The following is a 72,089-nucleotide window of genomic DNA, read 5'->3' as shown; positions in this document are numbered from 1 at the left end:
CAAGGATTGCAATTTAGATCATTTTAAATAAGAAAAATTGAGCTGTATGGAAATAAAAATATGCTCAAGCAGATGAAGTGCTTCTCAGCAAAGCAAAATTAGGATGCAAAACTCGGACCTGAGCAATATATTGACCTGAGATACGGATTAGGAAAAAACCCCTCAAAATTTGGGGTTTGGTTTCGTGCTGCCAGAGAGATGCCAGCCTGCAGCGGAGTTATAAGAACAGAGCGGACTAGTGAAATAATTATATTTTCTTTTCTGTTTAAAACTTTACATGCCTGTTGGAGAGAGTTTCAGCCATTCTGGCTAACACTGAGGCTTCGTAGGCTGTTACATTGCTGCTGCTTCATGTGAAAAGCTTTGGGTGAGAAGGGGAAAGGCAGAACATAGGTTCACATCTTCATAAGAGAAGTGGCTGCCTCTTCATCCTTGTTCATGGGGCAAACCTCTCAGCCTTCACCACTCCCTTCGAGTCCTTTGTATCTAGCACAGATACCGTTCCAGGCTTTGAGGTAGATGTTCATCATTCACCCCAGTTTGGGAACTGTGAAGTAGACTGAATTCAGGCTCTCCCTGGTGGATAAACGTCAGGGATAATCAGAGGACTAAATGAAGACACTATGTTCTCAAACACCCAAACTTGCCCTGAGCAGTGTCTGGAGCTGCGCTGAGCACCAGACAGCAAAGCAGACTTACGTGTCTTGAGAGTCTGTTATCAGGAAATACATTTTTGCAATGCTTTCTTTGCAGCATTTGGAGAAGTTTTTGATGAGGCATAGCTTGATGATTGTTTTTGCAAAGACTTGCCTTCTCAGAAGAGAACAACTGTAGATTAGAAACTATATAGTTTTTCTTCATGGTGTGTAGTTCATACTACATTTTAAACTTGGTTTCAATTTAGAGGGTTATTTTTGAGAACAACATACCAGAGATTATTTGAAGGGGGTTTCTTAGTCTGTTGATAATTTACTTTTGCAAGCATTGTTAATTGTTTACATGGCTAAAAGAGCATCCTTTAAATCTTCAGATGGAAATTGCTTTTGCTCACAGTTGAGAAGAGAAAACAAAGCAAGAATGGAAAAAATTATTAGGAAATAAATATCAATAAGCTTTAGATATTATTCCTGGCCTAAAAGAGATGTAACATAAAATGGAAGAAGGAAGTGAAGGAGACCAGGAAAGGTAATTTTAGTAGCCAGTATTGATATATATGATAGGCAATCCCAAAACACTCACCAAGAAAAGAACCAGACACAAGCCTAAATGATGAAATAGGAAAACATATTTGCTTAGGAGACATTTTAGCCAATAGCTTGAAGACTATGAAAAAAATGGAGGTAGCAACTGATTGGATACTTTATCCCTTTGAATTTTATCCATACAAAATGTCAGGGACTTAAGATTAGTAGGTCTAAGAGATCACCTGTAGCCTCACAGTACTGGCATGTTTGTTTAGCCATAAGTAAAGGTACTACTTTTTAGAGAAGTCGTCATCTTGTGAAGAGTAGAGGCATAGTATGTCTCTGTGTTTACAAATGCTGTCATGTGGGGATGGAAGCAGTTTGAGCTGCACTGGTTCTGTACTGGCTGCTCAAAAGTGGGGAAGCATCACTGTGAAATGCTCTTATCTCCAGTTTTATTGCGGTTTGATGTGCAATACAACATGTGACATTTTGCTATTTGTGATGTCTTCCTGCTGCCCATGCTCCTAAACCTGGATGTGAACTTCCAACATTCAAGAAACGCCTGATATTAAGAATGTGATGGAAGGGTTGTCAGCAGCTTTTATTTCAGATATAAATGTATGCTCCATCCCTCATTCTTTGGTTGCTTGTGGTGGGTTGACCCTGGCTGGATGCCAGGTGCCCACCAAAGCTGCTCTATCACTCCCCCCCTCAGCTGGACAGGGGAGAGAAAATACAACAAAAGGCTCATGGTTTGAGATAAGGACAGGGAGATCACTCACCAATGACCATCATGGGCAAAACAGACTTGAATTGGGGAAATGAGTTTAATTTATTGCCAATCACATCAGAGGAGGATAATGAGAAATAAAACCTAAATCTTAAAACACCTTCCCCCCATCTCTCCCTTCTTCCCAGGCTCAACTTTGCTCCTGATTTTTCTCATTTCTTCCTGTCAGTGGTGCAAGGGACAGGGAATGAGGGTTGTGGTCAGTTCATCACCCGTTGTCTCTGCTGCTCCTTCTGCTTCAGGGGCAGGGCTCTCACACTCCTGCCCCAGCGTGCGGTCTGTCCCACAGGAGACAGTCCTCCACTAACTTCTCCAACAGGGGTCCTTCCTATGGGCTGCAGTTCTTCACAAACTGCTCCATCTTGGGTCCCTCCCACAGGGCGCAGTCCTTCAGGAACAGGCTGCTCCAACATGGGTCTGCCATGGGGTCACATGTCCTGTCAGCAAACCTGCTCCAGTGTGGGCTTCTCTCTCTCCACAGGTCCTGCCAGGAGCCTGCTCCAGCGTGGGCTTCCCACAGGGTCCCAACCTCCTTTGGGCATCCACCTGCTCTGGTGTGGGCTCCTTCTTAGGCTGCAGGTGGAGATCCTCCACTGTTAAGCTCCATGGGTGCAGGGCACAGCTGCCTCACCATGGGCTGCACCATGGGCTGCAGGGGAACCTCTTCTCTGGCACCTGGACCACCTCCTCCTCCTCCTTCTTCACTGACCTTGGTGACTGCAGAGTTGTTTCTCTCCCATGTTCTCACTCCTCTCTTCAGCTGCAGTTGCTCTCCCACAGTTGTTTTCCCCTCTTTCTTAAATCTATTACGCCATAGGTGCTACCACCATCACTGATGGCCTTGGCCTTGGCCACTGGTGGGTCTGTCTTGGAGCCGGTTGGCATTGGCTCTGTTGGACATGGGGGAAGCTTCTACCAGCTTCTCACAGAAGCCACCCCTGTAGCACCCTTCTACCAAAACCTGCCACGCAAACCATATACACTGGTCTTGAGGCTCACCTATCAAAACCTGCTGTCGCATCAACATTAATTAATATGCCAATTTGGAGGTATGTGTTTAAATGGTATTTTTAATTGTGAAATGTTTTCTTCCCACCAAAAGTGTACATATTGACAAGTATCAGCCCTAAGTTTCCAGCAAGGCAGAGGTGAGTGAAGAACTAGATCTGTGACTGATGAGTTAAGAACTGGAACAAGGACCCTACCAGGCACCGAGTGTTTTGGGAGGAATAAAGGAGTTATCCTGATTCACGTGCCGAAATTAGCAAATGAAGTTTGATAGTTTATGATGTCTTGGCTGTGTAGCCTTCCTGGGAAACAAGGTACGATGCCCTCTCGAGCACATCACTAGTGAGTAACACCCTCAAATCCCCACCCCTGCTTATTGCAAGACACTAGGTGCAGTATCTTATCTAACTTTAGTTTCTGTTTTCTCTGTGCATTCAGGAAAACTCTTTTGTTCCATTTTCAGCCCACACGCTGACACAGCTCTCTCCCTCTCTTTCTTTCCTCTCACACTGTTGTTTAAGCATGCTGTAAACTTATTCATTCCCTAAAGGCAAGAGCAGCTATCTGAGCAACACTTTGTCAGCATAATACATTTACAGAATGCATATTTATGAACCTTTGAGCCTTTATTGTTCCAGAGGGCAAATAAAAAACATGAAAAGTAGCAATATAGTGTTTCAAAGGTCCCTCAAGGAAAACAAAAGTAGTTGGAAATAAATTTAGGAAAAAAAAGTTCTCCAGAAGAGAACCTTGAATTAGCACATACAAAATATGGGCTGGTTAAGACTATTCTTTTCTTCCACCTATCCCAGACTCTCCTAATACAAGTTTTAAGAAATTTTAAGCTTGAAAAATGGTTTTAAGCTTTACAAAATAGAATAAATGGCATAGATTAGATATATATTATAATAAACCAGATATTTTCAAAGCAGCATGTTTTGCTCATAGTAAAGTAAATACAGTTTTTAAATGGAAATTATCATCTTCCTTGGAAGGCACAAGATCAGTGTGGTATGTGCCACAAAATTGCTACAGATAAAAGGTAGCTGGAGGCTGCTGAAAAAATCAATAAAATGCCTTAATTGTTGTTATATTAATTGACTCTAGGTTTTTATTAACTTTATAGTGTATACCTTGACTTCTAAAATGAATGGGTTGCTACTCATTATCACGATAATAAAGTAAGGATAGCCAGTGTTTGTGTTCTTAGATGCGTTCATTAGCTCAATTACAATTAAAAGGTTATACCAATGTTCCTAGATTATGCAGCCTAAAAATTAAAACATGTAGTGTTGTCTCCCTGCATGAAGAGTCTCATTTTAAACTGAGAGATGTGAGTGTGGCTGCCTGTAGCTTTCATCCAAAGCAAAAACTGGAGTGTGTGCCCAACAGCAGAGCTCATGGAAATTCAGCTTAACCAAAATTTGAAGTACTACGAAAAGGGAAATAGCTCCAGCAAGCAGGAGGAAATAGATTAAAGTTCCAAATTGTCAAGAAATAAAATAAATGCAGATTTTTAGCTCTTCTATGGTAGTGGAGCTCTAGGGATTTGTACATTTTCTTTCTGGGTAAGAGTTTGTGATTGTGCTTTCTGCTGTAAAGACTTGAAAGATATGCGCAATGGGAAACTCAACTTGATCTCTATGACTTCTTTTGGCCCAAATTAGGGAAGGGGAGACCCTTAGAGCTCCCTGTGGAATGATGCACATCCCTACTGACAGCAAAAACTAGCCCAGGGGTCAGCTGGAAACTGAGGCGCCTCTGCCATAAGGTACTGGATGATTTGTGTGGAGGGATGGGGGTGAGGGGCAAGGTTTGTTAGCTGAATCTGACACAATTTCACAAGTGGATACTTTCTTCCAAAGAGATGGTGGATGTGTGGCCATATTGGCTGTCCCTGGTGCTCACAGGCAGACTGAAGTCTTGGGTGGCTCAAATAAATGAGAGGGGTCCTACTGTGTGTGTATGATGTGCTTTTTCTGTGAGTGTGAACTCTGATCTAGGGGGTTTCTGTTGAGAGGGTTTTTTTCAGAGGTATCGGATCTGTTATAATGGCACATCAGAAAAAGGATGAGATAGTTCCTGTGTGAAAATTCAGCATTGTACAGAGGAGGCAACTTTAACTTTTATGTATGTGTTTAGTTATTTTTATTAGTCAAAATGCAACTGAATTCAAAAATCATTCCAGTGCATCCAAAGCGGTATTTTCAGTTATTATTGACAAATGACAGATTTTTCTTCCCTTCTTTCCTCAGGAATCACTCAGTTCTGCTTTGTGTAAGTCCTGGACATTGAGACACCCAGAGCAGGATTGCCTCCAAATATCATTTTCCAGTGAATTGTGGTAATTGTTTGTTAAACACAATAGCAGCTTGAAATGTTACGATCACTCAGGATTGACTGCACGGTTAAACCCTCACCTACCACAGTGCACTGACTTAAAAAGAAAAGAAAGGAAAAAAAAAAAAAAAGTGTAGTTATGTTTCATTGACTTCTCACATCTTAGGTGTTGCTGAAAATGTTACTTTACAGCAAGACATCTGAAATATCAAATGGTTATTTAAAAACCACAGAAGAAACCAAAATTAACCTCTTGCCAGTTCTACAAACACATTTGCCTCTGGTGTATTGCTTATGACATGGGGAGGATTCCAACACTGGGTGGGTTTCTCCTAGCCCTGTACCACCGTTTAAAGGATGATGTCTTTTAAGGATATGTAACCTCATTTATAAATATGCTCTAAGCAAATTCTTGGTATCTGAAGGGCCACTTTTCTTTTTGTGTTTTAACAAGCTCAGAAAAGCAGGGGGTGATGTTGGTGCCTTAGCCCATGCCTGTCCCCTCAGCAAAGTGGGCTCCCCCATCCAACCCTGCAAAACAGTCCTTGCGCTGAGTTGGCAGAGCTAGTGCCCAGGGCTTTTGGGGACCTGCCTTCTAAATATTTTAGTGGAAATAATTATGTGTATGCAATTTGTTGTAGGGTACAAATTAAATCTTAGGAAAGCAGGATGTATTGTGAGCCAAGGGAGGCAGAAGGAGTGCAATGGGAGGAGGGGTATCAGGGATACTGTGTTAGCTCTCATGTTATCTGTACAGAGCAGCACGATGTAGAGAGAGTATGCTTAAGTCCTTCTCCTGCCCTGTGGTACTTGTCAGGCACACCTCCCATGAGGTGGGGGCCTGGATACCATGTCTGAAATGGGCTAAGCTGTCCTCAGACTCCATGTGGGGAAGCTCCATCGGAGAAGGCAGTAATGGGGAACAGGGGGAAAACCCTCAGTACGCATCTACTGAAACAAGATGTTGTGTTACAAACAGGGTTTAGCCTCAGCAGGGTTATGTGACACAGACAGGACACTCAAGTGAGGTGAATGCCCAGTTCTTATTGTCACCCAGATTCCTATAGATCCCTTAAGAAAACCAAACAAAACCCCCCAAGCCCATAGCCATTGTGTTTCAATTAACTATGGGACTCTGCTTTTTACCCCACACCTTGCTGCTGCTCATCTGAAATAGGACTATGTATGCTTTTAGCTAAAGAGGAGGTTCTTATAGAAGATATGCTGTGAACATACAAAATTTCTTGCTATCATGAAAACCATCTAAAGTCATAAAGATTATTAAATAAAAAAAGAGAAAACTCAGTTTTCTGTTTCCTAGCTTTCTAAACAGCTTTTCAAAGCTTGTTTCACCAATATGAAATCAAGCATAGATTATTTACATTCTTGACTCATTGTGAGACTGATATATGAAAAGATCTGCAAGTTAAAAAACCATACATGACTACACTGTCATCTTTAAATTCCCTATACATAACAAAAGTGGCAGGATGCAAATGTGAGGCATTCTAGATCAAAGCAGTAAAAATATGAAGATATTATTTTCCACAAAATATACAGTGAGTGATATTAATGATAAATATTTTAAATCCAGTGAAAGGAAAACTCTATAGGAATCTTTATTTTAGTAGGAGTTGTACAGTGTGGTTTCAGAGTTCCAGATTGCACAAAGATTTGCTTTAATTAGAGGTCTCTAGCACTGAAGTAATGAAAATGAAACATTTTACATTTTTTCTAGGTACTAAAAGAATGACGAGATTGTCATCTTTCTCTGTATCATTTCCTTTTCTCAGAAAATTAGCAGAAGTATGGAAAAAGGGCCATATTGTCACTGCAAATCAGAGATTGTACTGGCTTCATTACAATGAAATTTGCTGTCCTAGAAATAAGAATTTGCTGTTCTATGTATTGTTCAAAAAAATTTGGATTTTTTGGGGTGTTATATTTCTTTCCTGGTCAGATTTTTCTTAAATAATCAGAGATCTTGAATATTGTACTGGAAAACAAGTCCTATCTGAGGGTCAGGTCCAAGCAATTAGGACCAAAAAGCAGAAACTGAGTTGGGACAAGTCAAGGCCTTTTAATTTACCTAATGTTTGTTTTGAGGTCTGCTACATTATGACTGTATTTAAAAACTTGTAACATTAATATTGTATCCTAGTTCATAATTTGATTAATATTTTAGAGAAAAGCTTTTTAAACCTTTCTGACATAACTGCTTGTAAAATTGTGGTGACACCGTGAACGTGTTCCCAAGTTTGTCCCTGGGTCTCGAAGGCCGCCCGCCAGGGCAGTATTTTGCCTTCAGTCTGCCATTAGCTGTGGTTTGTGACGCTCTTCTGTTTTCCAGTTCTGACTGTATGAGTAAGCTGAAAACCTTTTCAAATGGGTGTTTCCTATGTCCAGCCCCTGTCAAAAAGGATTATTCCCTTTTAAAAAGATAAAGTTTCACTCTGTTCATACTTTGGCTGTGCATCAGTGGCTCTGCTGTAAAAACAATTAATTGAGAGGTTGACGTGAGAGGCCAAGTCCAAGCACTGCCTGCCCGTGCGTGAGTAATAAGTCGAAATATTCTTCATGGATTATATGTTTCTATCTGAGAGAGTTGTGTTTCTGCGACATGGTGTCTCCAGCTGGTGCTCTTCAGGCGGGGTCCTGCTTTTCTACCTCCTTATTTAGTGTCATTTGGAAGAACTAAGATCTGCCTTAATATTAGCAAGGATTTGCTGGAGACTGCATGCCAAATTAAGGAGGAAAAAATAAAAAGAAAATAGTGTAGATAGAACATGTTTATTTGAAAGAGACCGTGCAGTTTTTGGTTTTGCTGAGGACACGGTAATATGAGATAATAAGAGCCTAAGGTTTTAATAATATTATGCACCTAAGATATTAAAGAGTCTGTAAAAGTGTGTCCAGCCCTATAAAATAATTTCTCTAGTGAAGCTCATACCAAGATAAATGACAGCCTCAAGTGCTTGTCAGCTCTGTGGGCTCAGTCCTCTGGAGTGCAGCTGGAACTGCCGCACCAGGAGGTTGATTATTGCCAATAGTCTCTGCTGTGCATCTGCTTTTTTGTTGTTGTTGTTGCCTTTTTTTTTTTCTTTTCCCCTCCTGGTTAGGTCAGTGACTGCTTTTTTGTCTCCTTCCTTCTCTGTTTCTCATTCATGCGCCATAGGGATACATATTGAATGAACTGAGGAAAAATAAGGAAGAAAATCAGTAATCCTGACTAATATCCCTAGAGTATCACCAACAGGTTAGGCAACTTCTGTGTTAGGAGATTTTAGGGAGTTATTGTTAACTGGTTGCTCTTACATGTCCTTTTTTTTAAAGTTGGATTGAAAGTAAATATGAAGATTAACATTCACTGGTTTTGTTTTGGGGTGGGTTCACCAATTCAGCTTCTTAAGAGCAGAAAATGAGTTTGGTTAGAGGGTAGAAAGCCTTTGTTGCAAGCTTTCAGTGAGGGGGTCAGTAATACTACCCATAGGCTACCAAAAGCGTTGTGTTACTTGCTTAATAATTAAATGAGCTACTAATTTCAGTTGCAGTATCTAACATAAACTCAATCCAGCAAGCCCACCAGCTGTGTACTTGCTTGCAGAAAGTTACTGCTATGATGTTGTACTGAATTTCTCCCAGTCATCCCAGTCTTATTAATGCCTCAGTGTGGCATAAAGCTTCATTCATTATTCATAATAATCCAGTCAGAGGGCACTCTGAGACCTGATAAATTCTCACCTAAATGACAACAGCTGACAGGGCCTAGGGTTTTATAGCCTTTCTCTTGCCATAGCAAGGTGCTGTGGGCAAAGGTCCAGAATGATCCTCTACTAATGACCAGTGTGATATATGAGCAGCTGCTGATTTTCTGACATGAAGTCTACTCTGCTGAGCATCCAACTCGCCAGCCGTGAGTAGTGGATGAATATCTGACAGGCGATATACTTCAAGAACAGGTCACAAAAAAAATCTGTCTCAGGTGGGAGGGAATAAAAGGGTTAATCCTGTGCTGGAGCACTGCAACATCAACAACAACAAAAATATCCTGGGGGCAAAAAAAAAAAAAAAAAAAATCAGGAGTCTGTAAATTCTGGCTGTGCTGATGTGGAAATGAGAATACGACTCCTACTTCTGAAAACTCTTCCTTTCTGGCACCCAGAGGGTTGAATAATCATGACTTTAGAAGCCTGTAAATTGCTTTATAAAAATCAATAATCATCTGCTGAAGGATATTAATTGCACTTTTTCACAAAGGGAAAAAGCTTCATAATATTTTATTGGTTTTTAATGGGCTCTTTGATACCACAGGAGGTAAGTAAAAAGCCTCTTTCTTTTGTTCAGGCACAGACCTAGCCTTTCAAAGGGACATATATACCTATTCGAGTTTTAACTTCTCCCTTGTGCTGTGGGTTCAAATTAAAAGCAGGTGGAGTCCTTTTACTTAGCCTTTCTGTTTTACTTTCAACAATGATTGATTCTCTATTATATCATCCTACCTTTCCTAAGTTATATTGAAAAATGTGTGTCTCTTCCTGTGTTTCATTGCCATGCAAATTTATGGGTTAATTCTGGAAGTTTGACTTTATTGAGATATAGCAGAAAAATGAAGCTCCAAGTGCTTCGAAAAGATTCAGGACTGACAGGGCCAAGTCTGATATCTTTTTCTTGTTAAAATAAGTATAGTGAGTACTCATTTTTTAGTGTGCCTCATCTTTGCTTTGGGAGAATGAGCCTTTGAGGCTCTTCAAGGGTGCCATGATTGCATTTTCCACATCCACGGTGTGTTTGGTTTGCAGAACAAGCGATTGTTCTGCATATGGGCTTTGCTCAGTATGAATTTCTGTCCACTCCATTTAGCACCATTCAAGTGGCAACACCAGGCTGCTCTGGCCTGGAATCATATAGAGCTAGAGGTGAAAAGGGGGTCCTTGTGTGACTGAAGTTGGAAGGCCAGAAATTATGTTTGTTTGACCCTGTGTTTTGACCTTAATCTTTCCAGGTTTTGTGCGATAGGAACAGAGAGATTCACAAGATCAATGAGAATTCCCTTTTCCCTCCCACTGGTGCCTTGTTAGTTAATGGAGGAATGGACTCTACCTGGTTCCTAAATTGAACCAGTAGATAGGATACCACCAGGCAAAAGTCAGGTTAGTGGAAATGGGTCAAGTCCTTCACTGATTCTTATCCTCATGTTACGTACAATACTTTGTGGCTGTTGGAATAATTCAGGACTCAACCATTGACAGCTACTTCCATGGTTCTAGTGCTGCAGCACTAGGACTTGCTTTTGGGATCAGACTTTGAGGGCCAAAGGCCGTAGAAATTCACCATCTACTGGAATTATGTGAAGGCTGGATTCTCCTGACTGAAGTCATTCTGACAGCCTTATTTGGACTTGTTTTGAGAACAAGTATTTCTATTAAAGGTGACACAGGCTATTTACAAATGAGGTGTGCCTGAACTGTATGAAACATAAACATATTCCAGACAAGTTTAGGCTTTTTTTATGTGCAAGAGCTGGGTGAAAGCATTCCTGGAATCTCCCATGGTTGCCAGAGCGACCTGTGACTGTAACCAAAACATTCGTCACTCTTGCTGGATTCCTGTGTCAGCTTCCTCAGACACTCCTTCCTTCTTTTCATTATTTTCCTGTAGAAATAAACAAAATATGACATATGCATAGGGTGACCCACACCAGCCAGAATATTTTCTTGTTGAACACAGCCTGATGTGCAATTTGTCAGGCCAAGCTGTCCTCTTGTAGTCCGTACTTGTCCTTTGTTGTCTTCACTGACGTCTTGGTTCCTTCTTGTTGCTGCTTCCCTGGATGAATGCTGTTGATGGTTCTTTGCTTTGAACATTAGGAAGATGATGGGAAAATGTTCTAATGGGTGTGGTAGACCAAGGCAGATTTTTTTATTATTTTTTCTTGTTGAGGTAGAACAGAAAGATATGTCGTTAATACTCATGGATGCAGTGAATTGCCTGTATGATTTTTGACTGTGCAGGTCAGATTGCCTCTAATGTGGCAATCCCTCACTCAAATGTCCAACATTTGATATCTCCGATGTTTCTGACAACCCCCCTTTTTGTCTGGGGATTTACTATTACAATTTTTCAAATGTTTTTCTACCGAAGTGTGAAAATGGTGGTTTTCTTTGTGGTTTTGTTTGTGGGTTTTTTGGTTTAGTTTGGCTTTCTTTTTTTGGTAGAACATGCATGTTCCATTCTATCTCCTTGAAGGACCTGGAAGTCACTTTTGTTTGGTTAACTCAAAATTTACCTCTCCCATAAAAGGAAGGGCAGACAAAATAGTGAATTGTTCTACGAAGTACTCTGAAAAGAAACCAAAAAGTGTTGCAAAAATAACTTTAATAGGAGATAAACTGGGTTTGTAAATCCCATTTATTGTAGCCTATGCTTTTGAAAATCAAGCTATGTATTTTAATGTGAACATTCAGTTTCCTATTGTTAAAAACTTTGTCCAAAATTCTTAAGTTTTTGTATGAAGTAATTTAACAAAAACTAATGGAGAGCAAAAGAGAGGAACCTACACCCATCAAAGGTGTACCCAGAGAGAGAAGACAATTCCATCTTTAATGCTTCCTTCAGGGTGAAGATTTTTGTCCTGTCCTCTAGGCATCAAGTATACCATGGTGCAAGAAATAACTGACTTCAATTCTCATGTTCTTTAATTCCTGTCTTATGGTAGGAGTCCTGCAGAGATTTAGTGGTAAATATTTAACAAGGGGAACTCCCCTTTCCTTCTGTGATCTCATCTTTTATAAACTGATTAATTTAATATGGAGAACAAGGTTTCCCTTTAGTTAAAGCCCTCAGTTACTCAAAACTGGGAATAATGTTCCTCAGCCATTTCCGTTGCAGGGCTTCTCCCAGTAGGCAGTTTGGGTTGCCTGCAAGTGGAAAACAAGCCATTTATTTGACAGGAAGGAAGTCTCACAACTAGTCCTCTCACAATTAAAGGGAAAAAAGGAGTTATTTTAACAAACTGTAGACAATATTTTTAATTTTGGTCAGTTGTAGAGCTCCTACAAGACTACTCAGCCATCTAATGTGGTTCTGTAATGTGCCTGTGGAATAACTCAATTACACAGTGGTTCCCACCTTGACATGTTGGCAGTAAACCCGAGCAAATACCATGCAGGACCTCACAGCATTGCATCACTACTCATCTTCGTTTAAACTGAAACATTTGAGTGAGGTTGCCATACCATCAAAGAAATCAGGCGTTTCTGGGATGTCCTGGGGTATCCCTTTCCCTATATGGACTTGCCATGTGGATTTTTGTGTGTGTGGTTTTTTTAGGAGCCTCTCATGTTGCTATCCCAGGCACAGACTGCTGGGAAAGTCATTGTTTTCATTGCTCCATCTTTCTCATCTTGGTAGTTAAGAGCTGTAGCTAGTTAAGAGATCAGAGAAATCTTTGGCACTCACAGCATGCTTAGTGCCATTTAAATGAGCACCTGTGTGTGTGCATTTTTTTGTTGTTTTCTGGGAAGCCATTGCACAACATTCATGCACAAGCTCTGCTGAAGCTGAGCACCTTAAGTATGTGACAAACATGGTGTCGCTTCCAGCTCGTAGCGGTGTGCAAGCACTAGCCTGTACCCTGGACTGGTGTGGATCTGTGGGTCCCAGTGGATAGAGAACTTACACCAGACTGAGTTGAAGCTGCAACACAGGTGAACAAACTGATCAGACACAGATTAAAGCACTGCTCAAGTATGGGTCAAAATATACTTAGTGAATACCATAGTTTACTGTATGGAAGAAAATATGGAATAAAAATTGAATTCAGTAGAATTGCCCTGGATTGACACCTGGTCAATCTGAATGGGTGCTTCTCTGGTTCTTGGTCATTTCCAGAGATAAGATGGTTTAAAGTTAGGCTCTACAGTATCACAGAGTGTGACAAAATATATCTGGGTAATTGGATACACCAGTGACTCACTTTGGTGCTTTTTGGGGGGAGTTGCTCATCTTGTTTTCTGTAGCACGGTACTGCACAGTACTGTGACTGCCAAGTTGTAGTTTTTGTGCTGTGGGTGAACGGGGACTTTTCATTCTGAATTCAAGATTCTGGCAGATGAAAAGGAGAGTGGTTTTTGACAGTTCTGTGGTTTGTCTCTAGGCACATTGGGTGCTGGTTTTCATTCCAGTACATCAAGGCAACTGTCTGAACTACAATCCAAACAGAAATTCCTCCAACAACAAACCACTAATATCACATGTAGTTCCAGTTGTTCACACTTTCTTGTGCTCCGTCTTTCCATGAATTCTCACTTCCCCAACCCACTGCCTTGGGCTAACAGTTTGTAACAAAGCTCAATCTCTAAAATGTCCTATATAAATGGAGAAGGGAAGATCATAAAAGAGAAAGATGAAAACATTTACCACTCCAGCTCCCACACTCCAAGTCTCTCTTGAGTTTCCTGATTCATCAGCCAGTTAGGAGGGCACGCAGTCACCCATGCTGCCTGGCTGCTGTTGCTCTCTCCGGTGCTACTGGGTACCATTCATCACAGACTGTTAGCTGAAGGATACAGTGTCAATGCTGGCAATTGATCCAAGAAAACCTGCACATGTTATTGTACATCACTAAGGGCCCTCTTCCTTTTCTGCTTTTCCTTGTAACTAAAAATTAACCCATGAGGTTTCTTGGTTGAAATTGGAACAGTGAAAATAATATCTGTAGGGGGAGGAAACATTCTGTGTTCAATCCCATCCCTATGTCCTCATCTTTATTTGAGGCTATAAATTAGGGCAAAAAAAGAGTATTTGCTCTCTTCTTGCGTATCTGATTTAGAAGAAAGGTGATCTGTGGGGATTATCAGCTTGTAAGAGTATGTATTCATATGATGAAACTGAATTACCCAGAAGACAAAAGAAACACTTGGGATACGTATTCATCTTTTGACCATTGTGTGCATTTATGTGTTACACCTTGGGGCAAATCCCAGGCAAATGCTCTTTTTTTTTTTTTTGGGGGGGGAGGGGGGGAAGGGAGGAATCTTGCTTCTTTTAGATCAGCAATCCTAGATGTAATTACTGTTCACAATAACATACTATGCAGTAAGCCCACTCATTCAGACCCATAAGGATATTAATGAAGTAAGGTACTATTAAATAGGGGCTCGCTCTTTGACTCTGACTAGTGCTGCACTTGGAAATCTGCAAGTGAGAAAGGAAGACTCCGTTCGTAATTTGGACTCCCTTGAAGGGAGATGGGAAATATGGAAGCAGACAGTCTATAGGGCAGCAGTTTAAGCCCATCCCAAGTCAGCTGTATCAGTACATGCTTTGGTGTCCATTGGCTTAGGTATATGCTTACTTCCAAGTAATTTGCTCAATCAGGACTGTAGGCAGTGTCCAGCCACTGGTTCCATAAGGTACAATACAAAAACAAGAAGTTAGGCAATTTTGAGGGGTTTTCTTTATGGGAAGCTTTACATTTTTATAGGGCTTTTCATTTAAAAATCTCAGCAAGCTAAGCTACAGTGATTAATTAAATTTTACAGCTACCCTGTGCACTAAGTAAGCACTGCATTATTATTTTTTGTTTTAATAAAGAGCAAATGCGGGATGCAGAAAGGAAAGGATTTTGAAGTGTGTCCAATCATCTGGGGCGGCTCCTTCCCTCATTTGTAATCCCCCCTCTGACGCCCAGTAGGATCAGTACTGCTTTTTTTGATAACTAGAGTCAGATGGACAGTTTCATCTTCAGCATGCTGTAAATCAGAAGTAAATTCCTGGAAGACAACCAGAACAGATATAAATCCAACCCAAAGAAGGGCAAAGTCCCTTTATAAATTTACAGAAATATTTTGGCTTTTTTAGTCCTTTTCTCCTTAAAATGAGCAGATTTTGGAGCACGTTGTAATCAGCACAACTGTTTGGCCCCAAGGATACAGGCCTGAGTAGCAGATGTTGGGGAAGCCTTTGTGCCTTCTGGTTATAGACTGTACCTAAATATAATCTATCCTTGCTAGCTGTTAAAAATAACAGGGATGTCCTTGCTTACCTGCCTGTGTTTGGGACATGAAAGGTGCGTGAGAGAGAGCCCACGCATAATGTGTATCAGAGGGAAGGGAGACACAGGACTTCTATTGTCTCAGCAGTTTCTGTGCGTAGCAGTCCTTGAATTAAGGTATACTTATCTCATCTTGGAGAAAATACAGGAAAATTAAAAAAAAATAGAAAAAGAGTATATTGAATCTTTCATAAATAGAACTAATGTTTTCTCCATAGCCTTTTGTAATAAGCGTACAAGGTGAGAAAACTATTCTAGCTGTGGGAACAGTTCTTGTACTTTGTGCTGTTTTGTATGATTCATTAGCAAACCAGTAGATATTCTAAATGAGCATCATGATTCTGGAATGGGTGGGTATCTAGGGGTGGGTTTCAAAAGTTTGCATGGCCTCAGAAAGATGCTGGGCACAATGACAGTCATCTACCTGGACATGTGCAAAGCGTTTGACACTGTCTGCATGACATCATTGCCTCTGAATTGGAGAGACATGGATTTGACAGATGGACCACTCAGTGGATAAGGAATTGGCTGGATGGTCACACTCAAAGAGTTGCAGTCAACAGCTCGATGTCCAAGTGGAGAGCAGTGACGAGTGGCGTTCCTCAGGTGTTGGTGCTAGGACCGGTGCTGTTTAACATCTTTGTTGGGGTCATGGACAGTGGGATTGAGTGCATCCTCAGCAAGATCACTGACAACACCAAGCTGTGTGGTGCGGTCGACACGCTGGAGGGAAGGGATGTGCCATCCAGAGGGACCTGGACAGGCTGGAGAGGTGGGCCTATGCAAACCTCATGAAGTTCAACAAGGCCAAGTGCAAGGTCCTGCACATGGGTTGGGGCAATCCCAAGCACAAATACAGGCTGGGTGAGGAGTGAATTGAGAGCAGCCCTGTGGAGAAGGACTTGGGAGTAGTAGTGGATGGAAAACGTGACTGACCCAGCAATGTGCGCTCGCAGCCCAGAAAGCCAATCGTGTCCTGGGCTGCATCAAGAGAGGTGTGGCCAACAGGTCGAGGGAGGGGATTCTCCCCCTCTCCGCCACTCTTGTGAGACCCCACCTGCAATCCTGTGTCCAGCTTTGGGGGCACCAACATCAGAAGGACATGAACATGCTTGAGCGGGTCCAGAGGAGGCCACAAGGATGATTAGGGGGCTGGGGCACATCCCCTGTGAGGACAGGCTGAGAGAGTTGGGGTTGTTCAGCCTGGAGAAGAGATGGTTCCAGGGAGACTGTAGATTGGCCTTCCAGTACTTAAAGGGGACTACAGGAAAGATGGGGAGGGACTCTTGATCAGGGAGTGTAGGGGTAGGATGAGGGGTAACAGTTTTAAATTGAAAGAGGGTAGACTTAGATTAGATCTAAGGAAGAAATTCTTTACTGTGAGGGTGGTGAGGCACTGGAACAGGTTGCCCAGAGAAGCTGTGGCTTCCCCCTCCCTGGCAGTGTTCAAGGCCAGGTTGGATGGGGCTTTGAGCAACCTGGTCTAGTGGAAGGTGTCCCTGCCCATGGCAGGGGGGTTGGAACTAGATGAGCTTTAAGGTCCTTTCCAACCCAAACCGTTCTATGATCCTATGGAAGAAAGCTTCCCTAAAGGCTCTTAAATGAAAAGGCACAAAGGCCACTTACAGAAAAAGAGAGGTTAACCTCTCATCTGACCAGGTCAGATTCTTTATGTACATAGGTAATATCCTGTGCCTTGCAATGGACTCTGTAAAGCCCTTGCCTCCATGGGGAAAGAGTTGTATTTTTAGTTTAATCTTTGCAAGGAACAACTTGAACTGAACTTTCACGATAGAGAGTGGCCATTCTAGAGGAGTTTCTTTACTTTTTATTTACTAGCTGCCATCCCCTCCTGCAGGCTCTGATTCAGATGATGAAAATAGGAGAAAAACAAGGTTCTGCCTTAGCTCAGCTGTAGTGACCTTTTGATTGACTTTAGTTTTCAAGAAAGCAGACACCTAGGTGGGCGCAATAAACTCTCATCCAGTAACTTTCTTCCAAAGTCTGTGCAGCAAATTGTCACCACTAGCACTGTTCATGGGACATTTGTGCTCTGCAAATAGCATTTTCCTCTGTCAGCCAAAGGGAAACCTCTCCTGGCTGAGCCAGCAGTGCCGCGTGAAGCGTGTCGCAGCTGGAAGCTGTTCTTGGCGTTATTTAAGTTTAGCTCATTGCAACAGCATGCCTGTCATCAGGGGTGGTTTCTGTGAAACTCTCTATCATGTCTGTTCATAACCAGGCCAGCTTGGTCTCTCCAGAACTGCTCCTTTCTTCCACTGCACCTACAGGGTTTTTTTTTCCTGTTTGTTGGACTTTGATGTACTTCCAGAGAGCCCTATGTGCCAATGCCAGAGAAGCCCATGGAAAGATGCAAAGAGATTTCATAGAGCATAAGAAAGGTAAGTCCTTTATCACAGTTGAATACAGCTTTGTCAGTGTGTGAAAAGTTGTTTTTATTCTGAGTCTTGGTCTTATGGTCACATGTTAATTGAGGTAATGGAAATGTATAGGGTATGGCACTGGTTCAAATAAAGAACCCAGAGGTGCAGCCATCTTTTGGGCAGGCTGGGGACAGAGGGAAGGAAGGAGGATGGCTGCAGCTGGCTGTGAGTGAGAGGCTTGCAGACGTGACTGAGGGGAAGAGATGCAACAAGGAGTAAAGATCTGGAGTCAGATCCCAGTTTCCATGGGGAGCAGATGTGTATTGGGGCCCAGTTCTGCTTGCTTTTATCCACAGTAGAAGCAAGGGGTTGATGGGACCATGGACACAGGAATGAGTATCCCCCAGATGGCGAAGGACCAGGTGATACTGAAAGTGGGAGCAGTTGGTAGCATTGTGTTGGAATTCCAAGCCTCATTTGTCAGAGCCCCATAGGTGAACTGCTGAAATTCATAATCACCATGGAAAAGCAGACTCTAAAATGTGGCAAAGAGAGGTTGGGAAAATGCAAAGCCCAGCCATGGGGTTTCACTAGCAAGACTGCTTTTTGGGAGAGGAGTGAATTTTTCTAATAGGAAATTGCCACTGAGGTTATTCTGGCCACACTTTAATATCTTGAATTTACCTAACTGAAATTTTATTTTCCATTTTAGTTATGCTCTTATTTATTCACTGTCTTAATACAGAGTTTGAGGCTGACTTTTACTAAGATGTGGCCCCAAGCTGACTGACACTTAGGACCAAATAAACTGAGTGAGTCCTTTGCATTTTCAGTAGGAAATTGGAGAGCCTTAATTATTTAAACCTGAAGAAAAGACACAGAAATGCATATTTAAAGTTGTTAATGAAGTGAAATATGGTTCTGAAAGTGCTGGTAGTGTCTCTATCCTGTTTGTCTTGTGTGCAAGTGCTGCTGCTTTGGACATGTGACTGCCCATAAGAGTCTCGCTTCTTGTGAGCACTGCAAGGCTGAACCTGGAGAGATGTGTTTGCTATCTAAGGCCGTGGGACCTCTGTGATTTTTGGATCCAGGTTTCCTGGGCAGCTTTGGGAATGCCATGCCAAACCTTTTTTACTTGTTTTGAATTGGCTTTGGCTGCTCAGAGCCTGGTACGTGGTACCATCTGCCTGGCTTATTGAGTGTGTAAGGGTGTATAACTGCTCTGGGAAAAAGGGACATATGGAAAATGATAGTTGGTGAATCCCAAGAAAGAAAAGTCACGGGAAACCACCTAATTACTAAGGCTTAATAGCTAGTGAATTGACAGTAAGGAGCTTGGTCCTGAGGTCCTGTGGCATAAATGCGTGATTACGTTAACGCCCCACTGCTACTGGGATACTTTTGTGTTTACAGGGCTTTCTCCCTTATTGCTAGAGGCCTTCAAATCCCAGATAGTCAAAATCTCTATTCAGTGCTGCCTGCTGGGCGTTTAACAAGGGTCCTTGTAACGGGACCCAGTACAAGTACAAACATGAATGAAGAGTGCAGGGGCCACCACAGCACCACAGGCTGCAAGGTAGCCAAATGGAGGCAGCCGCAGAAAAGCAGGATAAAGTAGACAATGACCCTCGGCGCCTCAAGGCATTGCTTCAAAAGGTGTCAACACCAATTAAATTGTAAAGGCTCTGTCAGCTTCTGAAAAGTTATCTAGGCAGGGACAGAAAGTACAGAATCAAAGGGGCTGCAGTGCGGTTTTGTGTGTCTCACAGCAGAGCGGGTGTACACATGCTCCTGACAGTGTGGGATCCGGCTGGGAGCCTCCCAAAGGCAGAGCCATGCCTGGAGTGGGAAAGAGGCAAGACAGCTAGTGTGGGGTCTCCTGCACTGCTGCTTTTTATCAACAGCGGAGGGAGTGTTTAATAACACAAAACCAGGGTTGGTTAAAGAAAAAACTGAATGTTTCTCCCCCATCTCAGTCAGGGATTAATACATTTGAGAACCGGTTGCAATGTCTTCCCCGATAAATTTGCTTTCTGTATGCTCTGAGCATTTTTAATTTCCTTGTAATAAATAGCAACTCTCAAATTTACTTTATTCATTGCTGTATAAAATTGCTCATTAGAAAAGGAAGTGGTGTTTTAGCATCTGATTTCTTTTGTGGTTAGATATGTATGACTATTAAATTCTTGTGCTGTCTTTCTCCTTTACTCGTGGGACTCTCTGTCAGAGACTCATCCTGTTCTTTAAAATGATTGGAGGTTCAGGGCAAAGGTACAAATAGACATTACTCTGTGCCTTATTGATGAGGCTGTTGTGATGCACACAAATGTGTATCGTGGTCTTTTCGGTGTGGCAGTTGAGCTGTGGAGTCTAACAGAATGAAAGGGGCTGAATACTGAGTTTGGTGCTCGTATATGGTGTGTGGGGGGAAGGAGCATGTGTCTTCTCTGTGTAGTGCCTAAATGTCCATGCAAGAAGGTGAAATTCTTCATGTATAAAACAGATTAAATGGTTCATGCTAGAAGAAAGCTTCTATCTACAACATTTATTCTCCTCTGTTGCTCATAAAAAAAGTGCAAAAAGGAGTTTTTGCTCTTTTTAAAAACCAACTTAAAATGCTAATTAGGACAAGGAATTCAAATTGTTGCTTTTAGTCTTAGAGTTTGCTCACAAAGCATTGTTAGGGCAATTCAAATGGCCAAGTGGTGGTGATATTAGCTCATCTTTGTAGGTATACACAGCAAATCAAAGAGATGGTTCATAATTTTTGTACAATGAGAGCTAAATACAGTATTTTGCCAAATCCCCCTTGGTAAACAAAACAAATTATTTAATGAAAAATCATTTTGGAGGAGGAATCTGAGTTGGAAGGTTTGGGAAAGCTGTTTACATGAAAAGATATAAAACTAATGGTGTATTGCTGCATTTTTTGTAAAGCCTTTTCCAGAAAAGTAGGCAGTTTGGTTGACAATAATATAAAAGCAACAATCAAAATTGCTGGAATACATTATCTACAGAGAATTTTTTCTCTGACTAAAAGTTTGGACAGTGTTTATTTTCTGTTATCTGTTTATTATCATGTCTTTGAAATTCATCATTCTTCAATGTCCTGATACCATGAGAAACCAAAAGAACAGTTTCTGACAAAGTTGAAGGACATGTCAGAAATATTCTGAGTCTCTCTGAGTAGCAGCTCAATAGAAAATAGAATCTCAAACACTAGAGCAGAAGTACTTTAGTGGCAAGGGGGTTGGGGTGGGGGAAAGTCAGGCTGCACATGGCGACGTTAGGCAAATGGCAGAGCAAAGATGCTGAGGATCCCTGTCTCTGGCCTTGCCAAGAGCACATGCTTCCTGCCACCTGAGAGGATAGTGGGTGTATTTTGTACCACCCGTGAGGATGGTTTCAGGAGTGTTTTGGGGCAGCCAGCCCTGCCCCACGGCTGTCCTAGCTGTGCCAGCGGTGAGCAGCAGCAGGCTGGCCTGGCAGAGCAGCCGCGTGGGCTTTGGCAGAAGTACCCAGCTGATCTCCAAAACACATCACTGAGCACCCTGAGTGAGGGGAAGAGCCTGTGTCTTTTCCTGTTCGTAGGGAAGAGCTGGCAGGGGGAGCTGGCCTTGGCGGCAGGCTTCTCTCTGCGCGTGAGGATTTCCAGGCTTTGCATAGGAGTCAGGGCAAGCTTTTGGGACTGGCACCACAGTGCACCTGAGGTAATACCTGGTCCTGGAGGCAGATGATAGTGTCTATAATCCAGCTTAGTTGAAATGCACAGCGAGCAAGAGTGTGAGTACCCATATATGCATGCAGCAAGGAGGTTGGGAGGAAAATAGGAGCACGCTTGGACAGATGCTGATTAGTATTTCTCCATAGATGTTGATGAAAGACCTGACTGTGGCTGTGCTTCGTGTTGGGAATGGGAGAGAGCGAATGTGCCAGAGCTGCCACAGCTGCACTCATCAGAGGTGCTGCTGGCGAGATGCTCCCCACAGGTGTAACTCAATCAGAAGTGATAGGGAAGGGGGATAATCGCGTGAGCTGTAGCTCAGCACCAATTTCATCCTGTGCATTTGTCAACTGTTGCTAGGTAGCTGCCTGGTGGGAGTGGAGAAGTGGGTTTTTTTTTTCCACCCTTAAAACAGCTTATTGCAAATTGCTGTCCTTCTGTGCAAATGGGGAGAATACCTTCCAGTGCCGCTCTGCCACTGGCCGAGAGAAAGCATGACTGCGAGCAGGGCTGTGCTCCTGTCGGCCTCTGCATCTGGGAGATGACACAAACGCTGCAGCTCATGCTTGAACTGTCCCTAAACAACTTGTAGCAGCCTTCTCCAATTGACAGCAGAAAGGGATTAGTGAGCAGAAGGCCACCTGATTATGGCAGGAGAGTAAAAATTACTAAGGTTTTTCCTGTGGTTTGGGGCAGAGTTCCTCAGTCTAATGCTGGTTTGCTTTTTACTGATTCATTTTTCACGTGGAACAAAAGAGCTCAAAAAGAAGATTTCATTTCCATGTTGTGTTTTGCTCTATAAAGCAAAAACATTGGAGAATGGTGAGAGTATCATTTCTGTTGGTAAATAGTAATACAACCAGCAGGGCAATTTTTGCCCTTCTGTGTTCATCAAAACAAATTGTACAAATAGATTATGATTTTACTGCAAAGAAAAAATAATTTTGTTTCTTTAAAGAAATGTCACAGTGCAGGCATTCCTCAAGACTGAGCAAAATTCATATGGCGCTCTGGCCAGCGCGAGGAGAAGTGTGGCTGAGCGTTGTCCTGCAGCCTCCCTGCAGGTGGGGAGGCTCCTTGGTGTCTGAGGGGTGCTTTGGCTCTGCCCTGTCTTTGTGCGGGCGTACAGCACAGAGGAGATTTTACATGGCTGAATGCATTGTAAACTCTTGTCACTTCAGGGTATCACCCACTTAAACAACATCCTCATCATTTTTCTTAGGAAATGATCTGAGACAAAATATTGAATTATTTAGAGTACCACTGGGAGAGGGAATTGATTCCTTGCTGTATCAGAGAGAAATAGCTGCTCTTTTGAGGCTTGATCCAAAGCCTGGAGAAGTCAATGAGAATCTTTCCATTGATTTCAATAGGCTTTAGATCATGCTCTTATTCACTCATCAACTATTTCTCTTTAGTTAGAACAAAACAATGCAGCCTTTCATTGCAAGATACTCAGTTTGCTGTACCTAAGAGGAATACATTCTGTCCCATTCTGCTGAATATAAAATCACTTATGGCCTGCTGAAATAAGTAGCAAGCAACTTTTTAACATCGCTGAAAGTTAGATTTAGCCCATATGCATTTGAAATTCTTGTAGCATGTGCACAGCTACCTGCATATGTACATTTTAAACTCAATATGTGAGCATGTGATACTGTTTCCTTTCTTTGCAAGTAATTCTTGTTTAGAATAAAAAGATGCATCCTACTTTTTCTAGGCTTTCAGATGTGTTTCAGCCTCTTTGCTGCCAAAGGAAAAATTATAGTACACTTTTATTAGTTACCAATTCCTATCCTCTTCCTGGGAAGAGGAGAACAAATAACAGTGAGTGGCACACTCAACTTTTGACCTCTTAAGTTGTGTTTGAGACAGGAGCAAGGTAGATTCATTGTTCACCACCTGCAGTATACCTGCTTCTGAGCTCAGGCTGCAGAATACACCTGATGGCTCTTCTGGAGTTGATGGAAATACAGTTTAGCGTAATTTAGATTAAGAGAAGATGACACTCCTGATATGTGGCTCAGCACAGAGCCTGTAGGGATTGCCTATAGGTACCAGTTCCTAACACTTTGGACTTTAACAGACTGTGGAGCCACCTCTGCTGGTGATCTCCCGGCGTGCCGTGGCCAGCAGCAGCAGGCCGGTGTGCCAGCCCTGCGTGCTGCGCTTGCAGTGTGCCGGGGTTGCAGGGGGCTCGCAGTGGGGTCCAGCTTGCACACCGCCCAGGCAACCCTCAACCCTGGAGAGGGGCCAGAATGCTGTCCCATGGGAGCTTTGTACAAGAGACACGTGTTACAGAATTATATTCATTGTATAATTCAGTGGTAAATTACAAACTTGCCATGTAACTTCCTATCAGGTTTTCTTGTCATGCCCTGTTTTTCAGTAAAGCAATTTTTTCACTTTAATAATTTAATATTTTCAGTACATTTTGCTTCTTATCTTGAAGGAAGTATTTTCAGCTATATAATTATTCAGTCATCCGGAGGGACTCCTAAACAGCAGATTTATAGTACTCTCAATAATGTTATTCAGAAAATGGGTTGTATCAAATGGTAAACATTTCAAAATGCTAAGAAATGATGAAAGCAAGATGATATTATCACAGCAGGGACTGGGACAGCGTGTTAAAACACCACCTGTGAAGACTCCTGCTTTTGGGAGCTATCTCTGTAGTGAAAGACTGGTGAAGAGTTATGGACCCCTTAAAGAAAAAAATGGAAATATTGTTTATATTACCCTATAATGCCTACCTACAAGTAGACTAATGGGAAGACCAGACTGGATTGAGGTTATTTTTGTTTTTAAGATGACTGAGACAAGAGTTGAAAGAAGAGAAGCAGAACGTGGTTTCAGAAAAATGCCACTCAATTTTCATAGCCAGACGGTTTCTGTCAGGGAAAAGGAGAAATAATAACATATAAAATTCTGAAAATTTAAAAATATTTACTGACACTGAAATATCCACCAGAATCAAACACAGAATTGGTAACAGGAGCACATTTAAGTCTTGGTACAAGTTTTACTGAAGGCAATCTGATTGCTTGCATAGATTTTGGGAAGGATGAGAGTGATCAAGATTTTGTCGAAGGTTTTGCAAAAGAAGAGATTCCAACTAGGAACCCTTCCAGCTTCACAGTCACCGGGCAAAGCATGGAGGCTATCATATTGGGAGACCTTGCTGATAAATTCTGATAGCCATTTTGGGGAGAATTTATCAGCTTCCTTTGTCAGTGAACTTCATCCCTCAGCTGAGTTAATAGACAGCTTGTTTCATATTTTAAATGGGATTTGGTGCTGCAAAAACTGGATTATACTTCATTAGTACATATAAACATGTTGATATCTTACCAACATGAAGGTAAAGTGTTCTTGAGGCAGATGAATCATCTTTGGCTAGGATCATTAATCTTCGAAAACCTAAACTTGCCAGGATGCAATTATTTAGGTGAGTGAAGCAAGCAGGGTATAAACTGTTAAACAGCACAGTAATATTATAGAAGGTTTAATTTTCTATGTTTTTAATTAAAATAACTCTGAACTAAACACTTTTTTTTCCCCTTAAAATTCTTCAATGCTTGAGAAGGTTATTTCTAATCAAAACTCTGCATACTTCCTGATAACTCTAAATTTGGAAGTTACTGAGAGGAATCTGTGATCTTTGTAGTTGCTTAAATCTACTTTGTTTCGGTAGGTCATAGTTTAGGAGATTCATAAGAGGGAGAGTTTCTTTACAAGAGCAAGGACAAGCGTAGTTGTTCAACAGTGATGGGTTTATTTTCTTACCCCATTCCTGTGTAAGCTATCTCTTTCCCCTTGCTTGGTCCCCTTGCATTGCAGTAGAGATTAAGGAAAGCAGAACAACTTTAAAAACAAACTGAAGAACCTGGTGTCAAAAGCAGGCTGCCTTTATTCTGAGAGTTATTTTCCACCAATTAATTGTCTTTTATTAAGAACTTTCTGTCGATCCTGGTGACTAAAATTTATGGCATTTGAATGAACCATTCTACATGGATACATAAGCAGACTGAATTTGGAACAAAATAGCTTTATTATTAATCTTGGTGTATCATTTCCTTGAAATATAAAGGTAAGAAGACCTAAAAATTTGGAGGTGTGTGTGTGGATAACTACTAAGGAGTCAAACTGAATTTACTGGGAATAATCAGGGCTGGCTGAGACTGAGTCAGCTCGGTGCTACCAGCTCTGCTGAGATTTCCTCTTTGGATAAGACTTTGCAGGGCTGGGTAGTTCTTAAGTCTCTTGATGGCACAAAGCCAGTTCCCTGCTTCATCTGCCTGTAAAATTTCTTCTTCCAAACTAAAAAGTTCAGAGCATTTGGTGGAGTTAAATATCGGTCAGTGATTGATATTTTTGTGAACATGGAAAAAAACCAAAGATAATATTAGACTCAGAGACATGCTTAGTCTTATTTTTTTTTTCTTTATTGGCTGTATTATAAACTTCAGTAAAACTGTGATTAGCCCTGGCTATTAGCCTATCTTGACAGCTATAGATAGATACTTTGTTATTGATTTGTAAGCTTAAAGTATTTAATAAATGAGCTGAAAATTCGGTATTTATATTACTAGTGCCTACTATGCATTTATAATTGGTAAGATGGAAAGCTATCTGGGTTTGGTTTTTTTACTTGTATTTTTAGGAAAGTATTCCTCCCCACTTTTGTAGAAATTAACTTTGGTTACCATTCTGATTTTAAAAGGAAATAGTACTAGGCAATCCGACCGAAATTTTTATAGGGATGCAATTAGCTTTAGTTCCTTCCTTCCCATATAGAGTTAAATTTTACTAGCATGAGCAATGTCTTAAAGATGTAAATACCTTTATAGCAGAGAGAACTGTATTGATTTAACAATGTTATTTTTTTGCATATAGAAAAGAAATTATGTGGGGAAGGTTTAAAAAAACCTCGTTGAATAGATATTTGATACTTCACAATTAACAGCTGTGATTTTACCTGTGAACAATAGTGTTCTGAATTGTGAACATTGTTATTAGAATCATTTTTGCTCAATCATTTGCTCCCTTTTATTGTCTTATATGCAATCATTGTCATTAGAATCTACAATTAATGAGTTCGCTGAGTTGAGATGACTTATTCTTGGAAAACATTTTTTAATTACAAATATGCATATATCCTTCCCCTCATCTTTGGCAACTTAAAAATTTGCATCATTATTGTTGCAATATGAATAATATTCAGATGAGGTGAGTCAACACTGCTGATTTGGACCCACTACAGTTTTCAGAAATATGACTATGAATTTTTTGCTGCTGGAGCCCGTTTCTGGAAAGAGAACTAGATCATTAGTTGGCAGGAAATGGCATAGTTACGCTGAAAACAATTTTCACTAATTGATTATCTGGCTGATTCAATTTCCAGTCTTGGCTCTCACTTGGACTAGATGCAATATTATCTCTCAACATAACTCATGGTTAAATTTTATTCAAATGATATCCCTGTGAAATTTCTATTTGTACAACAGACTTAGTATTTATCTATCTATTTTATTAAAATCTAAAATAAATTGGGGCAATCCCATCCCACATTCAGGAAAGTGTCCTATTTTTGGTCTCCATGCCAACTCTCTGGAGAAGTGTCTACTATTTTGTACCATCATTTCTTGTACATCCTCTTGTTACAGATAATAAACCTGCTCTCCTTTCTATCGCCCTAGTCTATTCATTTAAAAATTGTTTCATTTTTACAACACTAATGTTCTTCTCTCCAGCTTGGCAACCCTGGGATAATAGCATAAATCAGTGAAGAATTATTTTTGTTTAAGGCATTTCTAATTTTTAATTAAAAAGAAAAGTCAGACTCTTGCTGATCACCTACAGGATTGTGACTCTCCATGGTTACCTGTCACTCAAAGAGATCTAGCTCTGAGGAATGCTAATTAGCACTGTTAAAGCACTGGTAATTGAACTGTGGAGACAGCCTGCAGAAGGAGGCTGTTTGCATTCAGCACTGCTTTGCCATTTAAATGGACTAGTACAGTCATGAAGGTACGGTGGATAAAAGCAAAAAAAGCACTCAGGCTGTAATTTTTCATTTTGACTTCAAAGTTGTTTACAAAAGTGTTGCCTAGAAACGAGTGCCCATACCAAAAAAGTGTCACGCGTAGCAACTTCACCAACAACCTACACCTAAAAAGTGCACAATGCCCTTCATCTCTTACTTTTCTTGTTGCCTGGAACAGCAGCTTGTAGTAGTGGAGCTCAAGATGCTGTCCTGGATGACCCATGGTGCTCCCTGTTCAGTGCTGGGGTTTCAAGCAAGAGATTAAAAATTAAGAAAGCACCAAATTTAAAACAAGCTGAAGGAAAACTCCAAGGGAAAGTAGTGTTCATGCTGTGGTTGATGACTCTTCTCCAGACATTTATCTGACTCCTGGGGCTGTGATGTCCACGTGCCCTGGAATAATGCACCTTCCATCATAGTATTTTACAGGTTTGTTGAGGTGAGGCAGCAAGTTTCTTGGCACAGTAGAAATGAAACCCAAGCCTTCTATCGCAAGGGCAGGCTTCTTGCCTGACACCTTCAGATGGGCTTGATTTTTCTCTGAAGGGAAATATTCAACATCTCCTGAAGATCTAGTACTTTGAAGAAAAGTACCCCAAAAGTGAGTTAGCCATTGCATGCTGATCTAATACATCTTTGTCATCTCTTTGGTTGCTTGTGTGATTTCTTTTTCCATTGTACAGTTTAATGTCTCACATTATTCTCCATGCCTTCAAAGAGTTGCATATTTGTTTAGTTAGCAAATATGAGCAATCACATTCACAGGTATGAAGTCGAACAGTTACCTTGGTCCTTAGATTGTGATGTGACACACACGTGAGTCATACATTTAGATACTCTGAGAATAATGAATGCTGATTTTAAAATGTGTCCATCAGCTAATAGATGAAAAGTGGATTTTTTCGGTTTATCAGATAAGTGTGTGCACATTTTAGTACCTGCAAGATCATGAGTTGATCATTTGATTATGTAAAGTGAATATTTGCAGCATATAACAGCTATACTTTATTAAGCTGTGAATATTTGAGAGAGATGCTAACTTAAGCATTTCAGGATATTGATGACTTTTGTGATAAAATGCAAAGATATGATAATGCAGGAAGCATCCAAGTGTTATCTTCACAGATGAGTTAAACTTGAAATCCCTTTTCTCCTATGTGTAACGCTCCCACCTATTCTTGATGGATAACACTCTGACTCCAAATCTCAATGAGTCCAGGACTTCATGCAGACATTTTAGTGTGTGAGACGGGTAGCATGCAAGAGCTATCTTATGTATCGCCACCTTACTGTTTATTTAACCAAAACTGTTCCTGTGTGACATGTTCCCAGTTTTTTCATTCTTACTGGTTTGTGGAGAACAGTGTGAAATTTTCCGTGTTATGAGGAAAAAAAACCCAAGAGTTTCATGTTCCTGAAAGCTTATGATGGCAGTTGAAATCTAACACTTTCCAGATCATATTATATCTGGAGAAAGGTAAAGCTGACCTGAAGAACTCTGTGCCAGCATGTTTCCGCCTTGCTCCATTCTTTCTAATGGGACATGTTGGCACATTCACCACCTTTCACTTCTCACAGGCATTTTGCAGGAACCTCCTGACCTGTGCCAGCTGGGTGGAGAAGGACACACATACCTTTTCACATGATTTACACTTTGTTATTCAAAAATACCAGGGGAAAAATTTATATCCCAAGGTGTGCTCAGGAGTATAATGGTACACCACCGGCTTTTAATCTGAATCATTTCAGACTGCTGCCTTGGGAGCACTGGCTTTTTTCACTTATTTGCAGGTTGGGTTTGAAGGGGTACCAACTTTCTCTCATTGATGTCAAGCTGTTATCTGTTTAGCCTTCATGTTGCTTGTGACTTTTTGTCTCTGAAATGCTTCATGCATGCCAGGACCAGTGTGAAACATGGGCAGGGTGCAGTATGTAGTCAATATAAAGCATCATGCAGGGTCCAGATCCAAAGTGGAGGGTACAGGGCAGCCATGCTCTTGGTGGGGCCTTTGCAGCGTGATGTGGTGCCCCCAGCATAGTGGAGATGTGGTTTTGATGTCAGGCAGACCTGTCCCCACTGTGGAGCTCCCTGCCTGGCATGTCTCATGGGTGCTGTGAAGAGGCAGATGTGCTGGCTTTGCTGCTTCTTGCTGGGGCTGAGTTGCTGGAGTCTCTGACAGCTGTGCCCATATCCCTGTGTGCTGGCAGGCACCTGAAAATAAGAAGGAAGATTGCCCCTAGCTCCCACCTGTCAGTTGAGCAAGAAAAGAAAATCAAACTCAGAAAAGGAGGCTTTGACTTAGCTACCCCAAAGGAAGCCTGGAGTCATTTTGACAGTCCAGGCATCATCTAGCCATCGAATATATGACATTACTGATCGCCTAAATTTGAAAGCCCACTAGTTAGGGCATAGATTGGTGCCTACAGAGACCACATAAAGCCTTTACGGGGAATGGGGAGCTGGTGCAGAGGCTGACAAAGGAGTGGGAGATACTGTATCGGGGTCTCCAGAGGCACACGGGCTCCTGTGACCCAGTGCCTGGCTGTGAGGTACTGCTGTTTCTGCAGCAGCCCATAATGCTCTGGAGCCATGGCACAGCACAGCTCTTTGATTGTGGTGAGTCTTTTAAATACACAGTGTGGTTTTTGAGACTAGACCAACAGTGACCTATCAGCAAATAGACTTTAAGGTCACTTAAATCTGTTAGTGGACCTACTGCGTATCCCGTTCATCTAGCAGGGCAAGATAGTTTTGTAAGACCTATTTTTGGACATCTGGGATAGCAGTCACTGTGTGCATCTCTGCAGCACTGCAGGTAAAATGCCATGCTGAAACAAAGAACTACTTCTGTGGCTTCAGAGGAAGTGTATTCAAATGTGTCTTTGCTCTTCCTCACCTGTCTCTGGAGAATTACACCAGTTAGATTCACACAGAGGAGCTCAGTTTTGAACTTAAATAGTTTCTAAATGTGCAAACCTTTTGCAACTGTCAGGACCAGATATGTTGAGCAGAGGAGCCATATTTGTGTGGTGAATGTGGTAATGTGGAACACTGGAGCAATAGATGTTTTGGTTTATTTAGTCAGTGTTAAGAAGAAAAAGTATCTGAATTGGGAAAATTAGACAGTGACTGTATCAAATTGGCATTTCTCCTCTATTAACTTGCCAGAAAAAATATCAGTGTTACCAACAAACCCTAAAGGCAAAAAGAACAGGAGACTTACCTGGTGTCACTCCACATGTGAAAACCAGAGATGAGACACTAGTTGTCTTGAACCTGTGCCCTGTTTGTTAGCCCAAGCTGCCTGCCATGCAGGCTGTTAACAGAGACACAGATAATCAGAGACAGGAAAAAATCTGACGATACATTATTTGTATCTGCCTAGTCTTTTCCAGGGCAGAAGAGCCTTTCACTTCTAAGAAGTTGTCTGCAAAGCAGTATTTCCTCTTATGATTATGCCAGTATAATAATTATATTGCATTCAAAGCAATTTAATCTGAACTGCATATAAGTACTTTAGTACTAGGGAGTTGCATCAGCATGACTACAGAGGTTTAGTGCTCAGTTACAGCAGTATAATTGCCTCAGTAAATCTCCCCTATGTTGACAAACCCTCAGACATGCAGAGTAGCAACGGTTTCCTGTAAGTAGACATGTTTCAGAGCACTGACTTGCCCTCAGTGCCAATGACACTCAGATTTGGATTTTTGGAGCGGTAGTACAGGCAGACACACTCAAAGCAGCACATGGATGAATTTCGTACCTTCTGTGTGGTGTACGGTTGGGTGCATTGTTCTATGATTCGGGCCAAGAAAATGCATATAATAAGCTCTACAAGAAAAGCTGGTACAAAGGCATAGCTGGTTTTGAACAAGCAGCAATTTTTCAGTACTTTTTATACTAGACTACCCTCTTTCAGACTAAAGGTTGCAGTGTGTCCATTTTAATTTGAAAACACAGAGGACCCTGGAGGCTGGATCCTTTGCTCATGTAAATTAGCGTTGCTCCATTCTCTTTGGTGCCGTTGAGTTATGCCGTCACCTGATAACATTTGTTTTACTTCTATGGCAAAAGAGCTATAGAAGCCTTCCACTTTTGCAAGTGAACAATAAGTAACCATACCAATCAAAAATAGCTTAATAAAAACATTAAGAAACCATTCTCTGCTAATTGTAAATAAATCTAGGTTTGTTTACATATATTGTGAGTATGCTTATATTCTCTTATCAGTGGAGCTGTTGGAAACAGTTTGAGATGAACTGGATTTGAATGTCTATGGGCCACGCTCAGCTGCTGTGTGCAGCCACACTGCACAGGTACAGCTGGAGTGTCTGTGTCACATCCTGCTGACACCAGCCGGGCTCCAGAGAGGCACGCGCCTCTGTGTTTGGAGGGTTATTGCCTTACGTGCCAGCCTGATGTAATTCGTTATCCTGTTCTAATTGAGTCTGCTCCAGCAGTGAGAAGGAAAGTGCAATATTTAGAACTGTTGTGTCCCTTAAACTACTGCTTTTTGGGGTCTTCGTGTGATGGTGTTGGGTAGATGTGGATGATCTCGCTGGAGGCTGTCAGGCAGCCAACGTTTATCGTGACGTGCTGGGAGTTATGTGTTGCAGCAAGGGTGCTGCTCGCCATCGACCACTGCAGTGTGTGATGCTGCACGCGCTGCCTGCGCTGTGCCGGGAGAGGGATGCCAGCCCCCGGCCCCTGGTCTTCTGTCCTCCAGGAGCCCCCCTACAGCCTTATCCCCTACCGACATCACCAGATGGAAACGTGTGACTTCAGCAGGTGCTGGACCATGCACAGCTTCTCTGCGCTAGGTTATTTGCATTTTGTTCTTCATTCTGTGCTATTAGAGCAGATCTCTCCCCATCACCTTTAATACTGAAAAATTTAGCCATTTGATTTGAATATCACATTTCCCTTTCTGATTGTAAAACCATTCCTAAAATAGACTTGAAAACCACTTTGCAGTTTTGTCCCTGGAGCTCTCACAGTGGTAGTGGGACGAGGGGCTTTGTGTCAAAGAAAGATGTCTACCTTCAGCACCAGACTCGAATAAAAAATGATAATAAAACACTTTTAAGAATGCATTTCACAGTTTATCCTTAGTGTGAATTGCTTCTTGCACTGTGAACTTTTTGGACTGTAGGGCTGAGAATTTTCCTTCGAGTCTGTCCTGGGTCACAACCAATAAAGGTCTTAGAGCAGAGATGGCAAAGCTTCTGCTCTGAACTCCAGAGAACGTGAAAATGGAGCTCTAATGAGGACGTCTGTCCTGTGACAGCTTTCCCAGCAAAACAACAACCTGGCCATACTCTGGTTGAACACTAGAAACCCTTAGGGGATTCTAATGTGGCATGTACTCACTTCCTGATTAACTATACCTGCTGAAAAAGCTTTTTTGTTCTCGGGATCTTATGAATTGCTCCAGTCTGAAGGATTACATTACAGAGCAGTTCATGAGTATGGCATTTCCTGGAACATATTTAAAGAAATATGGTGCAAGTGCATATATTGGCATACAGTCTTCAACCTTCCTGTAAATGAAATATTACCAAACCCAGAAAACAACCCCCACCAAGAAAAAAAGCCCCAAACCATTAAGGGTCTGTGAGGCGTCTGAAACTAGGTGTGGACTATGTCATAAAGTGCATTTTGTTAGTATAATACTTTCAGCTTGCTCTGAAACCCGAGTTCAAATTGCTGTTATACAGCTACACATTTTCTAAGTTAATGCTGACATTAGCTCAGTGTTACATTTGAGGAGTTAGAGGCTTCTTTGCAATGAAATGCAGAATTTAGATAGCCACAGCACTGTGGATGCACAGTTTGAAGATGTCCACGCCTCTCGGGTTGAATTCACCAGTCTCTGGTACTAACCTGTGGCAGATCTCCTATGGTTTTGTGAATATATTTCAAACCTCTGGCTGCTCCACAGCCCAGGTATGCTTCAAAGATTATTTTTGTTTTACTGGCAGATAGATACAAAGCCTGCCAAGGCTGGTGGGATTTGTTTCTGTCATCTTCTGTGGCTGGTGGGATGCAGTCAGGCACGTGTCTGCTGCCAGGTGACTTCTTTCCTCCCACACCGTGTGGAGTCCTGCAAGGGGAGGTCCAGAAAAGCAAAGGTGGCTGCAGTGGCAAAGGGGAACACGAGTTGAGAAGGACCCTGGAGGTACTGTGTGTTTCAGAGCAGGGAATGCGAGACAGAGAACTTAAAGGAAAACTATTTCAGACTTTATATATATATCAAAATACGTGAGTAAGCTCTTGAGATAAGGTCTGGCAAGTAAAATGCTGTTCACACAGAAATATCCTTTGTCATTTTAAACAGTGAGTGACCTGTGTGTGTTTGGTGTCAAAGCTATGTTGCTTATCACCAGAGATAGTGGCTAAATTTCAATACATATGTGATTACTTTGGCCCTGTTTTCTTCATGTGAAATATTAATGAAAATTCACACATACCATGTTTACATTTGTCAAATAAAATTTTTCATGCATTACTTAGCTCTGCTTATAAGAGCTGAACTGCAGGGCTTATGGTGAAAATACTGCTTCAGGCTCAAGATCAGTCATTGCTACTCTCTAATAATATAGAAGCTGTCTAAACAACAACCAGCTGCAGGTACACTGAAAATTGAAATATCAGCAGTTAGGAAAACTACAGACTGGTGCTAAAGGCACATCTTTCTGTGGAAGGGGAGGTGGGGTGGCTGCTAGAAGGGTGGTGCCAGCCTCACGGCTCCCCTCTAGGAAGCAGCAAGCCGTGCAGAGGCAGCAAGCCAGCCGGCACGCACTCTGTGTGTCTTAAACATGTATTTTGGTCGCTAGCTTAAACATATCCTTTCTGGCTAAACAGAATTCCTAATGGTATCCTACTAATATACTGTAGCACAAATAATGTTAATTTTCCTAAGCCATACTGAAGAGAATAATTTTTTCTTTTTAAGCAGCTAGTTTTAAAAAGATTTTATCCAGCTTGAATCTTGGAGAAAATTGCATAGAAAGCCCTGTTTGGTGAGGAGAAAAATATATAGGGAAACAATCCTACATTGATAACAAGTGTGAATGAATTACGTACATTTGATAATATTGCTGCTGGCCACTTTCTCCTTGCTATTGAATTGTGTAACGTCAGCTCCCTTTTTTTCATTTGTTCGAGCAGAGCAGCAGTCACGGGTTGCTGTATTTTAGACTGACTACCAAGCAGGTGGTGGCTCTTGTTTCATAACTTACTCTTCTGTTATAAGCAGACACAGGAGACCGGTTTGGTGAAGACATTGTAAATGGCCTATAAACAATTTGGCACCAATTAAGGATTATTTCTCATACTGGTGGGGGTTAGGGGCCTCAGGTTTAATTAAGACCCCACAGTCCTTGATATCATGCAAACACAAGCTAGTGTCTTGCTGTATCCATGGAGAGCATCAGTGGTATGGAGGGAACCTCCTTGCGAGCTCAGAGGTTTGGCAATGGGACTTTGGCAACAGGACTATGCTAATTGTTTGCAACCTTTCCTGCTCTGAAGTTTTTAATCTAAATAAATAACAAGGAGAAACAAGAGAATGGATTCATTGTACCTGAAGCTCTTTGGAAAATGGGGCACAGAGGGACTGTTCATGAATGCAGTTAGTTTTCTAGTTTTAAGTGATTATTATTGTCACTCCTATTTTACAGGCAGAAGATGAAAAAAATAAGTAAAAATTCAAGGTTAACATTACAATGTCTCTGACAGAGCTGACCACAAGATTTCTGAGTTTGGACCATTGGATGGTCCAAAGAGGCAGTGTGGTAGTGGCTGCACACCAGCAGGAAGAGGCATACAGAGCTATAAAATGAGCAGTGTCCATCGTCCCCATGTATTACTGCATCAAAAGTAACAAGGGACTTCCCAAATCTACAGCCAGCCTGAAACATTACTCCCCAGAAGTATTTCTTATTTGCTATAGTGAAGAAGTAAGTTGCTATAATTGGATTTTGAGCTTATTTACCAAGACTTTGAAATGTTGCTGTTCGCTCTTGCGCAAGCATTTATACTGTAACCAGCACAAATCTGTGAAAGACAATATCAAGGTTTATATTTTCCATCTGACTCAGACTTGAGCAAAGGTGTCTCCATGTCAGCCTGGGACAAGAGGGTAGCTATCAGGCTGCTACAGACTGAGCTGATGGGTTCAGTTTTCCTTGTTCAACCTCTTTCCCTGACTGTGGAAAACTTAACTCTTCCCTGGCGGTGGGACTGGAGCTGAGTTGAGGTTTTTCAGGTGAAAATCCTAAATCTGTTATTACCATCTTCCCAGCCAAAAAATGTTTTACCAGTCCGTGTAAGCTGGAAGAGCATCCAGAGGAAAAGATGTTTAGGTGCAGAGTACCTTGCTGCAGTGATTTGGGCACACTGTTGAAAGGGCAGGCGTGGGTTCAGGGTCCCTCCCATCCCTTGGGAGAACGGTGTAATTACCAAGTTAGCAGTGTTTAAGTGGCCTGAGTAACCTCCTTTGATTTATAGCAAGCAATTATTTTCCTTTCTTATTACAACCACTTGGAAGTGAACTACACTGTTGCAGCAGGAGAGCGGGCAGGAGTTATGTTCCTGTGCAGAGAGAAAGAGTAAAAAGGAGTTGGACTCAAAGCAATCCTACTGTTGTTTTCCAGTCCAGATTTCAGACCAGAAATCAGGTGAGCATGCAGCTGGACACTAAGTTGCACAGACCATGATTTTTAGAAGAGCCACAACCGATTTTGCAGGTTTTCCCTCAGTGTGTTGGTACAGGTGGTGAGACCTCCGCAGGGCCTCGCTCCAGGTCCTCCCTTGTGCCTCTAGCAGGTGTCGTGGGGAAGCCTGGAATATCTGAGCCTCGGGGTTGATTTAATTCCTTGATTCTGCACTGTCATTTAATCTCCATTGTTCTGCCTTTCCCTGCGAATATGGCTTCTGACAGTATGTTCGCTACCTTCTCCGTCAAGCTCACTTGTGCCTTGCTCTAGGGACAAGTGACATAAAGCCCTTCTTGCTCAACAAGGAAGGCCCCTTGTGCTGCCATTACAGAGCTCTGACAGAATGCAAAACCCAAGCTGGTATTGCTCATACTTAATCAATTGTGTCACTGCTGATGGTATTGGTAATTCCTGTGTTGTGTCTGCTAGGCAGGCTGGGAAAATAATAAGGAATGGCCAGGAAGAAAAATCACTTTGTAACAACCAGACGTGTAGTGCCTGAGATGGCAGAAATTTACAGCATCTCCTCCTTGGGCCTGAGAAAAGAAGACTCCATGCAATGCAAGGTAAGCTCATCTTTTTACTGTTGCGCTGCTCTCCTCTCTAAATTTTAAACGTCAGAGTTTTCACTTCTGTGCCATGGTTGAAACTGTTGATTGAACTCTCTCTTCTGTTGGCAAAATTTCCATGCTTCTCATGGTAGAGGTATTGCTTCTCAGAGCAATACTTCTGTTACTGCAGATTTTAATTACCGCTCATTGAGAACAAGATAAACGGAGCATGAAGTCCGTAGCATTAAAGCTATCCATAGACAACCTAACTGTGCCTGTTACTGTGCTTAGATGATGTCAGCAGCATACTATTTACTTAACCTATAAATGTCACTGATGTGATTTGTGCTGCTGAAGAAGATTTGGGGAGAAATTCTAACACGCAGCAAAAGAAAGAAACCTTTAAGGAACAGATGGACAGGCAGAATTTTCACACTCACTGTTCGTATGTAAGAGCACGGAGAGCCCATATTTAAGGCAGCAGATTTTTGCTGGGGGTGAGCACATCTTGCACATCCCATGGCGTGCGTGCAGGAACACGCCTTCTTGCTGCACTTGGCACCCACCAGTGAAGCCCTGTGGGAGCCCGGTGGGCATCAAGAGGTGTCGGGTGGGTGCCAGCTCTGCGCCTGTCAAAACGGTTATCTTACCAGCACAGGTTAGGATGAGTGCAGCTGGGCCAGGAGAAGAGTAAACACCCAGATACGCTGAACTGCTCCTTTGAGCAGAGCTTGCCTCCTGGCAAGTACACGCTGCAGGCAGTGGGGCTCTGCTGCGGAGCTGCTGGCTCGCACTGTGCTCCCTCAGGGATGTAGGGTGCTGGTGTGGGAGAGGGTGAGGCTGCCTCTACCAGCCTTTGAACCTCAAGTAGAAATTTTGCCATTTGAGTGGGAGAAAAAAAAGTCTTATAAACTCTTCTCCAACTGTCTGCTCTTAGCCTTAAAGTTGCCAACAGCCTGTGGTTAGCTGGATGGACTCACAGACCCCCTGCATGCTGAAGGGGTTTCGTCCATGGGCTGAAGGGGTTTCGTCCATGGACCAGAAGCCCCAGGCGAGGCTTTCCAAATGCCGGCTCAACCTCGGGGGCTGGATTTGCAACCCTACCTGCCTTCTCCTCCTAGCTCCCCTGTGGGCTGCTCCTGGGTCCTTCTTCCAGCTGGGGCAGGCCTTCTGCTCTGGAGATGCCCTTGTTCAGAGCAAGGGGAGGACAGAGGAAAAGGTGGGGGTTTTTTTTCTGTTTCTGGTTTTTTTTTTTTTTAATCTCACAAGAGGTCATGAGACAATGTAGCTCAGTGACAGGGCAAGGCTGGGACATTTTAGATACAGCTGCTGTTTGTGCATCAGGGTGTAACAGCATGCTCCACAGCTGATTTTATTTTTGGAGGGGTGGAATGGAGGAAAGTTACATCCTCTGAATTTAATCCCCAATTTATGTGTGTCAAGTTGGGTGTATGCTTTTTTCCCTCTCTTTTTTTTTTTTCTTTTTCTTTTTTTTGGATAAATTTATACTTCTTTCTGGTCTCCATCCTGTTTCATGAATTCATGGTGCCATCTACTGATTAGAGATGGAATTAGCACTGAGTTCTAGTCGGGGATAACATTCTGCACTATCTATTTGAAAATAAAATTTAATTGTGTGATTAAACAACAGCTTTAAATATGGAAAGCACCAAATAAGTGGGATTTTTCTTTTTTTTTCACCAGAAGAGCTCAGCACCTCTAAATCACACTGACTGCTTTGGGATATGTGCCTGTCTCTGAAGGAGCCTGAATAAGAGCGGTGCTTTTGAAATCTCACTCCAAGTGTACAGCAGAGCCCCGTGGATTTCTCCTTTCCCCTGTACTCAGAGATTCTGTATGCCTATGGTGCTGCTCTTCCCCTCAAAAAGAGAAAGAGTTTTCAGAAACATTTTGAGCTTTTTGAAAAACTGGAAGATGAGGGTTTTTTTTCCTTTTTAAAAGATAGCAGTAACCAAAAAAACCCAGATCAAAATATTAGGTTTTGAGTTTGTTTGTGAAGCACACAAATTCTTTCCCCTTTTACGTGGAATCAGCAATGTTACACAGTCTGATCGCATGGCCAAATCTGCAAATTAAAAAATCCAAACAAACCACCAGTAGGAGGGGAAAAATTGATCTCAGCTGTCTTTACGGATGATATTTCTGAATTTCAGATTTCAAAAAGCCCCAAATGTTTTGATTAGAAAATAAATAAATAATCTGGTAAATAATTTGCTGGTTCTACTGATGACATGTGAACAGGTTGAGCTTTGCTCCTGCAGACCTCTCCTCCAGATTTAACTACTGTCTCACGGTATTATTGTCTCTTCCATGTTGACTGTTCTTTCTCTTCTGAACTACCTATTTCTCCTGAGGCATTCTACTCTTCAGGAGTCTGTTTCCCATCTCCAGGCAGATGCACAGCATCACCAACCCAAGAAACTGGCAGTCGAGCTGGAAAACAGGGTATGAGGCTAGAGTTTGAGATCCAGGACATCATCCCCAGCTGACTCTTGCCTTTTGAAGGACTCTCTGTGAGGGGTGAGCAACAGAAAATGTGTGGGGAAAAAACCAAGCAAGCAGAAAGAACTTTAAAAAAATATATGAGTACTACACCAAATGCAAAAGAGCCGAGAGGCTTAATTGAGATACATTGGCTTTGCTTCTGAAATATCTAGTTATTTTTCCTTTAGAAGAAAATGGAAGATGTCTCCTAAATGGCAAACAATTTCCACATATGTCTTTAAAGCACGGCCCCTTTTCTGTCCTTTTTCTGTAAGCACAGTGATTGCCTGTAATCGCTTGCCAATGTTGCTAAGGTTAATAGATAAAATAGATAAGAGATAATAGTGTTCCATGTAGTGGTGCTTTAGGGAATACTGTGAATATTGAGGTAATTGGGGAAGTCTGTAAGGGGGGGGTGGTCACCGAAGAGGGGTCAAGGTAAGATTAGAAAAGCTGAGCTGCAGATCTCGGGAATACTTGATAAAGGGCAGAACTAGAGGTCACCAGATCACTTTCTCTTGAAATACTGAGTCAAATAAAGAAGAGAGCAGTACCCATTATTCTGACATCTAATTATTGTATAGATATTGTTATTTTAATAAGATTAGCTAGCAGTAATGGCAAAGCAGTAGACCCTTCCCTTTGTATATCTGACAGCTTAGTCTACCTGTGCAGTGGCATGCTTAGGGATGGGCATGATAGATGATAGATTGGTTAAGAAATAATTTTGATAGTTTCCTCCTCTCCTTGTACAATTAGGTTCAGCTTTGCACAAGCTGTTAATGGCAGGTGGTGGGGAGCCAGCTACAAGTTAAGAACTGGCTCAAATTATGCTATAAATGGACAGCCGGTATTTATATGAAGAAGGCTTGGAATTTGGAGGGTCATTATTTTTAATCCAGGTCAGACCTGTTAATTTAAAATGTTTCAGTAAAAACAATGCAAATGGGATTTTTTTTTTTGTTTTATAATGTACCTTTTAAATCCCACCCTAGGGATAAACACAAGGAATATTCTTGCTTTCTACCAAATGCATGAGGGACAGGTTAGAATTACCTACTGCTTCTCAATTTAAAAAAGTCTAATGCCCTGGTTCAGCCTGCCTCTCTTTGCAGTCTAAACTGATTTTAGCAAACATTTTGTTCAAGTTGTAAGTGATCTGGTACAGCTGTGTTAACATAAGCAGACTGTTGCATGATACTTCAGGAAAGTCAGATTCACATGTGCAGTAGTGAGCAATGCTCTGAATGTGTACATCAGTGCCCAAACACATGCAGGAGACTTGCAAAGCAGCTTGAGTCAGGGATTGCTGTTCCCCAGTTTGTATAGGGCTTGGCACAACAAAACCACAAACTCTGTTGTTTAATAGTAATAATTTTTGTTTGGTAACTCCTGGGTACCACAGCCATGGACCAGGACTGCAGTGAGGGGGGGAACTGGGGCTGAGGTTGGAGGGGAGAACGGTTCCTGTCTCCAGGAGTTTGTAGCAAAACATGACAGCAGATGAAGAGGGATATGGGAAAACAAAGAAATTATTGAGATGCTATTGGGTAATGTGATAGTCAACAGTCTTGTAACACAATTTGTTTTATGGTTATCATGCTCTTTTGGTAGGATTTGTGGCAAAATAAAACTTCTTATGAGGAGTGTGGAAGAGGAAAATGAAACAATGCGGTGTCTATGAGGGATTCCTGTTAGAGAAGGAGGAAGCGTGAAGATTCTGATTTGAAAAAGTAAGTAGAGGGTAATGGAAGCTGGATCCAAAAAGTAAGTAGAAATTAAGGGCATTATGGTTGGAATAAATTAGGATACACATTAGAAGTATAGAAAAGCAGGTTACATTTGATGTGAGAGAAAATGTTGGCATGATGAAAGTAAGAGGCCAGGAAAGTTTTTGTCTTTTTTCATTCTTCACAATGGCAGTAGTGGCTACACGAAAGAGACTAACCAACAAACCAATTACTTTAGCATCTGCACTCCCTTGGTGTCGTAGATATGTTTAATTTGAGCAAGGATCCTGTGAAAAGGAGATGAATTCGGTATCCAGAATCATGGAGAGATGACTTCAAGTCCTTCAGTCACGTCAGCAGTGTGATCTTTGGAAAATAGACCTTCTCTGCCTCATCTGTATGAGAACAAATCCACAAAAAATATAGGGCACCCCAATGGCTGGTGAAAGCCACTGCAGTGCAGAGGAGCTGGATATTGCACCTCTAGGAATTTCCTTAGGGCACTAGCCTGAGGTTTTAAGTCAGGAACTGGACTTCTGACGAACCCATGTTGTTGGAGTGTGCTTCCTTTCATTTATAGGTCTCTGTTAAGATTGCTCTTTCAATTCCCAGCTCTTCCATAGACATGCTGAAGTCTGAACTGCAATAGTAGCCTATAAGGTCAGCAAATGCTTGTGCATGTACTACTAATGTTTTTCCTATGCAAACATTTGTAACTGCTGCAGTGCCAGTTTATTGGTTGACTTCTGAACTTGGCTGCTGTTAGTACTCTGCAAGACTCCAGCCTGACAAGAGCAGCTGAGCGGAAGCAAGGCAGTGAAACGCAAACTCAGACACACTTGCTGTGTTATATGCACCTTCAAACTGATCTTTACCTCTCACGGACCTGAAGTTTACAAGGCAAAGGAATAGTTAAAAAGTTGGAAAAAGTCACAGGGGGGTGAGAGAACAAAGAGGCTCGTTAAACTTGATGCATGTCTCTCAACTATAAACAGCATAGTGCAGTTTTTGTTAATGCTTTGAATTTTAATTACACACTGCCTTAACTGGTACACAGCTAATCTTATCTTTTTCCACCTGGTATTAGAGAATGAATCTCAAGTTTAATTTAAAAGCTGCACAGGATTTTGAGGAATGCTGCAGTCCATGTTTGTATGTAGGATAAGAGTTTGCTCATCATTTCAAGGAGAGGAAATATATTTTCATTCTGAAGCACATCAGGGACTTGATTTTACTATCCACAAAACAATTAATAACGTATTAGTATATATGACTGCATTCAGTGTGCTGACAAGTCCACATGCTTTTGTGTAGAATGTATCTTCTTCTGAATAAGACATCTTTCTTAACCATCAAAAAGTATAAATATTGGTCTTACTGCTTGAACAAGTTTCATTGCACGTTTTTAAATTAATCACATTTTTAAAGCACCATGCTATACTGTGGAATTTCTAAATTTCTGTACAGATCAAAGCTGTGACAAATTTTCATGTTGCATTGAACATGGCCATATCCAATTGTTCTGTCCAAGCAGAGAGTATTCCAGAGATAGGTATTGCAATGCGTTTCAGAATAAGTTCTCTTTCTTAAAGTTAGTCTCATTGAAAATAATACAGCATCACAATTTAGAACTTGAGCTGACTGAAAAACTTTTCATGGAAAGTTTTCTCACAAAATGCCAATGTTACTGAGACATACTCCTGCTTTGAAATTCTGTCTAATTCTCTGGTGTACTCTGCAGCCTGTTTCATTGACAGCAGGCTATTTTGGGAGTCAAAGTGACTGCACATGGACTCAGCACAAACTGCGACCATGCACATGGTCTTTATTCTTGTGCCTTGTTAGTCTAGCAACTTCCTCCATCACAAGGTGGTTTTCTTACTGAATCTGGTTTCAGATAGGAGCAGTGGTACCAGCAGAGCAGCAGAAGTGCTGGGACATTATGGAACAACCCAGGCAGTAAGTGCTAGAGATACATGCCAATGCAGAGCTCAGAGATTTTCACAAAACTGAGTTGATTGCTGCTCCATTGATATCATCTGACTTACAGTGATTCCCAGCAGCTGACAATCAAGTCTAAGATGTTTCTCTCACAACACTGCTACGTAACCAAAAGTTTGGAAGAAATATTTCCAGGAAACCTCTAACTGCTCTGGACAGCAGTCTCCTAGGTCAGTAAAAGCCTTTAAGATGAGTATTGGCTATTTTTAGCAGTGATAAGTGGAAACTGATGAATCATTCAGGCTTGAGTTGTACACAAACATGTAGGAAAGTAGTTTTTGTTTATTTTTTTCCAGGGTAGAAAAATAATTATGGTCAAAACCAGAAACTGAATGAATAATGAAAATAACTTTTTTAATATAAAATATACATAGGGGACATATTTGTGCTCATATACATAGGTAACTGTAAGTAAAAATTGTGTAAGTTAGTAGGAATTGGAGTACTTATGGAAATGTGTGAAGATTCTGCCAACTCTTTATCTTGGAGTAAATTATTGTCTCAGTGTCACTTTTGTGGGTGACTCCAAAGGGTATTCAAGAATTGATATGGAAAAAAAATGGCTTAAAAAAAGAAAAACATTCTGAATATTAATTTACTTACTCCGGAGCTGAATGGAAAAGCCGTTAGGGAAAATATACTGAACAGGTTTGGCAGCCTGTGCCACAAGAAACATTTCCCATAACACATGCAGACAGAACAGTTGTGTGTTAATAGGAAACAATGCTGTTTTTTTTCCTTGAAACTGATAGTAGTAGATATGTTGTTACAAAGTGTTAATCTGATATAAGACACAATTATTTCATTTATTAAATATTTTTCACTACTGCTACCAGCTGGGAGACCATGACCAAGAGGTAGAAGACATCCTCCTGATGCATGGGGAGCCAGGTTTATGAAATGGGTTACCAAGTAGCTCCTGAGGTTATTAGAGAGTCCTGGCATATGTGCCTGGGGTGGTAGAAGAGCGGGGCCAGCCGCCGGACGCAGAGAAGACATGTGGCTCAGAATGCACAGTGGGAGCAATTTCCAGCACCCGCAGTGCCCTGGCAGCCTGTCCTTGCTGGTACGTCTCCCTTCTGCTCTCTGAGCTGCCACTGCACTTCACCTTTGCTTAATTTTAAGCACAGGTATGAATTATCCCGATTGCTCATGTATTTGCACTGTTTCCCACAAGTAAGTCTGAAAAGACTGCTGCAAAATGCTACATTTATTTTCCACAGTGACACATGCATAATTAAATTATGTTTATGTTATATATATGTTTTATCTATCTGTCTATTTTCTACAATAAATCAATGCCACAGGATTGTAAAATATATATTTACATGAAATATATACAGGAGGTTATACAAATTAGGTTATATTGACATTGCTGCTCTGTTTTATATTGATATTTATGCTATTTGGTTTGTTACAAGTGAATTGAATTATAAATACTGTGTCTCTTAAAGCAAAGTCTATTTAATAGCAAGTTCTTCTGGCATGAAATTTCATGGAAAGATTGTTTTTAACCAAACTAGCAGTTTTTGGAGCACAGCTCTACTCAAAATGCCTCTATTTCCAAAAGCGATATGGAAATTTGGTAGCGTATTGGAATCTGATGTACCTGTAAATAAACTGGGTATCTAGGGCAAGAGGGACTTTCAGGAATCACCCTGGGTCAGGTAATTCAGTTGTGGCATATCTTTCATAAAAGCAAGGCGGAATCTCAGTAAGTTAATAAACTTGCAAGTCATCAGATTTTCCGCATGCAGTCATGTCCTGTAAGTGCAATAGAGTGTATTAATAGTACTCCGATGTAACATTTTCCAAGTGTTTTGTAGTAATACCGGTTGGGTCATGTACTTCTAACAAGCGTTAACATTCCTCAGGGAAGACTCAGGGCTTGAAGTGCCTTATACTATCATAAAATGCGGAATAATCAAATCTGCGAAGGACAGGCCACTCTGAACCTGGCAGGAATATATGACACTTGAGTATTGTGTAACAGGCGTTTCCTCTCTTTCTGCGATGAAATGGAGGAAATTATTTTGAAGTGTATGTATTGTATACATGAAGCAGAACATGACTTTACATAACATTCAAGTTTCCTACTTAATCAACACATGCCAGTGGTGGGTTCCTGGAACAGAAAAGAACTGGAATTGCTCCTCTCACCCCAAAATCTTTGTCCGGTATCCTTTCCTTCTCTTATGTTTATTTTCAGTAGCACCTGGCTCCCCATTCAGTTGTTGGACAGTCAGGGAATGTTCTTTGCCCCAGGGTATGAAGAAGGCGAGGATGAGATGCCACATGGGTACCATTCTGTGGTGAGGACATCCTAGAGTAGGAACCTGACAGGTGCCTGTGACTGAAGAATAATTGTGTCTAGGTTACATTTGATTAGTCTGCACACTGTTATTTGAGAAAAAACAAATCCATAGTTGAAAGATGCAGCACTTTCTCATACAATCTTCGTTAGGAGGAATTCCAGTTGAAGGTAATGTCTTCCCATTAAGTGGACCGTAGGGGCAAGGCTCATTCTTTCTTTTTTAAGAATTGTTACTATTTCACAATAGCTATGCATTTAATTGATGACAGTACGACCTGCCTGTCAGTATAGCAAATAGCCAATGCTACTGCAAATGTTGGAAGGTATCGCTTAGTAGCCTAAAAACATGTTTATATTTCATCCCCAGACTCAGCATGAAGTCTCAACCTGCCTAGATATGTACCCAGAGTTCAACACAGACCCTTGCTGCAGGGATGCTCAATAAATCCTTACACACAGACGTCTTTCCTGCTTTGCCCGCAGTTAAGGATGCTTTTGGGCAAGGCTGCTTGTGAAGGTACGTATCTGCAGGTTCACATCTCCCGTGATTGTGTGTCATGGCAGCCTGTTGTCACCTGTCCTGTTGTAGTTCCTGAGTTCTTCAACAGCAGGTCATCTTGTCCCATCTTATAGGGAGACATTGCTTACAGTCCTTAAACTACAAAGCCTTTTAAGTCAGGGACAAAAATATTTTGTTCTGTAAAGAGCTTCACACATACGCTTATGTCCTACATAAGATCATTTACAAGAACGAATTGTTTTACAGATTATATGAACTTCCAAGTATACTTTAATACGGAAAAATTAGTTGATGCAACTATATACAAGGAATGAAATCTGATTTCATTTAATAACATAATCCATGTAATAGATTAACATCTGGTTTTGACTTCCCAAATCTCAGCTTCCAAACTCTTCAGAAGTTAATGGGAAAGTCAGTAGAAAGTCTCTACATAGAGCATAGTATTAATTCTTCATGTGTGTTCCATTTTACTTTATTTAGACTTGAAAGATATTCTGTCTTATCTGTATGAGTTCAGAGATCTTCCCTCATCACCCATGAATGGGAATCACATCACTACGTCCTCATATATAACAAAACAGCCAGAGAAATTCACCCCAAACTATGTCATGAGTTTTATAAAACAGTTCTCGCACTTTCCACGGGTCTGACCTTTTCCACTACTTATTGTTCAAGGCACTTTATAATCAGTGGATTTAGAAGTTCTTGTATAATACAGCTTTTCTTTCTCAGACAGCAAAATCCTTCTTAACGCCCTCTTGCAAGCCAGTGTAGAATTCAACCAGTCTAGGAAACTCCCCAAGTTTCTTGTTTCAGTCCTAATAGCTCCCACTCTGGGTGTTCTTCAGCTGATCTTGATGGGATCAGACATAGACCTTGAATCAGCTCCATTCTTTTTATTGATTACTGATTTATTGATAAGAAGATACTAATTGAAATACTGAAAGCGCTAATCACTGTTGCTATGTACAGTTATTGCTGACAAGGGAAGGATAATAGTTATTCCTTTACAGAGTTTGCCTTCCAATCATGTGAAGAGAATCCTGCTGTCTGAAGCGATGTCATGGTCAGGTAACCACTGTTTCCAGAGGAAGAGTATGGCTGGAGAGAGGGAAACCTTCACAGGGAGCAATTCAGGTATTTGCTAAGACCCTGATTTCAAAGGTATTTATGAAAAAAAAATATTTACACAGGCATGAATGCTATCTATTTGCAGTTTTCTATTTCTTAAATTTGTTTGTGTTGTCATATGTGAGATGTTGTCATTTTATTTGGCAACTGCATTGGTACATATTAGGTAATAGAGTGTCAGGGCACTGCGAGGGTTGGGGTCTGGGGTCTGGGGATACTGCCCAGAAGATGGCAGGGCATTTGTAATCATCTGTGGTAGGTAACTGCTAATACAGATTAATCATTTTTACTTTTTCTAATGCATTTAAAAGCATTCTGAAATTAACCCTCCTTGCTTCTATTATTTATTTTTCTTTTGTGTGCAATGATTATTTGCCATTATCCTGAATATGTGAATGTCACACATAAGATATTTTGTGCATTTTGTAAATTCAGGAGGCATTTTCTTGGCATCTCAATATTCCATTGATACATCTGGGACTTCAAGCTCTTCATTTAAAAAAAACAGTATCTTGCCAAATTACATGAAGTCTTTGACCTTTACCTCTGTACAGCTAAAAGTGATGATATAAACACCCTTTGCCTGTCCAGAAGTAGGAATGAGTGTAGAAGAGAGCAAATGCAGAGTGCTCAAAGCTCTCAGGTTAAATCTCTCAAGATCAAAGAGCTAATCATAACAAATTAGTTCCTTTTTCATGAGCAGTAGCTCTTCATTCTGGCTACAGTTCAAGAAAATAATCACGTTCAGATCGTTTGAGTACTTAAGATCCAATTTATATCTCAGGTATGCAGGTGATAGCAAGGGCACAGGCAGGGCATTGCCATGATTGTAGTGCAGTGTTACTGCGTGAGAGATGGCACAACTGCACCGTCCCCTCCAGACAGCGCTCATCCATGCTGCCGGTGGCTTCTGCTGTCCCCCACCACGTGCTTGGGCTTTTGTCAAGAGGGATGTATTCCTTTGATAATGTATTTTAAAGGAGATTTGAATAAGAGATGTGTGTGGCTGTTAGGACCAGAGGGTAGAGAGTAGACTTAAACGGAGGGCAGAAGCTTTGCAGGAGAAGCAGGTGTTGACAGAAGACAGATTTTGGCAAGAATGAAGGAAAGGGGGAATGTCATAAAAAGAAGCAGGGCAGTGCAGAAAGACAAAGCTTTGTTTCATGTAATCTGGGTTCTGGCCTCCTGAAAAGCTGCTTCTCTGGTTTGCTGCCCACTATGTGGTGGCAATTCTGCTCTTGCCTTACGGGGATGTGTGTTGTTATCCCATACAGCTGTTAATGGACACCCCATTGCTTCAGTTCTGCAGCTGAACCTGCAACACTTCTGTATGTTTAGAAGTGAGAACTGGTGGAAAGGGTGCTGAGGTAGCCCAGAAGGGAAAGTGGAGCAGTCCTGAACACTGCAGTGAGTCATTGTGAGAGATTAGTGTTCCCCCTTAGTGACTAAGTTCACAGAAGACATATGCTTCACGGCTGAGTGCTACACTGGGACTGGAGCCATGACCCAAAGTGGAGGCCTGTGCACCTAGGTGATGAGGCAATCCTGACTGCCCTGTGCCGTGCAGGAGAGTGCCTGCCTTGGCTCGTGTGCCTAGGCTGGGACTGGCGTTCCTTCAACCCCTCAGTAAGTCAAAGCCCATCACAACTTGATTCAAAGCAAAGCACTCCTAAATAAATGAGCCTTTCAGCTGATGTCAGTAGGATTTCTAGTCTCTTTCCCACTCCTCGGCATCCTTGCATCCCCAGAGAATATAATCAAGCACAGGAGACTCTAACAATCAGGGCTTGGAGATTATGTAGCATCCAGGCACAGCCTTGAGGAGTCATGTTTGCTGACATTAAGTTGACTACAGCTTTATGGTCATTTTACACATGACAGCATGTCAGCTGTGTAAACCTCACTGGAACAGGAGATTGCCTATGACTAGCTGCTGTGAAATTGAAATGATTTGTCTGTGTCTATGTGGACTGAAAATCATGGCTATTGTTTGCTAGTCACTGCAATTTCTCAAGCTTCTTTTCTAATTCAGTGTAATTTTGTAGTGGAGACAAGGTATTAAGGGGCTTCTTGATGCAGGTGTGTGCCAGACCCCCACTTCATCAGTGCCTCCAATCAGATTTAATGGGCTTCACCTTGAAAGCACCACATCATATTGTATTTTCCTAACTTCAGTAGAATTTATTCCAAGGGAAATCCATGCCATTGCAGAGGGAAGTATTACTCAAGGTCACTTAGGGTAACAGAAGTGAGCTCTAACTGACGTGATTTCTGTGAACAACCTGTGGATTAAGGTACCATTTAGTGTAATGGGTGTAGAGTTTGAGCCCATGGATTCCTTTGCTTTCAGTGTAACTGTATAGATCATGATGGATGTGCTAGTCTGCACCTTGAACCAAAGCAATTTCGTAAATAATGGTTATTCCTGTTCTCATTTTTCAGACTTAACAAAGCTATATAAAGTTTGTGGTTTGTGGTGTAGTTAAACACAGGACAATACTTTGAGTATGGCTTTTGAGAGTTCTGTACAAGTCAGCTATATTTTGTTTTAAATTAGCATACAAAACCTGAAAATGTTTTGACCTATTCTTTTTGACCAAAAGCTACAGAGTTCCTATGTGTTCCATAACCTGACCACTCTGTGTGTCACAGGAAAACAGAAATGCTTAATTTTAAGTTTTTGTGATATTCTATTTCATGGGACTTGAAGTACAGTAAAGATTGGGATAAACAGGCTTTATGCAACACCACATCCTAGTACAGAACATTTTATAAGAGAAAAGACTCCCACTGAAAAGCTGCTGGTTTCAAATAATCATTTATTATGCTGTTGTTGACTTGCCCCCATCTACATGACAAGGGCTTAGCTACCAACAGGAAGCAATATTCCAACAAATGCTTGTGAAAACCTGTATGATTCTTGTCACATCAAAAGCCTATGTGGAACCATGTGCTTTTGGCTTTAGTGTTCTTTTTTTTTTTTCTCACATACAGAGACAATAAATGAGGAAATATTTATACTTATCAAGAAAGAAGGCTACTTTTTACAAACATCCTTCTCCAGCACATCAGTGGATCTTAAACTGCGTGTCTGAAGTTTGGGTGAACTTCAGGGTTGATGTCACATATCATGCTCAAAAGCTTTTTCATCATGCTCTCCATGTTCTTGTGGTAGCTGCTAGTGAGGTTTCGGATGGTTTCTGTTGTTTGCTCTTCTATTTTAGCAGAGAGGTTACCTTGGGAGCCCATTACCTGAAAAGCAGAAGTCCTCTAAGCAAAATAAAGGGTTATATATGGCTATGTTTATTGTACTTTTTTTCATCATCTGTCATAAACATAATGCAAACATGTCACAGTGCTTTCTAACAGTAAGGGTATGATCTATGTTGAACTGTACATATAAAAACAGGATTAAAGGGAACTTTCATAAGCTCATTAGCAATGGGTATCTCCCCACGTAATGAAATTTTCCCAGCTCACTGTGGGAACAACATTGTACATGTTTTGTCTTTTGTAGCACTCATTTTAATTTGTTTTCTATTTTAATGACTAGTCAACTAAGGGCTATCACCAGTGAGCTTTGCTTGGCCTTACTGAGAATGCATGTGAGCATGGCTAAGGAGCAAAACATGGGAAAGCCTTCCTGAAAATGCATAATTACACTTTCAGAGTACTTGAAATATCTTCAGCAGTTAGTGATGTATAACCCTCAACAGGCCTCAGACAAGGTCTTTTAATGTTACATTTTCTTATCTGGCGAAATACCAGACAGCTTCTGGCACACTTAATATCAGGACATTTGCTTAGAATTTAATTGACTCACTGAACATTTTAGCAAGGTTATGTTATAAACAGATGTACGTGTTCCAAATCCGTGACTTTGCTCCCTCCTCCCCCACTGCCCCAACATCCCTTGAATTCTTCCTTCATGGAAATGTCCTTCAGATACCAGCAGAGAAATTGGTTTCCAGCTAAAGAATTCCACCGGGGAGAGCAGAAGACATTTCTGCACACTAACAGAGTAAGAAAGGAATAAATAACATATTCTTCTTGTTCCTACCATGGTTCTCTGGGGTGGACTAGCAGCTGAAGCTAACCTGTGCTGTTAGTGGGATACCTAGAGGATGACCAAAAACAAGGGACGAGTCATTAGCTTTATTTTCCTTGTGATTTCAGCCCAACGTAGTCCTTAAAAGATGGAAAAGCAACTAAGTTAAGATCTTTTGCACATATCACCTTTGCAATTCTATTTATCAGTACGTGGCAACGTAGTAAGAAGCTTGTCTGTAATCCAGATGTAAAACAACTTCCAATTTGGAAGAATACAGGATGTAGACATAATTGTAAATATCAGGAAAAGATTATAGTTTTCTATAGTAGCTATTTTTAGCTGGCATTTTATTTTAGCTTTTAGACAAGTTGTAACGGTCTCATGTGGGAAAGATTGTACAGCTTAGACCAGATTTATGAAGCTGATTTTTTTCCACTGGGGAAAATATCTTTCTAGAGATCCCAGATGGTTACATGTTATCTAGCTACTAAATACTTTTGAAAAACCTCAAGAAAAGTATTATAATTTTAAGAAGAGCCTCTGTAGACTGGGAACTTGCTCTGTCAGTTCATGTTAATACTGTAACTTGAGATAGTAGATTCTTACTCTTCTACATTTGTTTTTCCCCTTTTTCTGCTTCTGAACTTGAGGACCTTTTTCTTTTCAGAATGCAGACAATGCCCTGCTTGATCTATGATTTCTGCTGACCTTGAAGGTCTGTCCCTTATTTTGCCCATACTGGTTTTATGCTAATGTCATTCTAGAGTTGCTAAAATGTTACACTGAATTGGAAGCAACAAAATTCAGAACTAGACTGCACATTTCCAGAGTTCGGTGATATCAGACCCTGAGTACAAACACCATGAACACTACCAAAATTGGTTTGAGATCTGGGCTTAAATTTTGTATATTTTGAAAAAAGATCTTGCGTATTGTCACTCTAACCTCAAATGAATTGTTATTTGCTGTTGCTGCTGTTGTTCATTCTGGGCTGATGTGGAACATCTCATAGTATGAGAAAATTTACCCCAGTTTGGATACAGCAACACAAAGTAAGAAGAGGAATAGCATTAAATGAGACTGTGACAAAGAATTAAAAACACTTGTGTCTGAATACCTGAGCCAGTAAACTGAATTGGGCATCAGTATTCCCTCTGCACTGGTTTAGCTGGAACTCCTGACTGCCTTCCAGGCACAGGTTAATAATGATGACATTTGTCTGGGTAGATAAATGTTCGACATAATGGGGTCAGGGAACGTGAAGGAGGACTGCAATGATCTTGTGCAACATGCTGTCATTTGAGGAGCAATATGTGCTCTGTCCTGCTTGTGTGAAATATTCAGTTGACAAACACTGACCTTCCCCTGCAGCTTTAATTTTGTGATGAAAAAATTGAATTCACACCAAAGCAACATCTTTTCTCTTCTGCTATTTTAGACCTAAACCAAGAAGTCTGGCTTGACTGAAAAGGTGAACAAATTTTAGAGGTGTTTTTACTTTACTTTAGTGTCAGTAAACATCTGAAATTGTACATATGAGACAATTTCACCTGGCCTGGCTGTGTGACAGTGTGTCTGGGGGCTGGCAGTGTATGTTAGAGACTTTGTGTGTATATCTGTTCCCAAGGCTTGTGATCTCTGCTGTAAAATGTTTTATGTGAAGTGTGACTGAAATGACAGGTTTGTAAAGCAGTTTTTATTTGACCTCTTTGGCTTTTTTTGTGGCTGCTTTTGCACATGTAGTTTCCTTGCCTTTGCACAAAACAAGCAGGGGAAAAAACAAGAACAAAAACGTGAGGAAGGTCACCAAGTAAAAAGCGAACCGTTTGTGAACCTTCATGAAAATACTAAAGAAAACTGCAAGCTGGCATAAATGTATAAAATGTTCTATAATTCAGACATGAAAATATCAGCCAGACCACTTTCACTATGAAAACGTAGTGAAAAACAATGTTTGGTGATTTCACTTCATCAGAGATGCAGTCTTGTATGCAGTGAAAAAAGTCAGCTAAAGTGGAACCGAAATAGAAAGAAAGATTTTAAATCTTTGCTTTTATTGAAACATCCACCTTACTGAAACCTCCAGTTTCAAGACAGGAATGAGGTCTGTCTGGAGTTAAAGAAAGAGGACCCAAAGATATTTTACCTTAAGGGAGATATATCTTCAAAGGACAAGCATGAACCAAATACAGAATCTAGACAATTTTAGTGGTTAAAGTCCACAATACCTTCTACAAATGCATTCAAAGCCTGTGAAAAAGTCAAAATGACGTCTATACACATCACCGGTGATATCTCTGTGTTTAATCAGTATGATCACATTGGTTTGCAGATGTCTCCATGTAACACTGAAGCAATTTGTTTTACCATTGAGCAGACTGACACTACAAAAGAACATACGCAGGTTTCTTACTTACGTTTGTTTGCTTGTTCCTAAATTCCTTCTCCCTCTGTAACCTGTAGTGGTCTATCTCAGCTATGGCTTCTTCTTTGGCCTGCTTCAGCCTCTTTCCCTTTCCTAATGGGGGAAGAAACAGGGATTTACTTCACACTTGTCACTGTATCCCAAAAGAGAGATCTCTCTAAATCAGAGGTATTTTACATGGCATAGTAAAACGGACAGAGCTTCAAACAAAGTCAACAGTAGCTTTATTTGCACAAGAATGGTCAGAAGAGGCAAAGCAATTTAGGTAGGGTACTTTTTGATTGAAAACCAGTTACACAAGTACCCATCTTCTGAGACCAACTCTCTGTGTGAAAGCACACATCAAATGAAAAGCTTGTTGGTTTGCTAACAACAGAAGTTTTCTTGCAACTACGCATTTTCTCACAACACAAATGCTTTTTTTTTTTTTTTTAAATCACAGCTTGGTGTTTAAATAAATATCTGTCTTTCCTTTATCAGCAATAGTAGCAGCCAGATAACAGATTTTAGTTGTCACTGATGGGAAAAGATGTTATTCTGTACGATTTGCTGTATTGATTGGTTGCCAGCATCCCTTCATCCCACACCAACTGGATTCTGCTTAGAGCTGGCAGATTTCCAAAGTACTGCAAGATACGTCTTAACCACTACTGAACTAAGTTGCAACCTTCAGGCTTTGTCCTCTTCTCCCCCATCCTTTACCTCTAACATTTGTTAAAGCAGAGGTGAGTGATTAAGAGGAAAAGGAGGTCAATGGTATTTTCTACCAATGCATAGAAAATATGAAAGTGATTAAAAAGTCTTTTCGAGGAAGGTGATCTGTAAAGTGGCATTTTAGGCTGCAGTGGAAACTAGGGCCTTTCTCCTGAACAGGCTTGTTTACATACTTGATTTTGTTCACTGTGAATAGTCTTATGTAAAAAGCTGAGTTTTTGTCAAAGCAAGCCCACCTAAATCATTGCAGGACTGGGCATAAGGTAGTTCCTGGGTCAAAGGTTTGATGGGATTGGGATGCTTAAGTTTTTACATGAAGCAAGCATTGAACATGTCATAACCACCCCACGGTGATGCATCTCTGCCTGCCTGTTTTGTATAAAGTCGGTAAAGTTGCATGGATGTCCATAGGGCTCTGCTACACTGCTTTGTGAGGAAAAAGTCACTTTCTAACTGATGGAGCTGCAAACCTCTTGAATTGAAATTTGATATGTTATATTTGAGACATCTGGGCTAATGCTGATTTTTGGGGTCTCTTTCTGCTGTACAGCTAGAATTTTAGGAGTAAGAGGGCATAAACTTGCTCCCTTTTCATAACTGGAGATGGCTGAAAAAGCTATTGCTTAGTTGCTTAAATTAGGATATCAAAAGAATGAGAGCATGGAGGCTAGGCAACTGAAAAAGGCATCTTGATCTGATGCGTGAAACATCCGTTTATTTACTTAGTAACTACCTTCTTAACATCACTGATCAATATCAATACTTTTGTAAGGTTTGTTTGTTGTGGATTTATTTTTAAAAAATCTTTCAATTCAAGCATAAAAGTTGAAAAAAAACAATGCCTTTTCTGAAATCCTAAGGAACATTCTCCAGCTAGGCTAGAAAGATCTGCATTAGTATTTCTGATTTATTTTCTCCAGGCTGCTACATTGGATTGGTTACACCTGTGCTGGGCTTCTGAAGCCTTATCAGGTGTGGCATATAGCAATCTGCTTCCACTGAATATGGCACAATGAGGAAGCTGAATCTTGGGAGAAAGACCGTTGCTTCTAATACATCTGAGATTCAACAAAAACCTGGGTAAAATGCCTGATGCAGTAGTAAACAGTTTGCCTAGTTGATGGCTTTTTCTGAATTTGTTATCTGCAGATGGGTGAGTAGAAGCAGAGAGATGACCGGAAGGTAAATTTTCTTTTAAACTCTTGATTCCTGGACTGTGATTTTTGTGGGTGTGCTTACTCTTGGACCTGGGGTGTGTGATTGTATAAAGGCTTTTTATAAGAAGGAGCAACCTGGTGAGGAACTACATAGCTTTACTGTCTCAGTTCATCAGTGCAGTGCTCTCTTGTGTAGTTAATTGTATTTCTCAGAGTCCTTCTGCCACTGAGGCACTGTGCTTATGTATAAAGGGCAGAGAGGCATTAAAAATCCAGCATGTACTTTTCCAGAGTTTGTGTTTGTTTGATAAGGGCTGATTCCTTCAGCTTCTGCTACTCACTGTATGAAGTCTTAGGACTGGTATGTGTGAACTGACACATTTGTGTAAGAGCCTGACATCAGTCTGGACAACAAAATTTGGAATCAGGTTTAGGTCTGTATTTTGAAGTTTCCTTTATTCTCCTCTCCAAATTTGGAGCTGCTCAGCCTTTTATAGGGTTTTCCTCTAGGATGAGAGCTGGGAGGTGATTCTCTAGAGCTGGAAGTCGGGGGAGTGACTACAATGAAGCTCTGCCAATTTCACCAGCTGAGGAACTGAATCTCTATAGCAAATTAAATTATTTCAAAATCAGTGGGATTTTAATTTCAAATTCCATCTGGGGGGCCATCTGTAGTAAATATGTTGCATATTTGGCCACCGGATAGATAAATCCATTTAAAATGCACAAAATGGAAAGAGATTAACTGTAAAACAACAGTTCATTTGCCTCTGACAATGTAGCTAGTGAACCAAAAAGTATATATATACATACATGTCAGCTCTTGACAGTGCACTGGAGTAAGCATTATACATAGGGTGTCACTGTAGGGTGGTAGTCATTTCATTTTTCCATGATGCCTTTAGGATTGGCACAGCAGGAACCTGCTGCTTCCTATTTAATTAAGTGGAAAAGCTGTGAGTAAATTACTGCTAGTTCAACAACGTTGTGGACAGAATCGGCAACTGCCAACATATGTGATAGTGCATATGCTGCACCTGATTGAGTTAAGCAGAAACTAGAGCTTAACCTGCTGTTTCACTAGAGACCAACCAAAATTAATTAATCAGTCTGTTATTAACCACTTGTCTGCTACCTTAGTTGTGCAATATGGGATTGCCTTTTCAAAGTCTTAGTGATCTGGACGGGATTCTCCACAGAGCACAAACAAGCTGAAATCAAACCTTACACACTGATGGGTGGTAGAGCATTGAAATTCAGCCAAGATCATGCAAAAAAAGGGCAAGAAACATGGGAGGATGGGCAAACCAACCTGTCCCTGTGATATTTCATCTAGGATCATAAAGGTGAGGTACAGAAAGCTCTAAGTTTGAATAGACTTTTTCCCCAAAGGGCATGCTGTGGGGGCCAGGTTTTCTGCTGCCCCTTTGTTCCCTCCTTCCCATCCTTGAAGAGGGGGAGCAGCAAAGCAGCTGTGTTATGCCTGGTTTCCATGTCCGCTGTTGTCCATGATTATGGTAGCTTCTAGGCATCATTTTAAATTGGCCAAATCTTAACCAACTTTCTGTAACAAGTCAGCCTGTTATTAAATTTTCTTACCTAACATGGGAAGGCATTATTAGCATGGAGAAAGGCTGTATGCTTTCTAGGTATTTCTGTGATGTTAATGAAATTCTGGTTAGATCCAAAAGAACTGGTGAGGTTTTTTAGGTTGTTGGGGTTTTTTTAGATCTTGCAAGAAAAAGACAGTAGAAAGCAAAAATGTTGCATTCTAATTTACTCAAACACTAAGTTATCTTACTTTCCAAAAACTGCCATGCTAAAGTTGGCTTTTTGTTTTCAAACATATCTAGGCTTCTAGCTGAATTTCGGCATAGAAATCGTCATATATGAAAAAGTTGCCAAAAATTATTAATATTTTCTTTAAATAGGACCATTTCAGTTATTTTCAAGAGTGTTAAATTGTCTGAAAAATGGGATTTAGGGATGCTCATTTTGAGAAGACTGTTTTGCACTTTTAATAAAACACAATAGAAGCAGCTGATTGGTATGTATAGCTTTTTCAGTAGATGAAATGTGTTCCGGATATTATCCAAGAGAGTGCCATGGATATAATTCTGTTTACAATACCTTCTTTTGATTAACATTTGTTTTTAATCTGATTTCCTGAAATCTTTCATTGGAGTTTTCATTTTATTAGGTACTAGAAGTTCAAGCCAAGATATAAAAATCTATAGGAAAACAAATTTTGCTAAACCCAGTGTTCATGACACAGTTGTTTCCCTTGTTTTACCCAAAAGGATTTTCAGGAATTGATATCTTGGCTCTGACAATACTAATTTATTTTGAGGATCCAAATTATGCTTAAAGCAAAAATGATGGATAAAGCAATGCTGTGTATAAAAGACCAGAGGATTGCAGACTGGTTTGTGTTTAACCAATTTGTTTCAGCCTTGCATGTGTGCATTTGCCAACAAACTATTAATAATTTGTCAGGTATAAATGTCATCAGCCAATGATACAGTACAGATATTGCAAGCCAGGATAAAGGGTATTGAGCAAGAAGTATGAAAAGGCATGTACAGAGGAGCCTTAGCACTATAGACACACGGCAAAGCAAAAATATAAATATAGCTTTATTTGCTAATTTTTCAGTTATCTAAAGTGGATTTTTGCATTATGAACAGCTGCACATATGTCAGCAAAAACTAGGCCCATTATCTGTTTATGTACAATATTATGTGTGTTCACACTACATTTTGATCTGCTTATGTGAGTATCAACTGTAAACACTGAAGAGTTTGCATAAGGGCAGTTTTGCTAATCACATTTCCTTGAAAATGACTTTTCCTGGTTGTGTCCTGTGAACAATCTGCCATTCATTCTTCTCACGTTACAATGTAAATAGAATAGTTGGGCTCATTTGTATAGTGGTGGTGTGCAATGACTGTTTGCAGTGAAGGTCATATGTACGGTTTAGTGGGGACAGGACTGCATTAGCACTCGCTGGACAGGTTCATTGCTTTCACCTGCAGCCCAGATCCACACAGTGCCAGGCCCTGAGCAGAAGCTGCTGATCTGAACTGGTACCAGGAGGATCTGGGCTGGCATCTTCTGCGGTGAAGCAGCATGTCCTCACCTTGTTTCACTGAATTGTGTGTGCGTAGGTTAACAGATTGCACTGGATATATTCGTTGCATTTCGTGTATTTCCTTTTACCTTAGTTTTTATGCTCAGAGACAAACTATGCAATCGCTGATGCTGATCCAACTCCAGAATCACTCTGGAGAAGAGACTGTTGAAGTAATTCTGACTTACATAACTAGATTTGTCACTAAAAGAATCCCCTATCCTTGTCCCACCGTATTTAAGTTATGCTGGTATAGTTAACGTGCTCTAATAACATTGCTGTGGGAAATTGAAATTAAGGACAATGTGGAAATTTTAAAAAATTTTATTTTATTTTGTAGCTTCGCTGAAAACCTCTAGTAATGTTGAATATAATAATGATTGTCTAGGTATAATTATTCTGTTAGATTAGCTATGGTGCTTGGTTTAGCACATAATCCAGAGTGGACTAATCCTTAGAAAAACCCAAATCAGAAACTTTAAGGCCTGACCTTGCTTGTGCGATCTTGTGAATTTTAGATCTCATGAGCTTTGCTGTTCACACCCTAATAGAAACTGTTGGCAGTATTTAACATGAACAAAAAGATCCACCACAGTCTTTAGGCTGTAGATGAATATGCCACTTCATTAGTTAGTTAAACTTTTTTCCCTTGATCTGCTCTACTTAGGAATAAAATCACTTAGAAATGCTTGAGTTTTTTTCATGGGATCACACAGAGCTGCTGAGGCATGAAGGAGTCAGCAGGGTCTGCTCCAACCCCCTGCTTGGAGCAGGCTTGGCCACATCCAGTGGGTTTTGGATGTCTATAAGGATGGAGACTCTACAGCCTCTCTGGACAGCCTGTTCCTGGGTTTAACCTCCCTCATTTATAGAGTTGTTTTCTTATGTTTAGATTTGTACTATTGCCTCTTGCCCTTTCAATGTATGCTACTGAAAAAGTCTGGCTCTGTATTCCGCGCCCCCCCCCCATTTTTATGTATGAGAAATTTTTATTTTCCTTAATTTTTATAAAGGCAAAAAAATGTTTGGTCTTAAAAGTAATAGAGAAGGAAGTCATACTGATTAAATATTTTTACTGATAATAAAACTCTTAATAGCTGCTTCTTTTCTGTAGCTGCTGAACAACTCCTATCAGTGTATTAGTGTTGAAGTAAATGTAAGCAGTGGTTCAATTCAAGTTTCTGACTCAGGAGTCTGGAAGATACTTTATCTGTAAGAAACCCTGTGCTTGTCACAAGAACTCTGCATGGGGCTGAGATGATGATAGGGGAGCGTGTTTTTTTTGCAGAATAGAGTAAATGCACCTGTAACTAGGTCTGGATTCTGCAAGACACTCATGTTTGGTCATTACTTGTATGTTATAATGATACTTTTCATTTCTGGAGTTCCTTAATTTACAAAACCTCTTTTTGAGTGTCTGTTTTAGAAAAAGCTTTTCTGGTTTTAAAAACAAAGCCAAATGAAATGAAAACAGCAACAACAAAAACCCAACCCCAAAAGTAAAGGGTAATCAACATCAAGCTATCATAGCTAAAGCCTGATTCTGCAGCCCGTGTTCAGACCAAACCTCCTCTCCCTCCACTGGGGGCTGTGTCTTTCCAGGTCATATGCTTTCTTGCTTCTTGCCTTGTGGAACAATGGGTTTCCTCTGCCCTACATGGACGGGAAGAACCATCCCACCCAGAGCACCTCATTTGGCTATATAAGGATGAAATCACTTCTTAATTATTCCTTATTTTCAGGTTGGCATCAGCAACCCCCAAACATCTTATTTTGTGAGCTTTCTGTTTTATGAAGGTGGGAGAATTTTTTTTTCCTCTATTGTTTCTGCAAGGCACAGGCAGTGGCCAGGTGCTCGGGAAAGGGGTATTGCCTTTCTCCTTAATTTTTGTGTGCTGCTGTACAAATTAACATGTCATACTAGTAATGAAAACAGAGCAATACTGATTTGTGTGTAGAAGGGGTATAGAAACTACACAGATTATTTTTGTTTAGCTTCTGCTTCTCCCTGGAAAACAAAATATATTCCTTTATCACAGTCTTGTTCCACATGACATCATCTTCATGCATTTTAGTTGAGTCTTGCAGGAGAACATTGTATCCTGCTGCAGGTTGCTAAATCAAGATAACTCCATGAAACAGTGTTAATGTTTCAGTGCTAATGCAGGTCAGTGACTCATGTGGTTGGCACCTACATTCAGGAGAGTAAGGTCACCGTATTTTGCATTAAATCCCTGGGAGATGAATGCAGAAAACGAATGAAATAGATAATGGAAGGACTCTGCTAGGAGAATTATTTATTTGATTTAAATTATTCTAGCAGACACCTTCATTTTTATATTTGTTATTATTATTTTTTTCCTTATATATGACTAGAATAAAAATATTTGAATTTCTTATTATTGCATATTTACACATGCTTTGCCCTGGACATTTAGGCATTCAGTAAACAAGACATTTATTTTAAATTGAACATTTAATCACTTGTTGATTAATTGTATCATGTAATAAGACTTAGATGAATGACCTATTACAGTACTGACAGTGCTTGGGATTGTACCATGACTTTGGTTACTATCATTGTGCTGAATTCTCCCTTTGTTTTCATAAAATTTTTTTGAATCCCAGCAGAGATTAGAAGGCACGTTACTAGATTTTGTAAGTAAGGGGGAACACTGAAAAATTTATACAAGACCTGTAAAGAGAAATAGAGGTCTTGCAGAGCTGGCAGCCAGAGACATGTAAGCTTCTAGTTTAAATAGCTGAGGAAGGCTGTAATGACATTATTGGCATTGAGATAAAGCAAGAATAAATCTAACTGACAGGATGAATACAACAAAGAAAACCTTGTTTAATGTAGTAAGGCACGTGTGAGCTCACAAGCACACATGTGCACAGAGAGTTCTAAGCAAACTCTGAGCGTTCAGGTTTGGTTAAATGCCTGTCTGTAGTCAAGGCACAGCGCTAATGCAAGTGAGAAGAAAGAATAGGAGCAGCACAGCTGTGATGTTACAGGTGAAATAATATTGCTTTTCCATGAACCACTGTCAATCTGAAGAGTTTACAGTTGAAAACTACAGTAAAACCAGGCTAGCTACTTACTTTTTTTGGCTTCCTCCAGTTTGTCCTTGGCACGTTTTTCTGCCTGCAAAAGCTGCTGGATTCCCTGAGACTGGCTGGTCATGCTGATTGCTGAGGCTGGTGAACTTCTGCGGGGATCGGAGCTCGGAGGGAGTTTTATACAGCTGCCAGGCTCTTCCTTGTGCTTTTTGTTCTGTCTGTTAATAAAACAGCCTTCCAGATTGCACCAAACCAGCTGGCTCTGTCTGGATTGCTGCTGGGCAAAAAGGCCTACTAGTGCAATTGGAAAAACACAGCAGCAAGGTTGAAAAGAATGTTCTCCCCTCCTCAGGGTCACAGCAAAGCTGAAGTGTCCAATTAACACACTGGGAAAAGAAGAGCACACCAAGTGTTTGTAGTTTAATAGAGGGTTTTTTTTTAAAAAAAATGTTTTATTGCTGAAACAATATAGTTGATCTTGTCAGAGGAACTGAGAAAAAAAAACCTGTTTCTTGGAATTTCCTTTTAATAAAACTTCCTCTGAACCTGAAGAATCTGACTCGGACAACAAGTAGTTTTGGTTGAACACAGTGAACTGGTTGTAGGCTTCTGTTTGGTGTTACATCTTAACATTATTCCTTAGAGATTTTTTACTTTAAAAAAAAAAATCTTCATTGGAAATTAATCCATCAGGGACTAAAGTTTAAAAAAGCATGTGGTGGTTGAAGTGTGCTCTGTGTCGTAATCCGCCACGAGGGAGATGAGTGCTGTGGTGGGAAGATGTGGGATTAGCTCAAAGGTCCAGACTCTGGGTATGACTGGTGGTCTAGGTCTTATTTTCAAGTCCTAAAATACACAACAGAACATGTGAGTGTGGTTGTAGGTGCACATCCCATTCCCTATTGTAGGAAAGAGTGTCTTGTGAGCTACTGCATGAATAAGCAGAATGTTCGTATATTGAATCCTTATTAAAAAACCAACAGATCCCACTGTTGCAGGTACTTTGTCCGTTGCTCAGGAGGGGACATGTCAAGATGCATAATTAAAATAGATTTTTAAAAAAATAATTCATAGCATGGGTAAAGCATATTTGTTGCATGTTCTTCTGACACAGCTGTGTCAGGACCAGAGATCACCTTCTGATGTAAATAGGTTTTTCTGGCTACAATTATATATATTTATATGTACACATATAGAGATATGAGTTCTGCATATATTATAAAATAAAATACATATATAAAAAAATTATTTGGTGCTCTCTGCTAAGGGCCCTTGCTGTAGAGCCCTTTCTTTTCTGGGGCTTCCTAGGGCAGATGTGCCATGCTACTTGCTTGCTGCAAGGCCATTACCTGGTCCTTATGAGGAAATGTTTACTGTTGTTATGAAGTTGTTTGGTTTTGTTTGTTTTTTGTTTTTCTCCCTAAATGGCTGCAGGCTTGAGGAAAAATGAAGGGAGAAACCTCTTGCCCTATTACAGTCTTCAGATGTGCTCTGAATGACAGTAGCACAGAGACTTTGAAAAGGAAGTTATTTTGTTTTCTGATTTGTGATACTGAGGTGTCAAATTCCACCCAGGCTCCCTCTTGGGAAAATGCCTATTTCTTACAGCGTATTAGTCACAGAGTTTCTTCGTTCATCCAGAAACCATGTGAGATGCCTCCTCATCTCCAGCACTGAAATCAGAGGTCTGCTCTAGCGGCAAGAGAGCAGACATGGCACTATTTTTTAGAAGATTTTAATGCATAGCCTTGAAGCTTATTTCAATCAGACGTAGAAGAGGAAGTGATGATCAATTGTACAGAAAATGTGGAAACTGTAGGGTTAGGAAGCCTGTTGTGCCACTGAGGCTCAGCTCCAAATAATCTGACCAGCAAAGAAAAGCAGAAGTGGAAAATGAAAGTAAAAAACTGAAGAGATTTGGTTTACTTGGAGCAGGAAACGTGGGCTCAGAACTTAAAGCAGTAGTTACTTAAAAATTAAATAGGAAGTGGAAATGTCAAGCTTGCCTTGGACATCCAAAGTTTATTCCAGGCAAAGGGTCTTGTCGAGCAAATGTCATTGCTACAGTAAATGTTACAAAACTGCTAGAAAACGAAACTCTTTCAGAGTTTCTGGACTTGACTGAAAGCATCAGGAGGCAGACCCTCTGATTCTTCAGAGCAGTTCTCAATGCTGTAATTATGTTACATGGGTCTCGGTAATGCTCTGAATTTTGATATTTACAATCTGTTAATTTTAATATTTCACAGAAAATAGTTCTAGGTGATGAATTTTTATGGAAAAAAATCTACTCTTGAACAGATTACAAAGCTCTTCCATTGTTAAAAAAAATCATTTCTTAAGCAGATCATTCGAGCTGCAGATGTCACAGTTCACGTATTTCAATGTTTTTTTGAATTAAAAAAAAATATCTCAGTTTATAATTTTCCATGTAGTTAGTTCATATACATTGTGGTGGCATGCCGTGCTGGCACTCCTCACTGGCATCAGGCATGTACTGGTACACCTCTGCAGAGGAGAAGATGATCGTTTATTTTGGCTGGTACTTATACATATTTTGTTAGACTCCACACAAAGTATTGCCACTTAGAACTAATTTCAAAGCTTCTTTGATGACGGTGATGATCTTAGACTATGTTGACGTAGCACCTCTGTGTATCCCACTTCATGGATAATTCATTAAAATAAAGTAGGTTAAGCCACCAGTTGACCAAACAGGCTCCTACCTCATCACACAAGCTAGTAAGAAACTTCTTTGTGTTGTGGTCATTGACTTTCTTTCCAGAGTCATTTAATTAGAGATGAGAAGCCAGTGTGGTGACTGGTGATAGGGGGAGGTGAGGTGTTACCAGAAGGAGAGAGAGCAGAGAGAATGTTTTTAACTTTTTTTTTATTTTAAAGACTCCTTCCTTTTCTTCTCAGCATTTCATCCAGCTATCTTGGTCCCAAAACTTCCTGAGCCTTTTCTGGTTATCCCCACTGACGGAAAGAGAAAAACATGTGCAGTTCTGGCATTCTTGCTCCCCCAAGCAAAGCTGTGGAGCAAGGAAATGAAGAGTCTTACAAGGGATGAGAGACCCCGCTGAGCTCCCCTTGCTTATCCACAGTTTAACCAGCAGGAACACTCTAAATCGGGCATTTCTAGTTTTAGATGGAAGCTGTGCAGCTGCTGTCTTCTCTCTGCAGCAGGAAGGTCAGGGCTGGTGGGTAAATTCACCCCAGGTAGTTCAAATTATTTTATTTGGAAAAAAAAATCTGCTTGCTGTTACTCAGATTGAGCCATACCTAGCATGAAAATAACAACTTCTCAGTAAAGAGCAGTAAAGGCAGTGCTGTGGCATCCTTTTATTGTGGTTTAAGTGTGCACAGGCTCTTCTCTATGTAGGAGGGCAGCAGGCAAATTTTCTGCTGAAATGTGTTTAAGTTGAAGGTCTCCCATGCATTGTCTCTGTGGCTGTATTTCCCAAAGCACACACATTTTTTAATCACTTTTTGACTATAAAAAATATTCTTTTCAAATGAGCTGCTATGACTACTAAGTAGTGTGCTTTGTTCAGGCTACAGCTTCAAAGCAGCAACACTGATTCAATGATAAAGCGTTAAAATCAGCAGCACGTCAGGCAGGGCAGCTGGCATGGATGCTTTTGTGTGTCAGTGTGCGCCTTTTGTTTTGTTGCTCTAGAAAGGCGTAAGTAAGAAAAAGCAGGGTGCACACCTGCATAGCTTCCTACATCACAGTGGGGACTGCTTTTCTGATGAAAATGAAGCACCTTCAAATGGAGTAAGATCTATCATGTTGAGAAAGAGTAGTGCGCTCCTGTCAGCATTAATGTTAAAAGGTCTTTGTGCATAAATTAAAATGTATGCAGTGGAAACCATGGCACATTTCGCAAAATCATGGCCTTTTCTCTCTGAATTCAAGCACCATGTTTGCTTATCTTAGAAGAAAAATAGTTATGAACTTTCTACTGAAGTTGAAATTACGTCTGCAAGCTAGGATTCTTGCTACAGTGTTTTCTGACAGTGATGTTCTCACTCTGTTGACATCAGTGCAGTTGACCTCAGCAGTCTGAATTTCACCCAGAGGCCTGAAAAATTTGGAAGCAAATAGGTAAGCAAAGATGAATAAATATTAAAATATTGCCAGAGGTGTGTTGCTGCCATACTGTCTGTGTGAGCTTATTGACTGCTGGCTAAGGTTGTCGACACAGTCCTAGCTTCAGCGGGCATAGCAGTCTGTCTACCTTATATTGGACACCTACCTCTAAACCAACTCATATTTTTCCCTAAATTTGGCCTGTGTCTAGATAGGAGTAATTATGCTTGCAACTACAGCTGGTTTAGTGTTCAGAGAAAACCAGTGTGAGCTATGTATTTAATTACTTTTTTTTTTAGAAAAAATATCCTTTTTTTTTCCACTACCCATGTGATAATTCAGGTAAAGTAAATAATTAAAAGAAAAAAAGTGCAAAAAAAAAAAAAAGCCATAGTCTCTAAAACTTCCAGGTTAATTTATAACTGGACTGTCAGTATGGTTGTGATTATTTCCTGTGCACGGTGTATGGTGTGTTCACCCCAGCCAACAAGTAAACCCCCATTGTCATGGTTTATCCACCACCATCAGCTCAACCCACACAGCCACTTGCTCACCCCTGGCAGGTGGGATGGGGGAGAGAATTGGAAGGGCAAAAGTTAGAAAACTCATGGGTTGAGATCAAGACAGTTTAATAGGTAAAGCAAAAGCTGCACATGCAAGCAAAGCAAAATAAGGAATTCACTCACTATTTCCCATCGGCAGGCAGGTGCTCAGCCATCGCCAGGAAAGCCGGGCTCCATCCACGCGTAGCAGTGACTTGGGAAGACAAATGCCATCACTCTGAACATCCCCCCCTTCCCTCTTCTTCCCCCAGCTGTATACGCTGAGCATGACACTGAATGGTGTGGGATATCCCTGGGGTCAGTTGGGGTCAGCTGTCCTGGCTGTGTCCCCTCCTGACTTCTTGTGCCCCCCCGGCCTGCTCACTGGTGGGGTGGGGTGAGAGGCAGGAAGGCCTTGAGTCTGTGTAAGCACTGCTCAGCAGTAAGGAAAACATCTCTGTGTTATCAGCACCGTTTCCAGAACAAACATAGCCCCATACTAGTTGCTATGAAGAAAATTAACTCTATTCCAGCCAAAACCAGCACACCCACCCAGCAGATTTCTCACTCCCCTCCACGCACCCCCCCCCCCCCCCCCCCTCCTCCAGTGACATGGGAGAGTGTATCAAAAGAGTAAAAGTGAGCAAACTTATGGGTCAAGATAAAAACAGTTTAAAAAGTGAGGGGAAGAGGTGGGCAGAGGTGGCAAAGTAATGCAAAGGCATTACCTCTCACAAGCAGACCAATGCCCAGTCAGCCTCCAAATAGTGGCTACTTTGGAAAGACCAAATTCCCAGTTTTATTGCTGAGCCTGGCATTATGTGGCATGCAATATCCCTTTGGTTAGTCTGGGTTGCTGTCCTGGCTGTGTCCCGTCCCAGCCTCTTGCCCACCCCATCCTGCTCCCTGGGTGGGGACAGAGTGAGGAACAGAGAAAACCTTCACACCCTGCAAGCACTGTTCAGCAACACCTAAAACTGTGCTATCAACCCAATTTTAGTCACAAGCCCACAATGTGCAAGCTGCAGTGAAGCAATTAACTACATCTCAACCAGACCTAGCATGCAGTATTTAATTTCAAATAATGGTTCTCTTTTTTCTATTTCCAGTGCAACTATTTGCTATCTTCTTTCCCACCCTTCTGCATAAAGAGAATGCCTCTTTTCTTATTACACCCTCTTGATGATTTTTAGCATTGCTGCCTTCTCCAAAAGAAGTTTGCAGCCTCACCAGTGCATGCAGGCAGGCAGGCGGGGAGGGGAAGTGGGGAGTCATGTAAGTGTATTTTGAACTATGCAGGCTGACCAACAACTCACATCCATGTCCCAGCTCAACCTTCAGTTGAAGAAAACCAAGTGCAGTATATCAGGAAGTTTCACTGCTGTCTCAAATTTGATTTACCAAGATCAATAAAGATACCACAAAGAAAAATAGTTCAACTTTACAGCCTAGAGGAGCTGAACCTGTAGTCCTCTGTACTGTACTTCTGTGCTGCTGCTTTGTACATAGTTTAAGGTTGTTTAACCAATTTGCTGACCTTTGACAAAATCTTAATTTTCTACTCAGTCATTTCATTGTATTTCATTCCAGCTCTGAGCAACACCAGCTTAAACTGAAAGTGAATCAAAGCAAGAAGAATTTCCTTTCTTCTAGTGAAAATACTAATACCACAATATGAAAGAAGGAAACCTTTTTTTTTTTTTTTTAGTCCTCATAAAGCAAGTGAATATTTGGAAAGGTAAGACACAAAACCTGGGGTGGAAAAATTATGGATACTGGCAATCTGTCTTTAAGACCAGAGTAGATGCTGCCTTAGTTAAGCTAGTCCCTGTAAAATTTCCTGACATTATTCCTAATACAATTATGAAGGGGATGGTGCTTTTCTTCTTATTTTATAAGACCTGCTTTTGAATTAGTGTTCCTAAAACAAGAAACATGTACATGTACTCATGCTAGTACACATGTATGTAGACAGTTGTGTGTTTGTGCACTGAGATTTCAAATCTCTATTCACTTTCCAGTGCCTTCTAGGATTTTTGGTTTAATAAAAAAAAAATAGAACTACCCTCCCTTCATATAAGAAATCGGAGCATTAGCTAGTTTTAGCCTATTCACCGCTTTACATCATGTCTCTGGTATTTCTGTTCTCTGTTTCTCTTGCTCCTGATGTAGCTGTGAGAGTAGGAAGTCTTGCATGTCAGGCAGTTCCTCATCTTAGAGGGGGAAGGACTTTTCTTCTCAAGCCTTCATGCAGTAAACACACTTTTTTTTTTTTTAAACTTTAGTTTTTAGCCGGTCCATCAGTAACTCATAGTGGTTTGAGTTTTGCTTTGCAGAAAGTAGTTCTGCTGATAAGGATCTCTGTATGTTTTATGTAAAGCAATTGTCCTTCTTATGGGTTATGGGAACTGCAGTCAGTGAGTTAGAGCTGGCTAATACTGTCAGCTGATGGAAAAGCAGCACTGTGTGCAGGTGCAAGGCCTTGTATGTTGAGGGAAGCCATTGCTGCTGGATCCAAAAGCCACCACGTGGATTATCTGCTCTGAGCTAAACAGAGATGACCAGTCTTGCAGTAAATCTTGGGGCCCAGCAGAGATCCCCCCTTCTCCTTGCCCTGCTTGTGCCTCCCACAGGCCTGTTGCTATGCTGCCTGCTGGTGGCCCGTCGAGCTGCTGGGCTAACCGGGTGGGGAGGGAGGTGTGAGGTGAGGGAGCAAGACAGGGGGTTATGGGCCTGGTTTGAGGTAGTAGTTTGGGATAGGAAGATGAAGTTGGTAGGAGCCAGCTGCAGAGAAGTTGGGGACCTCATAACACCTCTTCAGGGGAAAGGTGAGACTTGGCTCTAAACTTTGCTTTTGGCCCAGTGTTGTTTGAGATTGTTCTTTGTGTGGGATGGAAAATAACAGGAGTGGTTATCCAGAGATAGGTCAAAGATGATATGTATCGTTGTCCTGGAAGTGTAATAGACTGAAAAGGTGCATTTCTGACAGGAATTGTGCTTTTAATGGTAGATCTTGGAGGAGGGGCCACCATGAACAAGCTCCCTATATGTCTCTCTCACAGCTCCTGTGTGGAGATGTTTGCTCTGTGGTTATGGCACCGAAGTTTTAGGGGTCAAACTTTGCCTGGGAGATGCAAACAAAGAGGAATAAAGTATTTTACAGTAGCAACATTTTGGAAGTTCCTTGTCTATCCGTAGCGAGTATTTTCTGCCCTGCGGAGAGCCATGAGATTTCTGGTATCACACAGCATTTTAAAGGGGAATGTCTGACCATCGATCTGTGCTTGTTCTGAAGTCATCACAAGAACGAAGTGGAGTACTTCTTTTAAAAAAAAGATTATATTTTCAATATAAAATGGAACTTCATTAACATTCAGTTAACGTTAATATGAAAAGTTTTCTCTAGCAAATATATGGTCAGACAGGAGCTGCTGGAAACAACAGTATAGACAAATTATCATCAGTATGGTTATTCTGAGCAGCTGCCTAATTTATCTTTGAAATAAATGCCTGGAAAGATTTCTTTTTCTAGAGAAAAAAACTGGAATTAGACTACTATAAAAGCACGAAAGTATTCTCTCTATTTCTGTCTGAGGATATTGTGAATTTGCATTGCTCTTTTTTGACACTATGTGTAAGAGTAGAAGCAGCATGGATTAAATCTTCTTGCACAGGCTATAATAGAAGTCTCTCAAAAGAAGAAATCATTGCTTTGAAAAACATCAAAAGATACATTAAAAAAAGAAGCTTCATGCTTATGGTAAAGTAACCCTTGATAAAAGGCTACACAATATTGGCTCTCAAAACCCTCTTGAAATTAAATTAAATCCATTGAAATTCTTTAGTAAAGGCCTAACAAGTAATAGCTTTTATTCTTCAGTGTGACCTACTGGATCTTTCCTTCCAAGCCACCTGAGATCCTCCTCTTAATAGCATAGATGATTGTAGATATGTGTCCTAGAATTCAGAATTTTACAGCAGTTCAGATGTCCATTTCACTTCTCTCCCTTTTCTAGGTAGGGGTGAACACCTTATGCCAAAGTACTGAGAAACTCAGAAATTATTCTTTTTCTACCTCTTTCTGGCCACTTGACTTCTTGCCTTCAGAACAAAAACAACTCTGGCTTTATGAAATAACCTGTGATAGTACAGAGAGCAGTGCCTGGATTTTGTAGGTGACAGCAGCTCCCTCTCAGTGCTGGATGTCCAGAGCCTCATGTACAGCATGTCCTTCAGGCAGGCTTCTGTGTCCACCTGCATGCACGCTTAGCACTGCCAGCCCTTTCACTTGCTCCTACAGCCATGTTTTTATGAATCCCACCTGGGAAGGAAAGGGAGAGAAATAGTGTTGAAAAGACAAGGCTTTCTCCTTGTGAGCTGCAGTGAGGTGGGGTGGGAAGCACTCACCTGTGTACATCAAATGTGCTGTGTTACAACATCAAGCTTTTTGGATGTTGTGCAAACTGACTCCAATAGCAACAGGTTGATATATCTTTCACAATGTGCATACTATATCCTATATATTCCTAGAAAAAAAACAGGAATATGGGTTACTACACTGGGGACTGCTTTGAAGCATTACAGAAATTACATTTCTGTGTAATTTCCCAGTATAAATTACTTCCTCTCATTGTAATATCTCTGATATCGGAGCTGTCTTCTGACCCTCTCACATATCTGGTTTTTTTCAGTTCTGCAGTATGTGAAACACTTGTTATTACAGCAGTGATGATACTGAAGAAATAACAAGGCTCTACAGCATAGAAAGTTGTGTCAATAGGTATGTGAATTAAAGGGTGGGAGGAGAGCTGGCGGTAAGAAGTTCAGAAACCTGACACTTTACAGTAACTTTGACTTCCTCTATACAAATTTTTGCTGTTTTGAAGTTTGCAGATTAAAAATATAAAGGGATGACTTGGTTATGGGAACCTTCCCCCTCCCCAGACAGTATCTGATAGGCTTGTTACCAACAAACCAAAGGTTTGTGTGAAAATATACTTATGCCTGTGGCTAGATGTATGTTGTACTGCTATTGGGCTCTCGAATCTTATAACATGTTAACACACTCCCTTGTCAGAGAATCTATGTTTGTTTTAGAAAACTGACCTGAAAAATTATTTTGCAAGGGGAACCTTCAGAGTTCTTCCAGGAACCTTCTTTGAGCATATTGAATCCTACCAGCATTTGAGGAAGAATATGCTTTAGTTCCTTGTCTACCAGCAGTTTGCTTGAGCTCTGAAGTAGCAGATTAGTGGTGGAGCAAAGAGGTGTCCTCAGTCCCCAGAGGCGAGAACTGTGGGTGCTGTGGCATGACAGGACCTGTACCACACAGTCTGTGGACAGCCCGTCCGTGTCCTGGTCTAGAGAGGATGCGGAGATGACCCAGTCTTTTCCTGTACTGCAGGATGTCTTTCAGGTTGCCTAACAGCTGCAGGCAGCAGTGGGGAACAAGCAGGGCACCCATGTTACTTTAACGAGTGAAGTTTTATATCTAGTGTTTGTTCAAGGGACATGAAGTGGGAAAACTGCTGCATACATCTAGTCTCTAAATGCTTCCTAGGGCTAGCGTTCTCCAGCTTGCACTAATATCCACGTGGGAAAATGGAGAGGCTTGAGAGGCTGTATTTCTTCCTATGAAATCACCAAGAGCTCAGTTAAATGTTTTCAGGCCTATGGTTTTTAGTAATGTTACTCAATCACAGCCTCTGCACAGAAACCTTAAAGTGACAGACCTCAAAATTTGAGGAAAGGGAAGTCTGAGTTTTGGGAAATGGCTGGAAGATTTCATTCCATTTACTGCAGTGATTACACAGAATCTTAATGCTCAGAGTGTTAGTAGAAGTTGAGTGGCAGTAGGCTCTGCATTTGGAGGAAACCCTCACATAAAAAAAAAAAAAATGTTTCA

The 72,089-nt window shown here is 40.9% G+C and overlaps 1 protein-coding gene and 1 long non-coding RNA gene across 2 annotated transcripts; one reads left to right on the top strand and one right to left on the bottom strand.

The window, feature by feature from the left end:
* Positions 1-18,562: 18,562 nt before the first annotated feature.
* LOC141946806 (uncharacterized) lies at positions 18,563-37,845 on the top strand. The gene is made up of 3 exons (XR_012629939.1): positions 18,563-18,572; positions 36,684-36,820; positions 37,743-37,845. It is a non-coding gene; the product is annotated as an uncharacterized LOC141946806 (long non-coding RNA).
* An 11,966-nt stretch (positions 37,846-49,811) lies between these two features.
* Positions 49,812-61,741, bottom strand: ATP6V1G3 (ATPase H+ transporting V1 subunit G3). Its single transcript, XM_074877218.1, has 3 exons — positions 61,589-61,741; positions 53,478-53,578; positions 49,812-50,261 (listed from the first exon to the last, which is right to left on the bottom strand). Exons 1-3 carry the CDS (start codon positions 61,668-61,670, stop codon positions 50,088-50,090), a joined length of 357 nt encoding a protein of 118 aa, XP_074733319.1. The 5' UTR covers positions 61,671-61,741; the 3' UTR covers positions 49,812-50,087.
* Between the last annotated feature and the right edge of the window lie 10,348 nt (positions 61,742-72,089).

Source organism: Strix uralensis, chromosome 8 (assembly GCF_047716275.1).
Source record: "Strix uralensis isolate ZFMK-TIS-50842 chromosome 8, bStrUra1, whole genome shotgun sequence".
Taxonomy (NCBI): domain Eukaryota; kingdom Metazoa; phylum Chordata; class Aves; order Strigiformes; family Strigidae; genus Strix; species Strix uralensis.
Note: the sequence above shows the minus strand (reverse complement) of the source record. Positions and strands in the feature narration are given on the sequence as shown.

Bases quoted from the DNA above. Each gene is read 5' to 3' on its own strand.
- ATP6V1G3 (XM_074877218.1), bottom strand. From the start codon at position 61,670: ATGACCAGCCAGTCTCAGGGAATCCAGCAGCTTTTGCAGGCAGAAAAA. The intron at 53,579-61,588 runs GTAAGTAGCTAG...TTCCCCCATTAG, and splicing joins ACTGGAGGAAGCCAAAAAAA to GAAAGGGAAAGAGGCTGAAG. The intron at 50,262-53,477 runs GTAAGTAAGAAA...TCTGCTTTTCAG, and splicing joins TTAGGAACAAGCAAACAAAC to GTAATGGGCTCCCAAGGTAA.